This window comes from Musa acuminata, chromosome BXJ2-4 (genome assembly GCF_036884655.1).
Source record: "Musa acuminata AAA Group cultivar baxijiao chromosome BXJ2-4, Cavendish_Baxijiao_AAA, whole genome shotgun sequence".
In the NCBI taxonomy this organism is placed as follows: Eukaryota; Viridiplantae; Streptophyta; class Magnoliopsida; order Zingiberales; family Musaceae; genus Musa; species Musa acuminata.
In genome coordinates, this window is record NC_088341.1 from 12,010,770 (window position 1) to 12,076,140 (window position 65,371).

At 39.0% G+C, this 65,371-nt stretch overlaps 2 protein-coding genes across 4 annotated transcripts; one reads left to right on the top strand and one right to left on the bottom strand.

Moving 5' to 3' along the window:
- Positions 1-25,757: 25,757 nt before the first annotated feature.
- On the bottom strand, positions 25,758-37,785 carry LOC135610053 (ubiquitin-conjugating enzyme E2 28). 2 transcript variants are annotated; one of them, XM_065104014.1, is made up of 5 exons: positions 37,711-37,785; positions 37,505-37,590; positions 27,649-27,806; positions 26,480-26,584; positions 25,758-26,128 (listed from the first exon to the last, which is right to left on the bottom strand). In XM_065104014.1, exons 2-5 carry the CDS (start codon positions 37,572-37,574, stop codon positions 25,985-25,987), a joined length of 477 nt encoding a protein of 158 aa, XP_064960086.1. In that variant the 5' UTR covers positions 37,575-37,590; positions 37,711-37,785; the 3' UTR covers positions 25,758-25,984. The 2 variants fall into 2 exon arrangements, with proteins under 2 accessions (XP_064960086.1, XP_064960087.1); XM_065104015.1 differs by having other exon boundaries at positions 27,649-27,776; positions 37,711-37,784.
- A 103-nt stretch (positions 37,786-37,888) lies between these two features.
- On the top strand, positions 37,889-45,597 carry LOC135583924 (V-type proton ATPase subunit E-like). Of its 2 annotated transcripts, none has more exons than XM_065104012.1 (6): positions 37,889-38,090; positions 40,966-41,066; positions 42,099-42,255; positions 42,562-42,758; positions 44,194-44,293; positions 45,461-45,597. In XM_065104012.1, the coding sequence occupies exons 1-6, from the start codon at positions 37,989-37,991 to the stop codon at positions 45,542-45,544; spliced, it is 741 nt and encodes a 246-aa protein (XP_064960084.1). In that variant the 5' UTR covers positions 37,889-37,988; the 3' UTR covers positions 45,545-45,597. The 2 variants fall into 2 exon arrangements, with proteins under 2 accessions (XP_064960084.1, XP_064960085.1); XM_065104013.1 differs by lacking the exon at positions 45,461-45,597 and adding an exon at positions 44,883-45,210.
- Positions 45,598-65,371: the final 19,774 nt, after the last annotated feature.

A 65,371-nucleotide genomic window follows, 5' to 3' on the forward strand; every position in this document is an offset into this window, starting at 1 on the left:
TTCGAACGATGAAAATGATTTCGGTATGAAAGCCGATTCTAAGATTACTTTAACTTAAGATCAAGCGAGATGACGTTAAAATCAATCTATGAAGGCAGTTTGCAGTTATGATGAAAACCAAAATATAAGCGCAAACTGAAATACGACGTTCGTACGAAGAAGCTGATTTACGTCTAAATGCTGATTCGTAAATCACTTGATTAGGCGAGATGTAGTTTAAGCAAGGATATAAAGGCAGTTTGCAGTTATGATTGAAATCAAAACGTAAACGCAAACTGAAATATGATGATCGTACGAAAAAATAGATTTACGTCTAAACGCTGATTCAGAAAGTGCAAAGCTTAAAACCCAATCGTATATGTGCAGAAAGCAGTAAGCTTTAGAGGAGGTTTGCAGTAAAGATAATATGCTCAAAGTAAATGCAAACCGAGATTTAGAGTGGTTCGGTCAATCTTGACCTACTCCACTTTTGGCTTCCTCCACCGACGAGGTCACCGACGTCAACTAGAGGCCTTCCTTCAATAGGCGAAGGCCAACCACCCCTTTACAGTTTCACTCCTTTTGACTGGCTTAGGAGACAACCCTTACAGAATTTTCTCTCCTCTCTTTACAACTCAGAACTTGGAAGAACAGAGGGAGAAGAACTTTTGGCCTTTACAATAATTTTGAGCTCTAAGAATCATAGAAAAAGATCAAGATTTCGGTGTAAGTTTATGCCCTTTCAGTGCTGAATGGGTGGGGTATTTATAGGCCCCAACCCAGTTCAAATTTGGAGCTCAAAACTATCAATTCCTGGAATTCTGGGATCAGGCGGTTGCAACTCCTGACTGGAGCGGTTGCACCGCCTGGCAGAGCTCGAAGATTGAGCCTCTGGGCAGTGCTACCTCCTGTCAGGGGCGGTTGCACCTCCTAACAGAGCTCGAAGACCGAGCTCAGGCGGTTGCACCTCCTGACTGAGGCGGTTGCACCGCTTGGCAGAGCTCGAAGACCGAGCTCAAGCGGTGCCACCTCCTGTCAGGGGAGGTTGCATCGCCCAGTCTCGCTCGGACACTGAGCCCAGGCGGTGCCACCGCTTGGCTGGAGCGGTTGCACCTCCCAGTCTCGCTCGGAGATTGAGCCCAAGCGGTGCAACCTCCTGCCTTGGGCGGTTCAACCACATGGCAAAAATCAGGGTCCGAATGGGTTGATCCATTTAGCCCAATTTGAGTTTTTTAGGGGCACAATTGCCCCAAGATTAAGTTAATGGGATCACCTCCCATTTCCAACTTAATCATTGTGCTAACTACGATTTTTCCTAAGACATTTACTGCAACTTGCTCCGGTGCGTCAATCGCTTCTTCCGGCGAACTTCCGTCGATCATCCGATGAACCCTCGGTGATGCTCCTGCGGACTTCCGGAAAACTCCTGGACTTGCGACGATTCACTTGGTGAGTTCCGATGAGCTTCTTTGGCAAGCTTATGGACTTTTTGGATTTATTCCCGTAGAACCTCCGACGACTGTCCGAACTTCCGTCGAACTATCGAACTCCCAACGTGATCATTGTCTTGACTCCGGCGCAACTCCTGCTGCATGTCTTACTTTCATCGTAGTTAATCCTGCACACTTATCTCAACATATAGAATAGATAACAAATGACAATTGACTTCATCATCAAAATCCGAGATTCAACAGGTCTAACACCCACAGGCGTCGCCCTTGCATGCCACCATTGTAGGCGGCCTGCTTGCATGAAGATGGCAGCCATCTTCAAGCGCAGCAAGGGCAACAACAGTTGCTACCCTTCCTTGTCTATTGCGTCAACAATTTAATGTCAAAATTCTTCCTAAACACAACACACGCAGTTCAAAACCAATTATTCGCACAAACAACCTGGCTTTGATACCATTGTTGGAAAATCTTGGGGCGACATCATATGCATAGTGGAAGAATAAGAAAACAAAATCCCTATTGGAAAATCTTGGGGCGACATCACTATTTGGGCCTTTCTCTTGGCCCAACACAGCCCAAACTTGGCCCAACTGTCCCCTAATTGGGTTGGCCCAATTCTAATCCCAATTAGATGCTAACTATGAATTTTAAGAAATTTACTAGCTAAAAAAAGTCCATAAGTCTAGGTTTCTTCCGGTGAGCTTCCAGCGAACTTTCGACGATCTCTCAGCAATGTTCCAGCGGACTCCCGACAAGCTTTTGGACTTCATGATGATCTTCTTGGTGAGTTCCGACAAGCTTCTTTGGCAAGCTCTGGGACTTCCTGGTCAATTCTGATAGAACTTTCGACGGACGTCCTAACTTCCGATAAACTCTCGAACTCCCAATAAAATCACGTTCTTGACTCTAGAACTTCATTTTGCTTTATGCCTTGCTATCATAGTTAATCCTGCACATGTAAAAACATACTTTGATCTAGACAATTATTACTAAGCATGAATCATGTTGTCTGGTATGTCATTAGTCCATCAACGCTTCTTCCGATTCTTCGATGCATCATCCTCTCTTGCGGCCTATTGCCCAATTGGTCAGTTGACCTCCGCAACTCCGATATCCTTGGCGTAATTTTCTCTTTTCTTAGCTCGATACCTGAATCTATGGCCCGAAGCATTCTATCGATACGTCATCCGATCCTTTGGCTAGACATCCAATATTCTGACATGTTCCACCGGCCCAACATAATTCTTCTTGCTTTAATTGTCTCATCCAGATCGAAGTATCTTGTGTCACTCAAAACACAGATCAATTCATAAACACTTATCAATTGGTTTCATCATCAAAATCTGAGATTCAACATGGAGGACTATGGGCAATGGGTGTGGGCATTGGCGATGGCGATCCATCACTGACTGACCCATTGTATTATTGAGGGACACACCTTAGTTAAATAGAATCAAGTTTCCTGACCTTCACTTCTCTTTCCGATGTGGTTAGGTTTGTCGATTGCCATGACTTGGGTGAAGGAGGGGATTGGGTTTTTTGACCTCTACACCTTACTGGTGACTATAGGCAAGGAGAGAATCAAGTTTCCCACCTTAGGCGAAGGAGGGCTATAGGGAAATCTAGGGGCGACATCACATGCATGGCTATAGGGAAATCAAGTTCTGCTTATTATATTTTGGTATTTATCACTTTATATTGACTATTGCATATATGCATGTATATATTGTGATGTCCTTGGATCTGTTTAAGGGAATCGAATCGTGATGAGATCACGATAATGAGACTGATTCGCCTTTAAACACATATCCTAAATAATCTCGGTCATAGGTTACTCGAGAGGGACATCGAGATAATAGGACAGACCGGTGTGTTATATACCTATCCATATAATGGATGCAGCTGGTCTCATAGCTGCTCGTGTGGGGACACTAGGGATACAGTACAGGTGCTTAATGAAGAATGAGTTCACTTATTGATCCGCTTATGGAATGTTGGATGGTTGATGATACCTTATTGTCAGACAACGATTCCGTAGTCCCAGTAGTATATCTAGTCCTTAGACTTGAGACACCATGGATGTCTTGTATGAGTGCTCCATTCTTTGATACCAGACTTATAGGTTTGGATGTCCTAGATCTAGTATAGCCGGTCATCGGGAGTGGTAGTCAACCTTACGAGGGCTATTGAGTGTCGATAGAGGATCATTCACTCTCGGTGTCATGAGAGGAATATCTCATGTGTTCTTGCTTAGACAAATCCCTACCCAGGGTCATTCGGATTGAGAGAGAAAGAGTTCTCTAGGAGAACCCGATTAGAGTAAAACTTGAGAAGAAACCGTATGAGTTTGACAGCACCATGCCCGGTATACGGTCTCTAGGATATTAGATGGATGAGGGACTATAGGTACATGGTAATTGAGGACAGACGGGTCCAATGGATTGGATTCCCCTGTATCGTATGGGGACTACGACGTAGTGGCCTAGTACGTCCGCAGTCGATGAGTCGAGTGAATTATTATGGAGATAATAATTCATTGAGCTAGAAGGAGTTCTAATAGGTATGACTCACGGTCAGCTCGATATTAGGCCTAGAGGGTCACACACATATGATAGGCTTTACGATGAGTAGAGGTTCGGATATGAGATATCCGTCGGACCCCCTATCTTATTGGATATCCAATAAGCCATTGAATTATTGGATCCCATGGATGAGATCCAATAAAAGCTCATAAGAGAATATTGGATAGAGATCCATTAATCTAAGAGGCTTGGGTAGTTGGATGAAGATCCAATACCCAATAGGAGATGATCTATTAGGGTTAAGTTGACAAGGGACCTCTATAAATAGGAGGGATTCAGTGGTTCATAGGTTAGATGCTTTGCTTGCCTCTCCTATTCTCCCCCCCTCTCCACCTTAGAGTAGGCCTGGAGTTTTGAGGAGCGTCTTCGCAGCCTTATTATGCGGATCACTATTAGAGAAGAGGGCGCTTGACCTCCTTCACTCTATCTTAGATATCTGTAAGGATTCAGGGATATACGATCTCCCTAGGTAACACAATTTATCTTATATGTAGTTTTAAATTTCACAGATTTTTATACACCAATCTTTGCATGACGACGAACATCTCTTTGGGAATAGGGGATTTTGTTTTCTGTTCTAACGCTGCGCATGTGATGTCACCCCCAAGATTTCCCAACAATAGTATCAGAGCCAAGTTGTTCATGCGATAGATTAGTTTTGAACTGCGTGTGTTGTGTTTTGAAGAAGCTTTTGGCATCAAAATCATTGACGCAAAAGCGAGAAAGGGCGAGAAAGGGTAGCAATTGTGGCTGCCCTAGTTGTCGTCATAGATGGCAACACTACCATCTGCGTGTAGGAAAACCACCTGCAGCAGTAACCGCAAGGCCGGCCACGTGCAAGCAGGCCCCCTACAGTGGCGCCCACAGACAGGGCCGCAGGTATGGTAGCCACTTGCGTGCAAGAGCGGCGCTAGCGGGTGCTAGACCCACGGGCAGAGGCGTCGCGCGGCAGCGGCGCTTGCGGGCACTACGCACATGGGTTGAGGCATCATAGGGCAACAACAACTAAGGGCACTATGCCCATGAGCACAGCCGCCTAGGGGTGCTGCGTTGGGCAACGCCACCCGTAGGGGCGCCGCCCACGGGGGCGCTCACATTTAGGGGCAGCGCCGCCCGCGGGCAAGCCACTCGTGGGGAATGGCAGCGCCTCACGCCCCTTTGTCGCACATGTTGCTACTGGCCGGGTGGCGGCAGCAGCAAGAGAAAGGGAGAAAGAAGGTTAGGTTCGGCAAAAAGATAGTTTTGCCCCTATGAATTTGACAAATTCTAATTTTATCCTTTTATCCAAATTATGAAAATACATCCAAATTCCTTGCATATCCCTGAATTCAGAAAATATTAATTAATTAAAAGATTTAGTTAATTATTATTTTTTATTATTATCTAGTAGTCCTAAATGATATATGGACGGATGATCATGGACCGTGTGATATGTGTACTTATGATTATTATTATTGATGATTTGTGAGACATATTGGAGGAGAGGATGTTGAGGATATTGATCCTCAAACCTACGAGGAGGCTATTATGAGTATAGACTCTTAGAAGTGGCAAGAAGCCATGAATTCTTAGATGGATTTCATGTACTCCAATAAGGTTTGGAACCTAGTTGATGTGCCCGAGGGTATTATACCCATTGGTTGCAAGTGGATCTTTAAGAAAAAGATCAGAGTAGATGGAAAGGTAGAACCTAGTGGCTAAGAGATATCGTCAAAGGCAATATGTTGACTATGGTGAAACTTTCTCACTCGTAGTAATGCTAAAATCCATCCGAATTCTTTTGGCTATTACAACACACTATGATTATGAAATCTGGCAGATGGATGTGAAAGCCACATTCCTCAATGGGAACCTCAAGATGGAGGTGTATATGATACAACCCGAGGGATTCGTGTCCAAGGACTGCCCAGATAAGGTGTGCAGGTTGCTTAGATCTATTTATGGACTAAAGCAAGCTTCCCAAAGTTGGAACATAAGATTTGATGAGGCAATAAGATCTTATGACTTCGTTAAGAATGAAGATGAGCCTTGTGTATACAGGAAGGTAAGTGGGAGCGCTATCATCTTCTTGGTGTTATATGTGGATGACATCCTGATCATTCGGAATAATATAGGAATGTTATATATAGTAAAGGCTTGGTTATCTAGACACTTCTCCATGAAGGACTTAGAAGAAGCATCCTATATCTTGGGGATTCAGATCTATAGAGATAGATCTAAGATGATGCTTGGCTTGTCCCAGCCCAGGTACATAGAAACCATTATCAAAAGGTTTAGCATGGAAAACTCCAAGAGAGTTCTCATACCGATGAGACATGGGATATCGCTTTCTAGGAGTATGTCCCCAAAGACTCCTAAAGAAAAGGTGAACATGGATATGATACCTTATGCCTTAATGATAGGGTCTATCATATATGTCATGCTATGTACTAGGCTTGATATAGTGCATGCTTTGAGTGTCACGAGCAGGTATCAGGCGGATCCAGGCTTGGACCACTAGAAAGCAGTAAAGTGTATCCTTAAGTACTTGAGAATGACTAAGGATCTTTTACTAGTATATGAAGGTAGTAGCCAAAGGGTTGAAGGCTACACGGACTTAAGTTTTCAGTCTAGTGTCGATAATAGCAAGTCGAATTTAGGGTATGTGTATACTTGAATGGAGGAGCAGTGTGTTAGAAAAGTTCTACACAAGATACTACTGCTGACTCGACCATAGAGGTAGAGTACATTACTACAGTAGAGGCAGCAAAGGAGAGAGTCTGGATAAAAAAGTTCATCATAGATTTGAGAGTCGTGCCGGGTAGCGAGGAGTTGATTTCCTTATATTGTGATAACAACGGAGCGATTGCTCAAGTGAAAGAACCTAGATCTCATCAGAAATCTAAGTATGTTCTGAGGAGGTTCCACCTGATCAGAGAGATCGTGACCCAAGGAGATGTAGCAGTGGAAAGAGTTCCATCCGAAGATAACATTGCAAATCCACTAACAAAGCCATTGTCTCAAATTGTCTTTGAGCGTCATAAGGGTTTGATAGGGATCAGACACATAGGTGATTGGCTTTAGGTTGAGTGGGAGATTGCTAGTCATAGGTGCCCAGCAAGTCAATCACGTGAGTGATGGCATGTGTGACTTGCCATATAGTCATTTTGCTTATTATATTTTGGTATTTATCACTTTATATTTACTATTGCATATATACATATATATATTGTGATGTACTTGGATCTGTGTAATGGGACGATATACCGGGAGCTCGCCGAGAGTTCATCGTGAGATCACTAGAAGCACGCTGGAAGACTTGCTGAAAGCTCGTCAGGAGATCGCTGGAAGCATGCTGGAAGACTAGCCGAGAGTTGGTCGGGAGTTCGCTGGAAGACTCGCCGAGAAGTTCGCCGGAGGATCGCCGAGTGAAAAATTGACGTACCGGACCATGTTTACCTTAATCGTAGTTAAAATGATAATTAGACTTGATTTGGGAGATAATCTCATCAACTCTATTAGGGGCCGATTGGGCTCGAAACTAAGATGGTTTGGGCCGAATACAAGGCCCAACCAGGTTGTTGGACTCTAACTAGCGGTGGCACTGCTTGGAAGACCCAGTCTCCCAAGTAGTCTGGGTGGTGGTACCGTCCAGACTGGGTGATGGTATTGCTAGTAGTTAATACTGCCAGTGGTGGTACCGCCCCTATCAAGCGGCGGTACCACTAGAGCTCGGTCTTTAAGCTCGATTAAGCGGTGGTGCCGCCCAAACTGAGTGGTAGTACTATCTAGTATCAGACTATAGGCAATAGTACTATCCAGTAATGACGGTGGAACCACCAGTACCCTGGAAAACCGAGATTAGACACTTTTTAGCTTCATTTTTGAAGTCATTGGGGGCTATAAATACCCCACCCTTTTCTGCATGAAAAGGCACCGAAGTGTGATTATAATCTTGAATCTTTAGGATGTAAAAGTGCTAGAGTTTTTATTAGAACCCTTGCATATTCTAAACTTGGGATTGATCTCTTTAGGGGATCGGCCTCCTTGGAACTCTATAGGGGTTCCTCCCTCCAAGTTGCTGCTCAAAGGCTACAGAAAAGATTCATCTATTGCTTATCAAAAGAGGAGGAATACATGGCTATATATAGGGTTTCTAAATCCTAACTCCTAATAGGACTCCTACTCAAGACTCCTACTTCTAACCAACTCCTAATAGGACTCCTACTCAAGACTCCTACTTCTAAGCAACTCCTAATAGGACTTCTACTCAAAACTCCTATTCCTTTATAACTCCTAATTCTTCTCTAAGAAACAACCTCCTAACCCTAGCCGGCCTCTTCACCTCTTTAATAGGGGTCGGCTTAGGTAGGTTTTACATGAATGTCCCTCTCAATTATGACTCTCCTAGCTAGAGTCCTAACAGACTCTTGAAATCAGCCTTGTCCTCGAGGCTAACGATTCATGAATTTTGGGAATTTGATCTTCAAGTCATCATAGTTCTCCCAAGTGGCATCTTCTGTTGGTAGGTTCACCCACTGTATTAGCACTTTAGTAGTGGGTCATCGTCGTTGAGCCACGATCCGTCGATCAATAATGGCACTTGGCTGGGTCTAGAGTTCTCCTTGGATAGCCATATTTGGTGGGTGGCTTTGGGCTGTCTCCAAGCACCTATTTACAACTTTTGTCTACCGTCGATTTGTGGGTGATATGCCATACTCCTTTTCAATTTAGTATCCTGCATATGGAATAACTTTGTCCAAAATCTGCTTATGAAGATGCAAGTAGAATTTATCATAAGCACAATGCGTCCCTTATAGTGTAATTCTTTTGAGTCCCAATTGTAATGAGCCATGAAGTTTGGTGCTTCCTCCAATTTTTTTATGATCTTACTAGTCTCCAAATCTTCCTACCATTCCATCTTAATATCCTCAAGGAAGTCGCTGGTCGGAAGTGAAACGACAAAAAATTTAGCTTGCTCGGGTAGCTACGAAAGCGCATCTGCAACAACATTCTCTTTCCACTTTTTGTAAGTTATTTTATAATCAAATCCAAGAAGTTTTGTTACCCATTTTTGCTGCTCGAGGGAAGATATCTTATGCTCCAAGAGATATTTTAGGCTTTTATGGTCGGTCTTGATTTGAAAGCATCGCCTGATCAAGTACGATCTCCACCTCGTTGTTCGTGCACAATGGCGAGCATCTCCTTATCATATGTTAACATGTTTTGATAGGGGGGAGACAATGTCTTGCTAATGTATGTGAGTGGTTGACCATCTTGCATGAGAACATCTCCCATTTTGTCTCCAGATACATCAGCCTCAATGATGAAGGGTCAGTTAAAATCTGGTAGCGCTAGCACCGGCATCGTCGTCATGGCTGCCTTAAGTTTGTCGAAGGCAGCAGAGGCTTTGTCCGACCATTGGAAGGTATCATTTTTCAGTAGAGAAGTAAGTGGTGCACTGATCTTTCCATAGTTTTTCACGAACTTACGGTAGTAGCCTGTTAAACCCAAAAAGCCTTGTAGCAATTTTATGTTCCTCGGGGTAGGCCAGTTTTGCATTGCTCTAATTTTGAAGGGGTCCACCGTTTCACCTTCCTCTGATATGATATGCCCAAGATATTTCACCTTTTATTGAAGAAAGCAAAAGTTTGTAGTGGCCTTTGTGTGTTCGAAAGGCGATTTTCGGTATGACTTTTTCGTATACTCGTATTTGATGATACTTGGATCGAAGATCTAGCTTTGTAAAGATTTGTGCTCCCTTTCATCTAGCAATTCATCTACTACTGGAATAGGGTATTTATCCTTAATGGTTATACCATTGAGAGCTCGGTAATCAATGCATATTCGCCATGTTCCGTCCTTCTTGCGTACAAGTAGCACCGGTGAAGAGTAGAGGTTGCAACTTGACCGAATAACTCCTATTTCAAGCATCTCTTTTATAATCCTTTCTATTTCATCCTTCTATAGATGTAGATACTGATATGGCTGAGTATTTGCTGGAGGTTTGCCTAAAAGAATCATTATATAATGATCATGCCGACGGGTAAGAGGTAAGTTGTGCGGTTCGTCAAATATATCTGAAAATTCAGCAAGCAAAGGAAGTAGGTTTGGATCTTCAAATTCTATTAGCTCTCCCTTAGTTTGCTGCTCAATTTGTACCAAAAAGTCGCTGCATGCTTTATGCAAAACCTTCTCCATTTGTTGTATGCAAATCGTCATTACGTCGACCCCACGTTTCCCGTTCAGTATCACATGTTTCTCCTTACAATAAAATTTCATAACTAGTTGCATAAAATTCCAAGAAATATCACCTAATGTCATCAACCATTTAATTCTGAGCATGGCCTCATGATCATCAAGAGGGAGAAGGAAGAAATATGTAATTATCTCTTGGTAAGGCCTCATGATCAGCAACAGTTTCACTTGCGGGCACCTACGATCATACTTCAAAATCCATCTATCGGCGACCTTAACGTCAAACCTACTGCAATTCTCGATAGGTAAGGTCATCTGGACAGCAACCTTACTGTTTAGGAAGTTATTAGTACTGCCCGTGTCGATGAGAATAGTGATCGGTTTGTTAGGATCGGAGCGGCACTAAGAGGGGGGTGAATTAGTGCAGCGGATTAAAACTTCAGTTTTGGAAAAATCTTTCATACGATAAAAAACCGAACTCGGAAATGCTTATCTTGAAAGCGTGTTCGTAAAGGTGTGCAGCAAAAGTAATGAGGAAGTAAAGCACGTATGAAGGTTTGCAGTAAGGTAAATAACAATAAGTAAATACAAACCAGAGAACACACCAATTTAAAGTGGTTCGGTCAAAATGACCTACATCCACTTGCGAAGCCTTCTTCGAAGAGGCTCCCAACTTCCACTAGCAAATCACTTTGAAGGGGAAGGACAAATACCCCTCTTACAACCTTTTACAAGTGGTTCACACTCTTACAAATTTTCAAAGAGAAAGAGGGACGTGAACACTCAAGCTATTAAAAACAAAAACTTGCTAAAGGCTTTGCTAAGATTTTTATCTCAATCTCTTGCTTCTCAAAGGTTGTGATCTCAGCTGAGAATTGAGGGGTATTTATAGGCCTCAAGAGGATTCAAATTTGGGCTCCAAATTTTGAATTCTCTTGGGTTTCCGAGGCTGGCGGTGCCACCGCCGAACCTCTCGGGTGCTGGGCGGTGCAACCACTTAGTCCAGCGGTGCCACCGCCTAATCTAGCGGTACCACCGCCTACACTATTTCAGCTCACTGGTTGGGCTCCAAACTTGGCCCAAACCAGTCCGAACTCGGGCCCAATTGGCCTCTACTTGGGTTATAGGATTAACACCTAATCCTAACCCTAATTAATATGCTAACTATGAATTTAAAGACATTTCCTAAGCTATTACAAAGTCCGCAAGTCAAGACTTCTTCCGGCGAGCTTCCGGCGAACTTTCGACGGTCTTCCGATAAACTCTTGGAAACCATTCTACGGACTCACGGCAAGCTCTTAGACTTCACGATTTGATCTTGGCAAGTTCCAACAAGCTTCTTCGGCAAGCTCCGATCTTTCTCGGTGAGCTCCATGAACTTCCAACGAACTTTCCGACGAGCTTCCAACGAACTACTCATTCTCGGCTAGTTCCGGCAACATTCCCGACGAACCTTCGGACTTCCGTCGAACTCTCAAACTCGCAACGAATCCTTCATGCTTGACTCTGACACTTTGTTTCGCTTTATGTCTTCATCGTTATCTTAGTTAATCCTGCACATACAAGCCAAAACTCTACTCCGATCTAGACAATTATTACAGCGCGAATTGACATTCTGTTGCCCGGCACATCATTAGTTGGCGCTTCGTCCGATTCTTCAGCGCATTGTCCTCTCTTGTGGCTTGTTGCTTAATCGGTGGTTGACCTCTACAACCCCGATATCTTTGGTGCAATTCCGCTCTCCTTGGCCCGATGCCTGACATCCGAAGCGTTCTGCCGTCCAATATCCTGACGTGATATCCTCCGGCGCAACGTCAATTCCTCTTGCTTTAATTGTCTCATCCTGATCGAAGCATCCTGCGTCACTCAAAACTTAGATTAAATCATAAACACATATCAAGTGGTTTCATCATCAAAATACGAGATTCAACACGGTTGTTGTTTGAGAAGGCCTCCAACTTTCATTGTTTGCAGGTTTGAGTAGCCGGCTAGTGCATGTATTATAACTTCGGTCGATTGTGGCTCTTCTTCTGTATCTTCTTCTTCATATTCAAGGCTCTCTTCTGGATGTTCAATGACCTCTTCTTCTATTGGTTCAATCATAAGAAGTCTCCCTTTACTACAACGATGCTCACGGCTCCACGGCTCGTCGCAATGCCAACATAACTCCTTCGCATATCGCTCCCGAAGCTCTTCTCTTGTTAACCTCTTTGGTGTAGGGACTCGGTCGATAGTAGGGGGGGCTGAGGGCTTCAATATTGCTAGTTGAGGAGCGTCCCTAGTCCTCCAAGCGTCATGGTTCAATTGCTCCTCTAGATGTCGTGCGAAAGAGATAGCTGCCATAAGCGTGTACGGTTGTCACGCTTTAACTTCTCCTCGGATCTCCGGCTTCAAGCCCTCAGTGAAGGTCCTTAATAGCTATTTTTGAGACCAATCATGAGTTTGATTAGATAACCTTTCAAACCTGATTTGGTACTCTTGAATGGTGGAGGTTTGTCGGATCTTTGCTAGTTGTCCGTCAATATTCTCGTAATCGGTTGGTCTGAAGTGGATCATCAGTCCTTCTTTGAATTATTGCCATGAAAGGACTCCATAAGTGTGTTCAAACCAGTCAAATTATTGTATGGCATCCCCTTCAAGATGTATAGCTGCAATTTTTACCATAGATGCGTCTGCAATTTTATGGTACCAAAAATATCGCTCCACGCACGAGATCCAACCAATCGGGTCTCCTTCTTCCCATCTAGGGAAGTCTACTCTCATACGTGGATAGTTGGGGTCGGTCATAGAGCTTCTCCTCTCTTGGAAGTTATATCTTCGGGCTTAGTGTGATTGGGCAAAGCTCTCTCCTTAATGTGATTTCTTTGGGCTTAGTGGTCAGCCCAATCTGAGTTCGGTAAAGAGCATCCGAATCTTATCCTCCATTCGTGCCTCGAAGGCTTCAAATTTAGCATTGATTACCTCCTCAGATGCCATAGTATATGCCTCCAAATATGTGATGTTAAGATTGCTCTTTTGTTGTCAAGTTAACGGCCTGTATAGGTTGAGAGAAATGATGGTCGAAAGGGTTGGTGGATTGGTGGATGTAGGCTACGGTTTAGGCTTGTTTTGTGGCTGTTTTGGGTGCAGTTTGAGGGTGTGGTTTAGTAGAGTTTTAGGGCTATGGATGAAAGTTTTGGATCTATGGTAGATGGCAGCAAAGGTTTGATAGAAATCAGTGGAAGTTGCAGCAAGTATGTGCTGTCTTGTAAGAGCAGAATTATCGTTGAAGAAATAGCAGTTTCTCGATGAAATTTCTACCAAAAACATAGGAGATTTGAGAAGAGAATTGACAACAAAATCATAGTTTATATGACAGTAAGGATATCTAATTTAATCAAGAAAATTTTGGTAGTATAACAGTAAGAAAATTGGTGCAAGTTACGAGAGTAGAATTATCGTCGAAAAATTTCAACAGTTTACGATGAGAATTTACAGCAACACAAAATCATTTTTAGAGATGAATTCCTTAATAGATCAATCTTAGATGGAAGTCAAGATGATTTATGAAGTGTATAAGAAATTTCATTCAAAAAAGATTGTAAATATATGGGTTAAGGCAACAATATTCGGTTGAAATTTTCTACAGCACAGATTTTCAAATGTAGCAGATTGGACGTAAAAGATCAGTGGTTTATATTGATAATTTTTCAACAAAACTAAAAGAAAATATACCATTAGGAAGTGTCAAAGCTATCATAAAAATTTCATAGAGATTTGGACAGAAAAACATAGTATCAAGATCAAATAAATAGTGCTATGCGGCTGAAATTTTACAATGCAGATTTTCAAGTATACCAGATTAGACGTAAAAGATTAATGGTTTATGTTAAGAATTTTTTGACAAAACCAAAGGGAAATCTGCTGTTAGGAAGTCTCAAAGATGTCATAAAAATTTCGTAGGGATTTGGATAGAAAAAACATAGTAGCAAGATCAAACAAGCGGTGCTATACGGTTGGAATTCTGCAATGTATCTTTCGTCGTAGAGATGAAAGCTTTATGACGAAAAGTTTATGCAGCAATATAGGAATAATTTTTTTGGGATTTTCAAATAAGGATAACTAAATTGCAGCAGCAGTAAGGTAGGAAACCAGAACCTATTGTAATTCACGGGGAGATCAAAGAATGATCCATGGTGGTGGAGATGACGGCGGAATTTGGCGACGATCTTTTAAGCAATTATGGGAATTGCTTTAGGCGACTATGGAGGGTTGATGGATGGCTGTGGAAGGGCAGCGAGATGCCAAGAACGCTGCTCTGATACCAAGTGTTAGAACTCTTGCAGATTCTAAACTTGAGGTTGATCTCTTTAGGGGATCAGCCTCCTTGGAACTCTATAGGGGTTCCTCCCTCCAAGTTGCTGCTCAAAGGCTGCAGAAAAGATTCATCTATTGCTTATCAAAAGAGGAGGAATACATGGCTATTTATAGGGTTTCTAAACCCTAACTCCTAATAGGACTCCTACTTAAGACTCCTACTTCTAACCAACTCCTAATAGGACTTCTACTCAAGACTTCTATTCATTTACAACTCCTAATTCTTCTCTAAGAAACAACCTCCTAACCCTAGCCGGCCTCTTCACCTTTTTAATAGAGGTCGACTTAGGTAGATTTTACATGAATGTCCCTCTCAATTAGGACTCTTCTAGCTAGAGTCCAAACAGTTTTCCTCCTCCCTCTCTTAGCTTTTTAATCATTCAAGAAAGAGGAGTAAGGCTTGTAAGGATTCTCTTCTAAACCCGACAAAAGAGGAAAGAGTTGTAAAAGGTGGTTAGTCTTCACCTATTGAAGGAAGGCCTTTAGTGGACACTGGTAACCTCGACGGAGGAGGAATACGAATACGAAAGTGGATGTAGGTCACATTGACTGAACTACTCTAAATTCTGGTTTGCATTTCATTTTGAGCAATTTACTTTAACTGCAAATTATTTCATAGCAAACTGCTTCTCCTCCTCATCTTGCTTTCACTATGCTTATGCTCTCATATGTTTCAAGTTGCTATCTTTCTAAATCGATTTTCATTGAATGTACGAAATATTTTATGAAATCAAAGAATTTTCACCCCCCCTCCTCTTAGTGCCTCTCTTGATCCTAACAATGGATACCTAAAAATCATCATTTTTTGTAGAAACAATTACAATCATAAGCTAGGAGCAAGAGATGGTACCTTGATAATGGATGCTCAAGGCATATGACCGGAGATCCATCTCAATTCTCTAAGCTCACTAGCCTAGACGAAGGATATGTCATATTCGGAGATAACAACTATAGTAAAATCATTGGTAAAGGAACCATAAGTAACATATCCAACTTTTTTATTGAATATGTATTGTTAGTTGATGGCTTAAAGCATAACCTTTTGAGCATTAGTTAATTGTGTGATAAAGGATATATTGTTATATTTAAATCGAATGTTTGTATTATTGAAAAATCATACAAAAATATATCTATGATTGCCCTAAAACAAAATAATGTATACACTATCAACATTGATGATCTTTGTAATAAAATGTGTCTTTCGGTTTTAAATGATGATGCTTGGCTTTGGCATAAGAGATTAGATCATGCTAGCATGAAACTAATCTCTCAAATCTCATTTAAAGGACTTGTAAGAGGAATTCCTCACATTAAGTTCGTTAAAGATAATGTATGTGATGCATGTCAACTAGGAAAACAAATAAAAGGTAGCTCCAAACCAAAGAATCAAATAAGCACCTCTAGACCATTGCAATTGATCCATATGGACTTATTTGGACCAATTACTACATCAAGCCTAGGAGGTAGCAAATATACCTTTATTATTGTTGACGATTATAGTAGATATACTTGGACTTACTTCTTAGCATACAAAAATGATTGCTTTAGGTATTTCTCTAAATTTTGTAAACTTGTTCAAAATGAAAAAGGTTTTATGATTTCGCCAATTTGAAGTGATCACGATGGCGAATTTCAAAACTGTGATTTCCAAGAATTTTGTTAATCTAATGGATACAACCACAACTTCTCTACTTCAAGAAATCCTCAATAAAATGGAGTAGTATAAAGAAAGAATAGAAACTTAAAAGAAATGGCTAGAACCATGTTAAACAAACATAGCCTACCCAAATATTTTTGGACCGAAGCCATAAATACGGATTGCTATTTTATAAATAGGGTTCTAGTAAGACCATTACTTTCCAAAACTCCTTATGAGTTGTGGAACAACAAAAAGCCCAACGTTTCATACTTTAAAATTTTTGGGTGTAAATATTTTATTTTGAATGAAAAAGATACCTTAGGAAAGTTTAATGCAAAATCCGATGAGGGAATTTTTCTTGATTATTCTTCTATTTATAAGGCTTTTCGAATCTTCAATAAAAGAACTTTAGTTATAGAAGAATCTATTCACGTTGTTTTTAATGAAATTTTTGAAGTTAAGAAAAATGATTTTGACGATGATCTTAAATTTGATACTTTAAATTTAAATGAATCCCTTTCTCCATCTAGCAACTTGGATGCATATTCTTCCGAACCTTCTTTATCGAAGGAATGGAAGTATATAGATGCTCATCCTAAGGAGCTAATTATAGGAGACACATCGAAAGTTGTTCAAACTCATTCTTCTCTTAAGAATTTTTGTGCCAACGATGCTTTTCTCTCCCAAATTGAACCTAAATGCATTGATGAAGCCATGAAAGATGATTCATGGGCCATCACAATGCAAGAAAAATTAAATCAATTTGAGAGAAATGAAGTGTGGAAATTTGTTCCAAGGCTAAATGACCATTTAGTTATTGGTACTAAATGAGTCTTTAGAAACAAGCAAGATGAATTTGGTATCGTGGTTAGAAATAAGGTTAAATTAGTGGCCAAGGGTTTCAACCAAGAAGAAGGTATCGATTATGAAGAAACCTTCGCTCCTGTGGCACGATTAGAAACAATAAGGATGCTCCTTACCTATGCTAGTAGTAATAATTTTAAGTTATTTCAAATTGATGTTAAAAGTGCTTTTCTTAATGGCTTTATCTCTGAAGAAGTTTATGTTGAACAACCTCCCAGATTTGAGAATGATAATTTTTCTAATCATGTGTTTAAATTGACTAAAGCTCTCTATGGATTGAAACAAGCCCCAGGGGCTTGGTATGAGAGACTTAGCTTATTTCTAATTCATAATAATTTCTCTAAAGGTAAGGTCGACACTATATTGTTTATTAAAACTTTTGAAAATAATTTTCTTATTGTTCAAATTTATATTGATGACATTATTTTTGGTTCTACAAATGAATCCTTATGTGAATCATTTGCTAAAAACATGAATCTAGAATTTGAAATGAGCCTAATGTGGGAACTAACCTTCTTTTTAGGCTTATAAATTAAACAACTTAGCAATGGTATTTTTCTTAATCAAAAAAAATAAGCTTTAGACTTGATAAAAAGATTTAACATGGATAGTTCAAAGGCTATCAATACTCCTATGGGTACCTCAACTAAGTTAGACATTAACGAAAGTGGAGAAAGCTTTGATCAAAAAGCTTATAAGGGTATGATAGGTAGTTTGCTTTACCTCACCGCAACTAGATCGGACATCATGTTTAGTGTAGGACTTTATGCTAGATTTTAATTTAACTCTAAGCAATCTCATTTAAAAGCTATTAAAAGGATAATTAGATACCTAAAAGGAGCTCCTAAACTAGGATTATGATATCCTAAATCTAAGAATTTTAAATTATTTGGTTATGTTGATGTGTATTTTGTTGGATATAGTTTATATAGAAAAAGCACATTCGGAACGTGTCAATTTTTAGGACACGTACTTGTTTCTTGGTCTTCCAAGAAACAAAACTCGGTTGCATTATCGACAACCGAAGATGAGTACATAGTTGCAGGTGCAACATGCTTTGCAAAAAACATACTTATAAAGTGTGATAATACTAGTGCAATATGCTTAGCAAAAAATCCTATTCAACACTCTAGAACTAAATACATTAACATTAGGCATCACTCCATATGAGATCTTATTAATAATCATGATGTAATATTAGAGTTTATTGATACGAAACATCAATTAGCCAATATCTTTACAAAATCATTAAATAAAGAACAATTTGATTTCATTAGAAGGGAATTAGGGATGTTAAATTATCCAAATACATGAATATTATTTTTGACTTTCTCGATTTTTATCTTACAAAGTTCGCTCACTTAATTAATGAACTTATAGTATGCATTTTATGGGTTTTGTATGATGAATCATGAACTTGTGATATACATTTTATGAGTTCTGCATGATGTTTTGATATGGATCTTCTCCTCTTATGATGCAAATTTTACATGATGATGTGTGTGAGTGTGTGTGTGCTTTGTGAGTAGTGCTCACTGCCTATAGGCAGTGGCATCGCTAGTTATCACATGTTGTAGGCAGTAGCACCGCCCAACTGTCACATGTTGTAGGCGGTAGCACCGCCCAGCCAGCGATGCCATCGCCTACAACTTGCCCCCTTATAAACACAAGTTAGGGTCGACGGTAGAACCGACCCCAATACATTCTGCACTCCTCCAAATAGTTCTAAACCTATTGCTCTCCCTCTAGCAACTCAAAAATCCCCACTTCCTACTAGATCAAGGATTAATCTCCGACATTCTTTTAAAGATCACTAGAAAGGAGAACTACTAAGGTAATTTCTAGGCCAAATTGTTTCTCCTTTGTATTACTTATTCTTGCTCCTTATTTGCCTTCATTATTTCCCTAGGGACAAAGGAAAGAGGAGATTAGATGAAAATTATGACTCCCTACTTTTCGATTCTAATCAATAAGCCCTAAAATTTTCATCAATAGAGTCTAGACATGTTCATAAGGGTAAATATGTTGATTTAAATGAATTAAGTGATTTGGAACCTATTCAATGGTTTGCTAATCTAGACATTATCCCAATCCTTCAAATGAGTGAACCTATCTACCCTAGACTTGTTAGGCTATTTTACAATAATTTACATGTAAATGAAGACGAAAGGGTATCTACATATCTATTAGGACATCATATACCCATTACCGATAGAACCATTTGCAACATCATAGGAATTCTGGTAAAAGAAAGAAGGTGTTATTTTAGAGGATAGTGGGATTAAGAAACAGTTGGAACTACTTACGTTGATGCCTTAGGAATAATTTTTGAAAATCCTAACTTAACGATTCTTCTAAAAAGCTACGAACATTTACTACCTTTAAGCACCAAAATACTTTATCACATCCTAATAAGTATCATTCTCCCAAAACAATATTATCATGATGAAGTAAGTCAAATGGAATCAGGTACCATGTATTGGATTATGAAGGGACATAACAATTGTTTTGGTTACCTAATATAAAAATACATGATTAAACTATCAAAAAAGGACATGATGCTTCCATATGGTGGCTTAATCATAAGACTAATCCATGCCTATGATATTGTCATTCCACCCGACGAAGAAGTTATAAAGCTAGATAGATTTAGTATCATAAATAGAATTCTACTTCCACGGATGAGATGTACATTCAGAAATGGTATATGGACTAGACTGTCTAGAAGGACCGATCCCCTCCAACCTAAACCAGAACCTGAAACACCAATTTTTAGGGATAATCAATCTCCTCCAACTGGTCCCTTTGAGGAATCACCTCTAGTAGAACAAGCACCTCCCTCATCTATCGATGACATAGGGACTCGGATGGATCGATTTGAACAACGTCAAGACCGACTTGAACAATGCCAAGATCAAATTTTGACTGAGTTGTAGCAGATTCATTAACAACTCAATATCCCGTTTAAACGTTTTGATTGGCCACCACCTAAATAATTAATTATGACTTTTTGCTGATGACAAAGGAGGAGAAATGGATAAAATCTCTTTCTTTTATTATGCTTACCTTGATGTTGTAATCCTATATTGTTTACCTTGATGTTGTAAACTTAAAATACTACTTACTTTGATTATTGCAATTCTGATGCTGAAAATTTTTATGTTATCTCTTCAAATGATGAATATGATGATGTAATATCGTACTTACTTTGATGTTGAAAATTTCTGTGATTTTGACTCGAAAATGGATGTTATGCCTTGACATCATTTCTATCGACGAATACATTATATCATCTTTAGATTTAGTAAATCATGATTGCTACGATCAAGATCGGCACTAAGAGGGGGGAGGGGGGGTTAATTAGTGCAACGGAAAACTTTCATGATTTTAAAAGTTTACATTTTGATTAAACCCGATTTCAATGAAAATCGTTTCATAAGAAGTTTAACTTGAAAGCGTATTTGAGTGTAGAGAAGGCAATAAGAAGGTAATGTAGCTTATAGTATTAAAACTTGCACAAATTAAAAAGCAAACTAGAATTAAGAGTGGTTCGGTCTTTGTGACCTACATCCACTTTCGGATTCCTCCGCCGTCGAGGTCACTGGCATCCACTAAAGGCCTTCCTTCAATAGGCGAAGACCAACCACCTCTTACAATACTTTCTTCTTTTCACAGATTTAGGAGAGAACCCTTACAAGTCTCACACCTCTCTTGAATGATCTCAAAACTGAGAAAGGGAGGAGGAGAACTCTAGCACTTGCTTACAACACTTTTACACCCCAACAACTCAAGAATATCTCAATGCTTTTGTCCCTTTCATGCAGGAAAGGGTGGGGTTTTTTTATGCCTCAATGGCTTCAAAAATGGAGCCAAAAAGTGTATAATCCTGGATTTTCGAGGTCCTGACGGCACCACCGCCATTACTCGGCAGTACCACTACCTGACACCTGACACTAGACGGTACTACCGCTCAATTTGGGTGGTACCACCGCCTGACAGAGCTTGGAGATCGAGCTTTGGCGGTACTACCGCCTTACAGGGGCAATACCACCATTGGCATCAATAACTACCGGCGGTGCCACCACCCAATCTAGGCGGTGCCACCGCCCAGTCACCTGGGGTGCTGCTTTCCAGGCAGTGCCACCGCCGGCCAGGAATTCAGCATCATGGTTGGGCCTTGACTCCGGCCCAAACCATCCCAACTCTGAGCCCAATTGGCCCATAACAGAGTTGTTGGGATTACCTCCCAAATCAATTCTAATTATCGTTCTAACTACAATTAAGGCAAGCATGGTCCGGTATGTCGATTTTTCACTTCGGCGATCTTTTGACGATCTTTTCGATGAGTCTTCCGGTGAGCTTCCGGCGAACTCCCGACCAACTCTCAGCTAGTCTTTCGGCTTGCTTCCGATGATCTTCCAAAAGCTTTCGGTGAGTCTTCCAACGTACTTCCGGTGACGATGAACTCTCGGCGAGCTCCTGGTATATCGTCCGAGTCTTCGACTTCAGCCCATCATCTGCTTTACGCCTTACTACTATCGTAGTTAATCTTACACACTTATCTCAACACATGGATTAGATCAAATAATTTATCAATTGATTTCATCATCAAAATCCAAGAATCTCTAAAAAATCATAAAAATAATCTGTAATATTCGTAAAATATATACAAATGTTAATAATTTAATAAGAAATGATAATATATATATTTATCATAAAATTTATGTATCAGAAAAATAATGATAATTTCTTACATAATAAATAAAATCATGCATCGGCCACATGCAACACATACATAATAATCAAATAATAAAGATGTACATCACAACAACAGATAGAGAGGCAAACTATTAGGAACGAGTCAGCACTAAGTGAATTAGTGCAGCAATAAAAATGTTGGTTTGAAATTTTCGTTTCGATTATAAATTGATTTCGGAAATGTGCTTGACTTGAAAGCGTGTTCGTAAACATTTTGAAGGCAGTAAGCAAGTAAAGTAGTTTGCAATAAAGTAAATTGCTCAAAAATAAAAATGCAAACCAGAGAAGAACACACCAATTTTATAGTGGTTTGGTCATCCGACCTACATCTACACCCGATACCTCCTCCAATAAGGTCACCAGCTTCTACTATTGATCTTTCTCGAAAGGGAAAGATCAATCACCCCTTCACAGAACTTTCACAAGTGGCTCACTCTCCTTTACAAACTTTAACACTTAGAAATGATGGAGGTGACTCTCAACTTTTGTAAGCTATTTCACTATAGTTTTGGATCAGTTATTATCACTTCTCTTGCCTTACCAGCTGAGAAGCAAGGGGTATTTATAGCCCTCAATTGGCTTCATAATTAGAGCTAAAAAATGTCTCATCTCGGGTTTCCCAGGTCCTAGCGCTACCATTGCTTGTGCTGGGTAATACCATCACTTGTAGCACTAACACTAGGCGGTACCATCGTCTAGAAGACTGTGTTTGGGTGGTACTACCGCCCAGACTGGCAGTACCACCACCTAACACTAGGCGGTACCACCGCCTAACACATTTCGAAGATTGTGCCACGACGGTACCACTTGTTGGGTCACTATTTGGGCCTTTTCAATTGGCCCAACACAACCTAATCTTAGGCCCAATTGGCCCCTAATTGAGTTAGCTCAATTCCAATTGAATTATGTGCTAACTACGAATTCTAAGACATTTACTAAGCTTAAATAAGTCCGTAAGTCTAGTTTTCTTCCGGTGAGCTTCAGACGATCTTCCGGCGAACTTCCGAGGATCTCTCGGCAATGTTCCAACGGACTCCCAGCAAGCTCCTAGACTTCACCACGATCTTCTTAGCAAGTTCCGATAAGCTTCTTTGGCAAGCTCCTAGACTTCTTGGTCAATTTCGACAGAACTTCCGATGAACGTCCGGACTTCCGACGAACTCTCGAACTCCTAACAAAATCGTGTTCTTGACTTCGGGACTTCATTTTGCTTTATGCCTTTCTATTATAGTTAATCGTGCACACATAAAATCTACTTCGATCTAGACAATTATTACAAAGCCTGAATCAAAGTTGTCCGGCATATCATTGGTTTATCGACGTTTCATCTGATTCTTTAGTGCATCATCCACTCTTGCGGCCTATTGTCCAATCGGTCAGTTGACCTCTGCAACTCTGATTTCCTTAGTGGAATTTCCGCTATTCTTGGCCTGATACCCGAATTTACGACCCGAAGCCTTCTACCGATACGTCGACCGATTCTTCGGCCCGACGTCCAATCTTCTGATATGTTTGCTCCAACCCAATGTCTAATTCCTCCTGCTTTAATCAATTTACCTTTTCTGATCGAAGATAGCCCTACGTTATTCAAAATGCTCATTAGATCACAAATACATTAATTGGTTTCATCATCATAATCCGAGATTCAACATAAACTCTATGGGATGGATTCCTCCCAACAATGGATGGAGTGGTATCCCTCATCTGCCCAAATGGAGACACATTCCTCCTAACAGTGGATGGAGGAACCATCTAACTATCACATCTAACGACCTGCTAATCTTCGAAGGGAATCGTCATACCCGCCCTCAGTAAGAATACATAAACATCCATGATCATTCATTTATATTAATCAATTCATTCACGCGTGCATCCAAAAAATCAATATGATCAAATATTATGAGAGAGACCATGCTTGATGTATGATCCGCTAGACTATGTTCATTGGTGGCTATGCACTATGATGGGTATGCAGCTCCTTTCATAGGTTGCATTTTCAATGTGAACCACTAGCCTAGTCACATCTACTACATAGTAATAATTATATCAATATCATAAACTTAAGAAAAGTAAAAAAATCAATAATCATTTTCAAATTATATCAATATAAAACCTTTAAGTTTAAATTATAAAGACATGAAATATCAATTCTTAATATTGCTCAATCAACCAAAACCCTAATTGGAATAGCTAAATTAACTTAAACCAAACTCAATTCGATTATGATCTAACATAACGAACCTCAAATCCTTATAGAATTGATCTGAAATCACTTTAGATTGGTCTAATTTAGATTTGATTGATTTCGATTATGTCAAGTAGGTTTGAATTAGTCAAGTTAGTTTGGAATCACCTTAAATTAACTTTAACCGATTAAACCTGTCTAATTCAATTAATTCATGAGCTTAAACCAATCAGGGGAGAGAAAATCAGACTATATCGTATAGTGCTAACTTAAACTGAATCGACCCATCTGAGTCTTGAACGGGTCATGTATGCTGCACATGTTTATCCCAAGTAATAAGTTGAGCTAAGGTACAACAAGTTGGATAAAGGAGCAATGAAGTGTCTAGTGTCAATCGCATAGTTGAGCAGGCTTAACTTCATGGACTAGGCTAAGCCTCACTCATAAGTTGGGCTATGCCTTACCACTAAACTAAGTCATGCTTGGCTCATGGGTTGGATCGTGTTTAGACACATGAGTTGGAGTTGACCATATAGATTGGGCCATACCTAGCCGCTTGAGTTGGACTATGCTTGGCACATGGTTGGGTTATTGTACCTTGCCACATGGGCAGGGTCCATGGCCATATGGACTGGATCATACTCGACCACATAGGCAGGGTCATACTTGGTCACATAAGTTAGATCGTACCTTATCATATGGGTTAACTCCAACTTGGCCACATGGGCTGGGTCATAACTAGTTATATGGGTTGGGTCGTATACGATCACATGGGCTGAGTCGATCCGGTTTGATAGATGAATCTAGCTTAAGTTAGATCACAATTAAACTCTTTTTATCAAATTAGATTTTAATATTTTAAATTAGTAAAGAATAACTCAAATCCAAGAATTAAAAAAAATTAAATTCATGATCTTAAATTTAAAACTAATTATATCATAGAAATTCACATATAATTCTTGAAACATAGATATATCTAATTAAATAAATTAAAATTATTATATTAATCCAAATATAAAAATTTTAATAAGTAAATCAATATTAAAATTCATTTAAGCTGAAAAGATCAGTATAAATCAAATAATCATTCTAACATCACAATTCAATTATCATTATTTATTAATCATAAAATTTTAAGATTTAAAATATTATTAAAGAAAGAATCCTAATTAAAGCTAAGTGAGGAATGAAAGATAAGATCTTTCCGATATATAAATAATAATTTAATTTTTATTTTTAATTTATTTTTATTTTACTTTCACACAAAAAAATAATATTCATTCACAAACGAAAATAGAATGTGAATTATTTATTTCCTAAAAATCAAATAACTAATTAAGAAATAAAATTAATTAATAATTTAATTAATTAATAAAATTACTAACTTATCTATATGATTAAAAAAATTAAATTTAATCATTTTCTTAATTATAATACACAAACATGACTGTTATTAATAAAATAATATATTATTTATAATAATTAATTTATGTTAAAGAAGAAAATATTGATTATTACAATTTGTTCTTTTAGAAATTTTTATTATAAACTTAATATGTGATTCTCACACGTAAACTTAAAATTAAGACATATTATTCGGATGAATGTTATAGCCGAAAAACTTGATAAAAAGGATGCACAGATTGCTTCCCCGACTCTGGCACAACTTCGTTCTCAACAAGACAAGATGAATCGTGATTAAAGATCGAGCTGCCAAAAACAAAGCACTTGATCTGAAAACAACAAAAAAAAAAATCAAAATCCAATAGATAATTTTATGGTTCAAATATTACCCACGCAAACAATCAAATACAACATATCTGAAAACATTGTTTTGGATAGCTTAGTAAAGCTTTCGTTGCCGTCTTTCTTAGGTTCAAATGATACACAAGTAGGTTACTTCACTCCTGCAAGCAACAGACAACACAGTCTCCACAGGTAATTAACAATTGATGATAGGGTTCCTGATAACCTCCCCGTCCTTCCCTGATGCTTAGCCCATTGCATATTTCTGGGTCCAGCTCCTTGCAGTGGCCTCATACTTGGCTCTGTCTGTCTTGTACATATGGGCAATCTCTGGAACCAACGGGTCATCAGGGTTTGGGTCTGTTAAAAGGGAGCAGATAGACAACAGTACCTGTCGAAGCACACATTACGGCTTGCTTAAGCTCAAACAAAATATTTTTCAAATGATTGACAAGATAGGAAAGAAAAAGAAAAAGGATATTCACAAGCTCTTGATGGAACCATAGACACAGTCACTTTGTTTGGACCGACCGACCCGGGTTGTACCTAACATCTCCTACTTGCAGGTTAGCACTTAGTAGTGCCACTTGATTTGACCAAACCAGGCTCTTGGATTTGCTTAAATTGCTCATTTCTCTGAGCTTTTCTTAACAGGACTACTAGCGGTTATAACTCTAATGAATTGAGGATGCTGAGGTTCCAACTTAGTAAATGACATTGCAAAGCGAGGAAGAACAGTAACCTTGGAAATAGTTAATGCTGGACTCCATTGCTCCTTCAAAATGTCAAGGCAGATGCTTCCATTGCTATTGATGTTTGGATGGAAAACCTTGGTCCTGAAAGAAACCTGCAGAACACATAAGTTAGACAAATGGCATAGTTGACTGCTGAAACTTGTCCAGTGACAAATACAACCAATTGTAACAAAATATGGTTATTCAAGTTAGTGAGATGTTCTTCAAGATAAAATAACGGCATTATAGGCAAAACACATCTTAAGCCCACATTTGGTATGATAATAGCTTTGTATTCTTTTGATCCTTAGTTGTATTTCTCCGCCGGTCACAGTCAAGTGATGGTTCCTCGTCATGTTCTGTCATCATCTATGGCTGTGTAACCTATCCGATAATCAAGATTTATCCTGATTTATTGGTATCACATCCCAGCTCAAACCAATAACCCAAATGTATTAGTTTTAAGAAATTTAAATTCAATCTTAAGTCACAATTAAAAAGATTAAAGATATACAATAATAACAAGAAGGTAGAGGAGGAAGAAAAGAGGACCAAGAGGTAGTGATGCGTATAGAAGGTGGTAGCAGTGACAATGTATGGAAAAGGTGGTGGTTGTGGTGGTGGTGATGCGAGGAGATGGAGACAGCAAGTTGCAAGATGGTGAAGGATGCGGAAGCAATAATGCGAGAGGTGGTGAAGGATGTAGAAGCAACAATGCGAGATGCCGACAAAAGAAGAGGAGAGGAGCTGGCTGACCGTTGTTGAAATCTGTTAGGAACAGTTGACAACTGTTAGAAGTTGTCAATAGCAGCAGACAACCATTGTTGCTAATAGGTATCAACAGCCCTGCTCAGAATGTCTAAACCATTTTTTAAAAAATCTCAGAATTATATGAGATGGTGGGTTTACTGTCAAATACAGTTTGGTATCAGTTAGCTGACTGCGGTGGGCTCAGTAAGTTAAACTTCACAAATAGTACACCTGATGTACTAGTCAACCATTCTACAAGTAAATCCCAATTCATCAACCAGAACAACCGGCAAGTCATGTAATCGCAAACATTAGCAAAAATCAATATATAATATGAATAGGTGATCATGTTTATGAAGAATTCTTCAAAGAGTGAAAATTATAGAACATTTGCCAAAAGAAAACTTGATGACAGTGTCAATGTTACCTTAGGTGGTTTGAAAGGATAGTCTGGAGGAAAATGTATAGTAACTAGAAAAACACCCCCCGCGTAGGGACTATCAGATGGACCCATTATTGTTGCTTGCCAATGAAACATGTCTTCAGCCACTGGACCTGTAAAATGTGAATGCATGCAAGATCTTGCTATACAATAAAGGATCCTCATTTAAAACCTATACGAACTCAGGCTTTACAACAATGGTAAGATTTCAAAACTAAATAGACTAACTAGCCAACCACATTTACAAAGTACACTAGCATGTCAAAAGGTTTGGTGCACATATCATGCTTTTATCAACTTAAAATCCAGAAACTACCAATCATTATACAAGAAAGAACAAAATGACAGTAGAAAACTAAAATGTATACAAGCATATTAAAGTCATATGAAAATATGATTATTAAGACTCAGTTCATTAAACAATGTACAAGGATGTACCGAATATGACAAAAATGACTTGACATAAGGCATCCTTGGATGAGTTCCACCCTCTTGCAAAGTACATTATGTTATATCCTTTATACAGCAATTAATTCAACCAAGCTTCTGATAGTTAGCAAGGTCCAATCATATTTGACTCTTTTGGTCCAGTAGTTGTCATGAAGTTATGTATAAACTCAATATAACACAGGAAAGCTGATAGGAATATTTACAATCTGATGCTTGGACTTGGCTATTTACATCATCACATCTGAAACTATCTTAAAGTACGTTTTTACTATCTTAAACTATCTTATAGGAATATTTACAATCTGATGCTTGGACTTGGCTATTTACATCATCACATCTGAAACTGTCTTAATGACTGTGTCGTGCTTTTATGAGCTCTCTATTTCTAGTTTCTCACTTTCTCTCTTGTTTAAGTTCTTTTCTATGTTTATCACTTTATCTAGCACATTAGAAGACAAACAAAAAAGCCTAAACATCAGATTATATGGACGGTGACTAGGACAAGGGACTTGCAGCTCGAACGTGGCCGGGATAGAGCACCTAGTTCACAAGCGGTCCAAGAGTTGTGTGGCCATTACTGAGTCCCAATCATACGTGTTTCTTATGGACTAAATCCCGGAGGATCTTCAAGTTCACTAGGATCGACTCTCCCGATGAAGGAGAGGTCAAAACTTCCTCCTTCCCTCGCCCTTGGGCTATCTGAGGACGAAGCACCAACCTTCTTGACCATTTGGCGACAATGGAATCAAGAGGAGCATGTGCAAGAAAAGAAAGACATCTTAACCTACATAGGTAAAAGTTCTTCAGGATCGAAGTGCTGGAAAGCTGAGGTGATGGAGAGCCAATGCGCCTGAAGACTGAGACACCCAAGAACCGACCCGCCTTCAAGAAGAGAACTAAGGATCGACTCGCTTTGGAAAGGAGGACCGACGCTAAGAAAAGAAAGCTCCTAAGGAGATTACGAAGGCTCAAATGAGAGAATGAGCCTCACCCCCATGGCCAAGAGGGATTTATAGGGTGGGGATCAACTTCTCACCTCTCACATTGAAGACAAGTGTCCCTTTGGATCGGATTCGAAGACACACTGATTAATGAAGGGACACCTCGGAAGGTTCGAGCACACCTAACGTGTGGAGACTACCTTGAAAAGCACAAAGAAACCCACCACTTGAGAAAACTCGACCTGCGTAAAACAAACCTATCGTGGTGGGAGGCACAAGATGAAATGTGCCCGAAGTGCATGAGTCGGGAAACCCAACCTATGTGAGAAGAACCTCGCTACGACGAAAGGCACAAGACGAAATGTGCTTGAGACGCGTGGGTCGGGAAAACCCAACCCGCGTATGAAACCCACCACGAAGAGAGGCACAAGATGAAATATGCCTTAAGCGTATATGAATCAGGAAAACCTAACCTGCATGAGAAGAAACCCGGTACAGCGAGAAGCACAAATGAAAATGTGTCCGACGTGCATGGGTCCGGAAAACCCGACCCCACAAGAAGAAGCCTGCCATGGTAGGAGGCACAAATGAAAAAGTGCCCGACATTCGTGAGTCTGAAGAGGGCCCCCTCGGAACCCGAGGTGCTCGAGGAAGAGATGTCAGAAGGGGTCGGGCACAGCGCCATCTGACACGGGAGTGTCTAATTTGCTACAATCTGCTCATATGGATCATACTGATAATATGATATTTTTTTCAGCCAACAATATTGCTATATAATCTTCAACTCAGCCTACTCAGATAAGACAGCTCATCAGCATATTCCCAGCACAAAGGAATACATTAATGGAGTTGGTTGGCAGCTGTAAAGCTGTATCATGATGCTTTTCTTCATGGCTAAGGAATTCATTAATGGAGTTGGTTGGCAGCTGTAACGCACTTAATTTCGAAATTTCCTATGCATGAAGGGTTATTTCATGCACTAGTATTTATTTTGGGGTTTAGGGCTTAGAAAAGATTTGAGAAAACTGAGAATATTGACAGAAGCTCTCTTAGAGTGCTCTTTTGAACTCTGTATCTCTTGGATGTGTCCTTGAGTGGTGAGTCTTTTGCTTTCAGTTTTGTATCCTTGTTTATTATCATTAGGGTGGTGATCTTCTGTATCCCTTTTGATTTTTAAACTTGGTGGTGAGCTATATTTCGTTTTACCGAAGTTTCTTCAAGAGTTCGTTCATTGCCTTCTGTGATATTTTCTATCTGTACAACTGTTCTATTAGTGTTCTTTTGAAATCCATTCTGCATTTTTACCCTCCCCGGTATCAGTTTGGTATCAGAGCTAAAGGCTAGAGATCATGGCAAGACGAAATGGAAAAGGTGTAGTTGGTGAAGGTAGCGACCATGGAGATGACGCTGAGTCGTTGAGGCTGCAGCTACAAAAATTGCTGCGTAGCCTACAAGAAAAAAATGAAATAATCGACGAACTTCAAAGTAGACACAACCAGCATGAAAATGACACTCGAGAGTTTACTTCTGATGATGAAACACCTCATCTTCCAAGGGAGTCAAGAAGATGTCCGAGAAGAAATGAAGTCCAAGACGAGTGGCAGAATAAATATAATCCCAGATTTGATATTCCAGAATTTGAAGGGAAAATAAATGTTGATGACTTTATCGATTGGCTTAATACAGTAGAAAGAATCTTCGATTTTCATGAACCACCAGAACAAAAGAAGGTCAAACTTGTGGCACTCAAACTCAGGCGGAATGCATCTTTTTGGTGGGAAAATTTGAAGAAACAAAGAGAACGTGAGGGGAAGAGTAAGATCGTTACATGGGAGAAAATGAAAAGGGAGCTAAAGAGAAAATATTTACCTGATAATTATAGACAAGAGATCTTTCTCAAAATACATGATTTCAAGCAAAAAGATCTTAGTGTGGAGGAGTACACTGCAGAATTTGATAATTTGATGTTAAAAGGAGAGCTTGTGGAACCGGAAGAGCAAACAATTGCAAGATACTTAGGAGGTCTGAAGTATGAGATTGCTAAAGTTGTTCAGCTACAGCCATATTGGTCTTTAAATGATGTGAGCAAGCTGGCATTAAAAGTTGAAAAGCAACAGAAGTTTGAAAAGAGTTTTCGGTATGGCTCAAAAGAAGGCTACACAAAAGGAGGAAGTTCCAAGCCTACTGTCCAAAGCAAGGTGATATCGAAGGTGCAAGAAAAGGGTGAAGAGTCTGCTGGAAACAAAAAAACACCTAATTCTTCTACCCCAAGTGGCCGAAAATGCTTCAAATGTCATGGTTTTGGGCATATTGCTTCGGATTGTCCAAATAGGAGGATTGTAACTTTGGTTGAAGATCATAGTGATGGAGGCGAAGATGAAGCTGACGACGAACCAAAATACGATGATGATGAGGAAGAGATTACTTATGCTGATCATGGTTTGTCTATTGTATTGCAACGTAGTTTACAAGTGTCATATGTGGCCGACGATGAAAGTTGGGTGAGAAAAAATGTGTTTCACACTAAATGCACTTCTCTTGGCAAGGTGTGCTTGGTGATCATCGACAGTGGCAGTTTTGAGAACGTGGTTTCTTTGGAGATGGTGCAGAAGCTGAAGTTGGATACGATCCCTCATCCACATCCATACCAATTATGTTGGTTGCAAAAAGGAAATGACATCAAGGTAACTAAAAGATGTTTAGTTTCATTTTCTATTGGCAAGTATTATAAAGATAAAGTGTGGTGTGATGTTGCCCCTATGGATGCTTGTCATTTACTATTAGGAAGACCTTGGCATTATGATAGAAGAGTGTTGTATGATGGTTATAAACATACTTATTCTTTTAAAGTGAATGAAAAGAAGATTATCTTAGCTCCATTACAACCTTCCGAAATCAGTGCGCCAAAGAAGGAAGTTAGTGCTTTTATTTCTTATAGAGAATGCAGATATGAATTGGACAAGGGCGGTCATGTTTTGGCCCTAATGGTAGTAGAGGAGAACGAACAACATAAGGAGACACCGAAAATCATGCAACCAATCCTAGAAGAATTTCAAGATGTTATACCGGAAGAGATTCCACATGGCCTTCCACCTTTGAGAGACATTCAACATCACATTAATCTTATTCCGGGGGCTGTTCTACCTAATAAGGCTGCGTACAGAATGAGTCCTAAAGAACATGAAGAACTTCAAAGGCAAGTTGATGAATTAGTGAAAAAGGGGTTAATTCGGGAGAGCATGAGTCCTTGTGCAGTTCCAGCCTTGTTAGTGCCTAAGAAGGATGGTTCTTGGAGAATGTGCGTGGACAGTCGCACCATCAACAAAATCACAGTGGACTATCGCTTTCCTATTCCAAGGTTAGATGATTTACTTGATCAATTGTGTGGTGCTTATATTTTCTCTAAAATTGATTTAAGGAGTGGCTATCACCAAATAAGAATGAGGCCCAGAGATGAGTGGAAAACAGCGTTTAAAACTAGAGAAGGCTTATATGAATGGTTGGTTATGCCATTTGGACTATCTAATGCTCCTAGCACATTCATGAGATTTATGAATCACATACTTAAGCCATGCATTGGAATATTTGTTGTAGTTTATTTTGACGATATATTGGTGTACAGCAAGAGTGAAGAGGAGCATATGAATCATCTGAAAGAGATCTTTCTTATTTTGAGGCATCAAAAGCTTTATGCTAATCTAAAGAAGTGTGATTTCTTTACTTCTAGTGTGGTGTTTCTGGGGTATGTTGTTTCAAAAGATGGAATCATGATGGATCAAAGTAAGGTAGAGGCTATTCTCAGTTGGCCAACACCTGCTTCATTGCATGATGTGAGGAGTTTCCATGGCTTAACTTCATTTCACAGAAGATTTATCAAGGGTTTCAGCTCTATTGTCTCTCCAATCACCAAATGTCTGAAATGTGACAAATTCAAATGGACTAGTGAGGCTAACGATGCTTTTGAGCTTTTGAAAAGAAAGGTTACTGAAGCTCCTATCTTAGTTCTACCAAATTTTGATAATGTGTTTAAAGTTGAATGTGATGCATCTAATGTGGGAACTGGTGCTGTTTTGAGTCAAGACGGAAGACCCATTGCATTTTTTAGTGAAAAGCTGAATGATACAAGAAAGAAATACTCTACTTATGATAAGGAGTTTTATGCGATTTATCGAGCTTTGTCTCATTGGAGTCAATATCTTCTCGCCAAGCCATTTGTTCTATATTCTGATCATGAGGCATTAAAGTTCATTAATCACCAGCACAAGCTAAACAAGAGGCATGCAGCTTGGGTGGAGTTCTTACAATCTTACAACTTTACAATCAAGCACAAATCAGGTGTTCAAAATGTAGTTGCTGACGCATTGAGCAGAAAGCATTCTTTATTATCAGCAATGGAAGTTAAAGTGGTTGGATTTGAAACATTCAAAGATCTATATGAGAATGATGTGGATTTTGGCTCGATATGGCAGAATTGTAAATCAGGTTCCTTTCAACAATTTTTTATCTTTGATGGTTTTCTTTTTCGAGCTAATGCTTTGTGTGTTCCATCTTGTTCTTTGAGACAAGTAATTCTAGCTGAAGCTCATGGTGGTGTTTTGGGAGGACATTTCGGTAGGGACAAGACTCTAGCTCTTGTTCAATCAAATTTCTACTGGCCTAAAATGTTCAGAGATATGGATAGACATGTGAAGCAATGCCGATTGTGTCATTTGGCAAAAACAAGAAGTCAAAATTCTGATTTGTACACTCCATTGCCAGTGCCAAATGCTCCATGGGAGGATGTGAGTCTTGATTTCGTTTTGGGACTGCCAAGTACTCAAAGGAACAAGGATTCTATCATGGTTGTTGTTGACATATTTTCAAAAATGTCTCACTTTGTTCCATGCAATAAATCAAATGATGCATCTCATATTGCTGATTTATATTTTAAGGAGATTGTTAAATTGCATGGTATTCCAAGAACTATGGTGTCTGATCGAGATTCAAAATTTGTTAGTCATTTTTGGAGAACTCTTTGGAGGAAGCTGGGTACTTCTTTGAATTTCAGCAGCTCGCATCATCCACAAACCGATGGGCAAACTGAGGTAACAAACCGAAGCTTGGGAAATTTACTTAGAAGCTATGTTGGCAAGAATATTAAGCAATGGGATGTCATACTTCCACAAATTGAGTTTGCTTATAATCGTTCTATGCATCATAGTATTGGTAAGAGTCCTTTTGAGGTAGTTTATGGTGCTAATCCTGCTAGTCCTTTGGACTTAATCCCTCATTCTACAACAAAGCAATTTAGTGGAGATGCTGATGAAAGAGCTAAGCAGATAAAGAAGCTACATGAGAGTGTGAAAGCAACCATTGAAAAACAAAATGAGAGGTACATGCAAGCTGCTAACAAACACAAAAAACTTGTGGAGTTTAATGCAGGTGATTTGGTTTGGATTCATTTAAGGAAGGAGAGGTTTCCGCCAGGAAAATTTGGAAAACTGAAACCTAAGGCTGATGGTCCATTCAAGGTGCTTAAGAGAATTGGCAAAAATGCTTATGAGATTGAGCTACCTAAAGATTACGGAGTATCCCCAACATTTAATGTGGCTGACTTAAGTCCTTTTTATAATCATGATGACGAAACAAACAAGAACTTGAAGACAAGTCTTTTTCAACCAGGGGAGATTGACACGGGAGTGTCTAATTTGCTACAATCTGCTCATATGGATCGTACTGATAATATGATATTTTTTTCAGCCAACAATATTGCTACATAATCTTCAACTCAGCCTACTCAGATAAGACAGTTCATCAGCATATTCCCAGCACAAAGGAATACATTAATGGAGTTGGTTGGCAGCTGTAAAGCTGTATCATGATGCTTTTCTTCATGGCTAAGGAATTCATTAATGTAGTTGGTTGGCAACTGTAAAGCACTTAATTTCGAAATTTCCTATGCATGAAGGGTTGTTTCATGCACTAGTATTTATTTTGGGGTTTAGGGCTTAGAAAAGATTTGAGAAAACTGAGAATATTGGCAGAAGCTCTCTTGGAGTGCTCTTTTGAACTCTGTATCTCTTGGATGTGTCCTTGAGTGGTGAGTCTTTTGCTTTCAGTTCTGTATCCTTGTTTATTATCATTAGGGTGGTGATCTTCTGTATCCCTTTTGATTTTTAAACTTGGTGGTGAGCTATATTTCGTTTTACCGAAGTTTCTTCAAGAGTTCGTTCATTGCCTTCTGTGATATTTTCTATCTGTACAACTGTTCTATTGGTGTTCTTTTGAAATCCATTCTGCATTTTTACCCTCTCCGGTATCACCATCCCCCACCTCTTCCAAAGGTGAGGAGGTCGGGCACCGATTGTTGTTCCTTCCAAAGGTAAGGAGGTCAATCGCTAACCCCCACCTCTTCCCAAGGTACGGAGGTTGAGCGTGGCAATGACCTCTATTCCTTCACAACAAGAGCAAGGTCTACAAGCCATGGATGGATTCAAGGTGGACTCCTCCCGTGGCTAGCCTCGGTGACAAGTAGAATGAGGGCTCCTCCCACAACCCCCCTCGGCAACGAGCAAAGGAGGAGCCCACCTCGACTCCTCCCATAGCTCGCCACAACAATAAGCAAAAAGGAAGATGGGGTAGGTCGGTTACATGGGATCTTCGCAGCATCCTTGTTGCAGACTTACATAGGTCCCTCGATGGTCCCATAACGAACCCATTGCCCAATCTTGGTCCCTTGACGATCAGCAGATGAGATACCCTCCTTGGCTCTTCCCACAACCTGCCTTGGTGATGGACAACAGAGGAGCATGCCTCAGCTCCTACAACGAGTCAGCCGAGAGCAAGCTTCCTCTACTCGAAGTTGGTCTCTCGACAGATCAAGTAGGTGACCAAAATGCAGTCTTCTATATAAGCACGCAACAACACATATTGGGCAACGATGAGCGCTGCAGCATCTCCACTGTAGATTGACGACCAACCCATAGCCTAACGAGGACCTCACAATATCCTTGTTACAGATCAGGCGATGATATGGGCAAGATCTAGTTGAGCCACTTCGGACCCGCCACGACCTTCTTCGAAAGCCTCTAGGATGACAGGATCAGAGTCCTACAACTCTTGCCCGAGTTAGAAGAAGAGGAGAGGGAAAAGGAGCAAGTCAACGATGACCAACTCCCACCTACCGATACAATACATCGTGCGATGATGAATGATGTCCCTGTAGCAAATCGAGCATGCCAACCATATCCTCTATTACTCGAAACAGGCATCTCGATGGCTCCCCCACCTCTGCATGGTACACATGTCGGATAAGCTACTAGCTGCACTTCGAGGCCTCTTAGGGAGAGTTCCCGAAATGCACATTGAGAGAGACAAATGATAGAAGAATATCATCGACCAATTATCATCTAACACATGGCGACCAAGATGGCATAAGGGAGACAAGACTTACCCCCTTGGTTTGCCCGTATGGATATAAGTCCAAGACAGACGATTGTGGGTTGCCTCCTCCTTTGTCGCCTACATGGACAAAAGGATAAAGGTAGACTATTAAAGATGGTCGAGGGTTGCCTCCTATAGAATATTTCGCCCCTCAACTTCCCTTCTACAATCAGGTGTAAAAACTCACTTTAGCACAGTTACCAAGGGAGGATCACTTTCACCATTCATGACTACACTCACTTATCTCAGATTACTAACTTCCACATCAAAGGGATAGAGCTAGGAAAACTCTCCTGACCTCAATCTTCGTGCAGATGACATCTCGAGCACTCAACGTTTCCACTTAGAAGGCACCTCGGCCACACTTCGGACATCCCTACGCACATGAGTCAGAACCATATCGGGCTGATAAGAACATCAACAACATCTTCCCATAACACCTCTACCATCCAAACAAAAAAAAAAGTTTGATTGGTAAATGACTCTTCTCTCACATAAAAGAACATATACATCGTCTTCTGACGTAATGGAGCTCAAGCATGAGGGAATTCCCAAAGCACATGATTAGTTTTGCCTACTCAAGTGCCGTCGAAGAAACTTTCATCCAAACAACATTAAACAATTCACGTCGTACCTTTCCATATGCAAATCCAATCAAATACCAAATCAACAGTTTGAGATAAAATTTTCGTTTAAGTAATAAAAAAAGCAATCTTCTTCAAATCATTTCATCCTAAATCGTCAATTTGTGATTGCAATGTACTCATAAACATAAACAATTGCATAAGCACAGTTTCAGCCTACTTTATCCATACGTCCAATCGATTGCCTTCAAGCCCAACAGAGGAGATAGAGGAGAAAAGGAATTTGAGCAATTGGAGTCGCAAAACACCAGAAAGACGACACCTTTTCGGATAGAAAACTATCAATAATCAGATCGAGATCCATAACCCAAATCGACTTCATACTATAAGGTAAAAACACGGAGGCGAAGGATGGGGCATGGGAGGCGTCGAAATCCCAGATACCTGCGCTGCAAGACGTGGGGGGATCCTTCTGCAGATCCTTGAGCTCCTTGAGGATCCGCTTGGAAGCCATGGCGGAAGACCTGATCCTGAACCCCCGCAAGCCCCAACAAGCAGAGAGCAATTAGAAGAACAAAACAACAGATAGGAACTAAGAAATCAATCCAAAAGAAATAGAGAGATGAATCAGAGAGAGGGAGAAGCGCTACCTGCGGCGAGATTCTCGGATTCCTCTCCTGCCTTCAACTACGGGGAGCTAGGGCTGGTGCTGGTAATGGTTTTACGTCCCGGCGGTCGTCTATGGGCCATAGTATTTGGGCCAATGTAGTTTTCTTGGCTCGGCCCAAGTAATAATTAATGCCCCGATCGTGGAACCAAGCTCGGCTCATCTGTCCATGTTACTTGCCTCCCTCTCCTTGGTCCACCCCGATATCGTCCTCCCTCTCCTCTTCCTCCCTCGATCGAGAGCTGTTGCATCCAACCGAAGATGAACGACGCCGATGTCTCCAAGCAGATCCAGCAGATGGTGCGGTTCATCCACCAGGAGGCCGAGGAGAAGGCCAACGAGATCTCCGTCGCTGCTGAGGAGGTGCCTCCCACGATCCCTTGTCCTAGATCTTCTCGGACCTCTCCCAATTGCTTGTTTTCCGGTGCCAATTTCGGCTCTTGGTTTGGGTTTGGTGAGAATTCTTCAGCATGGCATCTTTGCTGACCCTTCACGGACACTTTAGGTGTTGTTGATGTTGTCCTCGGCTCGTCTTTGGGGTTGAATTGTGTGTTGTCATTAATCAAATTACTCATAGCGACAGAGAGGATCGGCCTCCTTGATCGGATGGAGAGGGTTTTTCGGAAGACTGCAATGAAGTATCAATCAAAACTGCCCATAAAATTGTTAGTGCTAGTATCAATCAAAAGTATAATATGCTGATATTCTAAAGTTTCTCCAACTTTTATAGTTTACGGAATAGAGTAATCGGCTAATGCATGCACTGGATTCCGGTTCCGATTCAATCATAAGAAGTTGCCCTTGTTTATATCAGTGCTCCCTACTCCACTTTTCATCATAGTGTCAGCACAAATCCTTCGTTGATCTTTCCTTGAATTCTTCTCGGGTTAGTCTTCGGGTGTTACAGTTTCTATTAGGAATAAACGAGGCGGGTGGCTTGTTGATAATCGTTCAAATCTGTTCTGATATTCTAGCATTGTAGAAATCTGATGAATTTTAGCGAACTGCCCATCAACATTCTCATATTCATATGGTCCAAAGCGAACGAAAAGCCCTCTCTTGAATTGCTCTCACGAGGGGACCCCATGACAGGTTTTGTACCACGAGAGGATTGCATCTCTATATAGTTGAATTGAAGTTATTTCCACCTTGGATTCTTCTGGAGTTGTGTGAAAATAAAAAAATAATTCTACACTAGAGATTCAACTGGTCGGATCTCCATCTTCCCATCTTGGAAATTCCACCTTCATACGTGGGTAGTTTGTGTCCTATTCTTGGTTCCTTTTTCCTTTGTCTCCAGATCGGTTCAACGTAAGACTTGAACTTTCATCTTGCTGAAACTTGCTAAAGCTCTCCAACAGGCTCCTTTTGAAATCATTAAGGGTTTCCTACAGTCGATTCTCAATCCTAGTTTCCAAGGCTTCTAGTTAGGCTTTTATTAAGTTGTCGATAGCCATTGCATAAGACTACAGATCTGTAATCCTCAACTCCTATTTCTGGTGTCGGGTCAAGGGCATCAGCATTGCCCTATTCGATGCTGTTGCTGTGACACCACTTGGTGGCAGCGCTGTGAGAGTGAAGAGTTGCTGCGAGGATGCCGATGAAGCCCTAGGCACCAAGAGGTTGGGAGGCGATGATGGTGGCATAGTTGGGAGCAACATCGCTGAGGGCTCGCCGCGGTCACTACGTGGAGGGTCGCTGCTGTTGAGGGCTGGGAGGCAGCGATACTCGCTGCGATCGCTGCGTGGAGGGATTGCTACTACTAAGGGCTGGGAGGCAGCGATGGTGGTGCGGTTGGGAGCGGTCGTGCGGTTGCGATGGGACTAGACGCTAGCGATCACGCGGTTGGGATGGGCACTGGTGATCCTGGTCCAGGGCGATGAGGGGTGGTACGCTGGCTGGCAAGGAAGAAGAAGGATGTGGGAGCGTGGAGGGTCCTTGCGAAAATCGTAGCCTTTGTGCGACGGTGTTTGTAGCGAGAGCAAAGGAAACAAAGATGAGTCGCAAGGGAAGGGAGGAAAGAAGAAGGGGTCAACTAGGAATCCATCGCAATTGCATGGTTGGTTAGCAGCGGACGCCGAGCGATTGCGAGCGATCGAGGGCTGAGGCTGCGACAGCTGCTGAGGGCTGGGAGGCGCATTTCTGGAAGAAGACACTAGCAATGTCGTCTCCAACAAAGACGCGACTAAGGACGACTACGGCGGAAGGTGGGATGAGGCGCGGTTTAGGGCGACTGCGATGGGATGAGGCGTGACTGAGGGGCGGGAATGCCGAGGGTTAGGAGTAGCGGCGGTGGCCCTTTCTCGCTTGAGTGGGATGGGGCGGCTACTAGCTTCTTCTTTTTTTTTTTTTTATGATGATGATGATGGTTGCATTGAAGTGTTGTAAGAAATTGCAGTGAGAATGCCGAGAATTGTTGTTCTGATATCAGATGATAAGACTCTTAAGGTTTTATCATAGAAGAAGAGAGAGAAAAGGGATGATCACTTTGAGAGGATCGGCCTCCTAGGGTTTGTCAAAAGACTGAAATAATATTTCATTAATAGATGAAAAGAAACAGATACATCCTTATTTATAGAGTTCCACCCTTGAGTCCATCAGGACTTGGACTCTTAATAAATAAATAAATATCAAATAAATCTCTATCCAACTCTTACTAAACTAGACAAACTCAATAAAACATTATTCAAAGCTCAGAAAATAAATGGATCCTAACAGCTTCCTGATATGTTTGTTTGGTAGCTCTTTGTGCTTATCAAAGGGGCATCTTTTCAAGCATTTTGGAATGCTTCACAGATTTCTAGATGATATCTGTTTTTATATTCTATGGGTTCTAACTTTGATTTGGTTGTTTGTATTGATCTTCCACAATAGGTGTATAACTTTATATTCAATTCTCAGGCTTTAGGTCGCATAGAGAACAAGTTTGATTTGCATGTTATGCTAAGAAGATCTCGCTTTCAGAAGACCATCAATTTTGTTATGGTTCCCTTTAATTTTTAGAGTAATGCCCCGTCGTTCTTCCTTCTTTGAATGAGATTTTGCATGAAGAGAAGAGTCCTATACATTAGATTTTGTATGCAGAAAAGTTTCTTATTAATGTTTGTGGCCTGTTCTTATGGCCTTTCTGCATAGCTGCATTTGTGGTCTCACTTTGTATTATTTTTTGTGGGTACATCACTCTTCGAAATGTTTCTCGTTGTTCAAGACTTTGTTCCATGCATTTTGGGTTTTGCAGGAATTCAATATCGAAAAATTGCAACTTTTTGAGGCTGAAAAGAAGAAGATCAGGCAAGAATATGAAAGGAAGGAGAAGCAAGTAGAAATTCGAAAGAAAATGTAACGTGTTTGAACTTTCTCCTTTAGTGTGCAATTATTGTTTGTCATTAACTGCCAGCATAAAGATCTCTGAATAAGTTGTCATTTTGATTTGTGTTATTTTACACTCATTGTGCGATATTACTTTTCCCAATCCACCAGTTCAGCATACAGGAAGGTGCACCGCTTGTCATCATTAAAAAAATAAAAAAATAATATCGGACTGGTACCATTTTGTCTTGTGATGGAGTGCTTTCGCTCACGATCCATCTTTAGTTAACTCAAATATGAGGTGCATATAACAGAGACAACTTCAATAGTAGAACTAAAAGATGAAACCAAGTAAAGCAGTAAGTTAACATGATTACTTTACATCCTTGAAGAGCCAAAGTCATAATAATCAATCATAAATCTGAACAATGATACTAACATCCCACCTCGTCTTTGGTTTTGAATTGATCTGAAGTCATACTTACTCTTATTCTGAATGTCGTATTTTTGTTGAGTTCATATATACAGAGACTATGTGGGAACTTATAAAATTATCAATAACTTGAGACCAACTTAAAAATGAAGCTTGTGGATTTGTTTTGAAGAAACTCAAACTTGTTATCCATTTAAGAGTTCCAAATTGACTTCATGAAATTTTATTACTTTCGTCATGCTTGATGTCTCATATCTATACGTAATAATGAGTAAAGTCTGCTCTAGTGGAAAGTGTAAATGAATTATCTTTCACATGATGCCTATGTATTGAGGCCATACATAAGTTAGATATCAGGTTATCCAAATATGTATATGAAAGGACAGCCTAGTGCACAAGATTCCTACCAATGCAGATTTATGGAGCTTTAATTGTAAAATGACTGTTTCATTGACTCAGATCAATAAACATGTGAATGATAATATGGGCTCTACAAGCTTCACATGATTATGAATGCATGTACACAAGCACAGTCCAGATATTTGTGATAAAGCTCATGTTGTACATTGCTACATTCTATATTTGATTATCACTCATGTTTTGACAGTGCAATATATTGTTCTGGCCAGTGAGTACTCCATGCAGCTGAATGCTTCTCGTATAAAAGTTCTTCAAGCACAGGATGACTTTGTTAACTCCATGAAAGAGGCTGCTGCAAAGGAGCTCCTGCTTGTCAGCAATAACCATCAATCTTACGAAAAGCTTCTGAAAGACCTAATTGTCCAGGTTCAAATAATGTCGCAATATTTTTTTTATGTGTTTCCTAAAGTGGATGTTGCAGAAAGTGGTTCTCATAATTGATAAATGCTGCTTCATATACTTCATGTACTCTGATGCAATCTAGGCACTATCTCAACTTTTTTGCACTTGCTTAATTTTATTGCAAAGAAATGTCTCAAACACATACTTTCGAGGCATTAGATACTGATTTTACCGATCAGTTTGACAATAATGTTATGTTCCTTCATTTGTTGATTTATCTTTTGCCACCTGTTATTTTTTTCACAGAAATGATTAATTGTTGTCCTTCAGAGTTTGCTAAGATTGAAAGAGCCAGCTGTTCTGTTGCGTTGTCGCAAAGACGATCATCATCTTGTGGAATCGGTTTTGAATCCAGCGAAGGAAGAATATGCAAAGAAAGCAAATGCTCGTGCTCCCGATATTGTCATTGACAATAAAATTTTCTTGCCACCACCTCCTGCTCATGCTAATGCTCATGGCCCCTATTGGTAATATATCTTTCATCAAAATTACATGTTAACTTACTAACATTAAAGTTAGAGCTTTTCTTTTGGATTTGTACTAGTTGGCATAGGGAAGACAAGTTGTAAACAGTCTTTTCTTATTGTTTCATTTTTCTTCCCAACCTGCTTTTGATGAATCTAGAAGCTTGTTAGGATCCCTTTTGTTACTAATTACTCAGAAGACATAATTATTGCATAGCATGAAAATGACTTGATTTGATGCATAAAAAATGTCATCAATGGGAGATTTTACATGATTTTTCATAGGGTCATATCATCTGAGAGAACAAATGATTTATACTCATCGAAATGATACATCTTATCTTCGGTGCTGATTTTGACAACCTTTTGGATTAGTATGGTACTGACATACCGGGTAATATACTGACCATAGTCATTTGGTTTTAGTTTAAAATATATAAATAATTGAGCAGTATATTGAACGGTAAAATATTAGTCTGGTGGTGTACCAAATTCACTTTTATGAGGAATCGAGATCTTATCCAACAAAGTTGGAAGGTGTTAGCTAGTTTTACTTGTAAAAATTTGTTAGATCAATTGAAGGTCCTGGAATGAAACTCACCTTCACCACTTGTTTAGAAAGAAAAGTATAATGATTAATGAGTGGTATCATGTTGTATGATCCATGCTGGTGCTTATTAGATTGACAAATGTTGGTTCGTACATTCTAATCCGACTAGTTTTTAATCATACACCTTATTAGGTTCTGTTTGTCTACATTGCAGCGGCTCATGTTGGATTCATAACTTTTGTCCTTACATCTTGTGACATTTTGTGACAATGATCTGTCCTGATGGATCTTATTTTTCTCAAATTGAGCTCCTATTACACCTTTTACCGTGCAGCAAAATTTTTAATGACAAGCAGGAATAAGATACAACTAATTTAACTGTAAAGATACATTGTATTCGAAAGTTCAAAAAAAATTCTGGGACATATTTGGAGATTATTTTGAACAAAAGGTAAAAGGAATGTCCCACAAGATATTCGTGGTATATATATATATATATATATATTGTTATATGTAAAATATCAACCTAAGATAAATTGGAAATTAACTTCTGAGGGAAAAAAATAGTGAATTATAAACTCTTTGAACTCATATAAATGCCTAAATCCATTTCTTAAATCTTTGCTGGCCTGTATGCATGTAACAGAATCAAAAGCCTACAATTATCCTGCAAATTTTTTATGGCCTTATTTGATTTCTAGCATGAAGTTGTCCACAGTAATGCTTAGTGCTCTGTTATTTGTATGAATACCCAGAACTTTTCGGGGGCTCTATCCTTTAATTCATCTACTTCTGTATGAGTGGCTGTTTTGTGAAAAAGTGATTGTTCTCTTAAAACTCTAGCAACCAAATAAATGATTTTATTGATGGTTGGTTTTGGTAATTCAGCTCTGGAGGTGTTGTTTTGGCATCTATAGATGGGAAAATTGTCTGTGAGAACACACTTGATGCCAGACTTGATGTCGTCTTCCGGAAGAAACTTCCAGAGGTTCTAACTTTCTTGATTCTTCCTTGTTTTTCTTATAGTATTACAAATTTTTATTGTTTATTTTGGTATTTAAATGTTTAATTATAGTGAATATTATTGTCCCATTTTCCATATGATATTTTCTATAAATCCTTGCTCTATGTATATGATGTATTTTTGAGAAACCAGAGGTACACAATTCCAGGAATAGGGCCATTTTAAGTATATCTTTTTCAACCAAAACCATATGAAGCAGTCTTGCCAAGCCATCTCATCCTTCTCTATTTTAGGTTATACTGCCATGGAACATAGATCCTAGGACATGGTTCGACGTCACTCAAGAATATTTACTGAGGACTTGAAATGTTCATTTTTCATCTTTATCTAGTCAGAGATGGGCCTCGACCGACAATTCCTGCTCCTGGATTATGCTTTGAATTAGTCATGCTTGTTTAGGCTTCACTACTTGTTTACTGTTTTCCTGTTACCTTAGTAATTGCATCCTCTGTTGAAAACACAGACCCTCGCCTCTTACTTATTGTTGGATCCAATTTTATCAATCATCCATGCCCTCGGCTTACCGAGAAACAAATTTTTTCACTTTTTACAGATCAGGAGGCTCCTTTTTGCCCAGGTTGTCGCTTGATCAATCGACAGAATTTGATAATAAGAAACGTTTGTTTCGGGCCTTTAGGCCATAAATGATGGCTCATCATCCATCAATTATTGTTTCATTCATCTGGTTCTATGCAGAAGTATATTATCTTGGAATACATAGCGGTTAATAACTCGCTAGCTTTGTTTCGAAATTTGTTATCTGGATTTGTATTTGCTACTAGTGATCACCAAACCTACAGTTTTGGAGATTCTGCATTATACACTATTTTAGAAATTGATCCCAATAAATGGATTGTTGAGGTGGTGACATATTTACATTACTCCACGATCCAGTGGATGTTGGAATTCTTAATGCGTACATGTGCTGTTACCTTGAAGGAAGATAGAACACATTGTTTTGAATTGCAAGAACCGATTTCTAAATGCTTTGCAAAGAGAGATTGAAATGCTCTCTTTTGTTGACTCGGCTGCAGAATTCCTCCAGGATCTGCCGAGCTCACTCAAATATGAATCTTACCGAACTGTTACCGTTTCAAGTATTTGATACAAGTGGCAATCTTTATGTTTCAGGTCACACATGATCTCATCATTTTGCTGACAATGATACCCTCGTCAAGCCTCATCGGGACATTTTTAGGGTCGCATGCCCCATAAGATTTGGCAACTCGTGTAGAGAGAGAGAGAGAGAGAGAGGATGGGGAAATATTTATATACGGTAAGAGCACTGAAACATGCATCTAACATATATTTAATTCTTCATCACCACTTGATTGTACAACTCTTTCTTTGTACGGTGAAAATATCATAAACTACAAAGCAGATGATGCTCTCTGGTCCAAAGACGAGATTCCAAATGTTTGTGTATTGTGATGACCGGAAGCATATAAGAAACCCTTCCGTAAGAGACAAAAACTAGCTAGCTAGAGTTGTTCTTTCGTTCCTCACAAACGTGCTATCAAATTCATCATGTATCTACGTATATGCAACTTGGTCGAATATTCACATGACATGTCCTATCAACAAGTTTATGAACATGACACGAGGAATATATGATAAAAAATAAAAAGAGTCGAATATACAATAATTTAAAGAAGCTTCGCATTTGTTGGTATGCTATGCTGTCCGTGAAAGCTCCAAGACGTATCAAACATAAAAGATTTAGCGGTGAACGGTCGTAAGACCGTGTATTAATTATATGTCGTCATATCCATGTCCCCAAAAGTATACTGTTTGAAGAGAGTGAGAAAACGATGGGCTGTAAACATATCAACATATAAGTTAACAAGCATACAAAATATATGTGCTATTATTAACATCTACGTTAATTGGTACAAGTAGTAAAAAAAAGAAGGTGAGGTATTTACCAAGTATACTCGACTCAGCAAGTCAAAAAACCTGATTTCAGTATATAAAAAGCACGGAAGTATCGGTGTCTAATATTATTCTCATTATAATTCAAATCTATTAAGATTTAAAATTTTCTCTCTCTTCTTCTTCTTCTTCTTTATTTGATACTATACAAAGGTTATTTCCAAAATCATGTAAACATCGTTTTGTGGGCATATGTGCAAATTAAGCAACAAGCGAGAAGTATATACGTCGATGCGACGAATATATAGAGCTTCACAAGATTATGCGCCAAAAAAAAGTCAAAATTACGGACGCTTATATTGATGATAGATCTATTCAAGAAATGTCAAAATCGTGATAGATGTGTTCGAGAAATAGATCTATCATATCGTAACATTCTCTTATCCCACAAAGGAACATTTTTATTTCACTTTTAACAACATTCTACGTGATTTTATCTTCATGAAACATCTGAAACTGCAAAATGGAACAATTTTACAGGATGAACGGTATGAGGCATGATCTTTTGATTCATATAAGCAATACTATGAGAGAGAGAGAGAGAGAGAGAGAGAGAGTTTTATTGGAGCTCCCCTCACTCCACACGAGAGAGGAAGATGGTGACGACCATCCTCGCCTCCTCGCGTGGTGTGAGAGGAGCTCCGATACATAACTCGCTCTCGCTAAGACGGACCTGCCTTTTCTCGTTTTCTCCATTCACCTGCATGTGTCCATACCATCAACATTGAAAATACTACAAAGCAGATACAGTAAAATGGAATCCATGACAGCAACCATGGAAAGCTAAATCGTCAGACGCCACAAAAGCTCCTGACCGAATCGAAGGCTGCAAAGTAGATGGTCTCTTACTTGTCGTCTGCATCAGTCCACCAGGGAGGGAGCATATGGAACTCATTTGTGATCAATTGCTGGGCATCGGTGAGCACACAACAGACAACCCCATTTTATATGGGGTGCAACTAAAGAGGATTCCGATCCCTGATTTAATGATTAGGGTTTCACGTAAGGAAGTTAAATAAAGGGAAAACGAATAAGGATAACTTGCTAAAAGTCATATTATAACTTGATACATATAAGGGTAAGATGCCTTGATACATATTATAACTTGCTAAAAGTCATGGTTACGTCCATTCTTAGCCCGAGCATATCTTCTCCTCAATTAATGCAGGCAGCATTTCCTAAACGGGGCTGAATCCGAAGAAAGAATAATTGCTTTCGGTGGGAACAAGCAAACTCGGATTCCCGTTGAATCGTATGAAGGTTCAAGTGTCGTTGGTGCTGTGCTCTTTGTACTGCAGTATTACTCATATCTTAGTGTGCGAGTACGTTGTGGAGAGAGAAGCTTCTTGGCTTGCTTGATTGATAAGTAGAGAGCAGGTTGGTTCTTTGCTTTCCCTTTGTGTGCTTTCCCGAGTAGTAGAGTTCGGGCCGCTTTATGCAAGTAAGTCGGTTTAGGAGGGTGCTCAAACAAAGTGCTTATTGCATGCAGGCAGCAGTTCCTCTAGCTTTATGCAAGTAAGTCTGTTGTGTGCTCACCGCAATGCCCAGCAATTGATCACAAATGAGTTCCATATGCTCCCTCCCTGGTGGACTGATGCAGACGACAAGTAGAAGGCCATCTACTTTGCAGCCTTCGATTCGGTCAGGAGCTTTTGTGGCGTGTGACCATTTAGATTCCCATGGTTGCTGTCATGGATTCCATTTTACTGTATCTACTTTGTAGTATTTTGCATGTTGATGGTATGGACACATGCAGGTGAATGGAGAAAACGAGAAAAGGCAGGACCGTCTTAGCGAGAGCGAGTTATGTATCGGAGCTCCTCTCACACCACGCGAGGAGGCGAGGATGGTCATCACCATCTTCCTCTCTCGTGTGGAGTGAGGGGAGCTCCAATAACTCTCTCTCTCTCTCTCTCTCTCTCTCTCTCTCTCTCTCTCTCTCTCTCTCTCTCTCTCTCTCTCTCTCATAGTATTGCTTGTATGAATCAAAAGATCATGCCTCATACCGTTCATCCTGTAAAATTGTTCCTTTTTGCAGTTTCAGATGTTTCATGAAGATAAAATCACGTAGAATGTTGTTAAAAGTGAAATAAAAATGTTCCTTTGTGGGATAAGAGAATGTTACGATATGATAGATCTATTTCTCGACCACATCTATCACGATTTTGACATTTCTTGAATAGATCTATCATCATAAGGAACATAAATGTTCTGAAAATTATCTTTGAAGAAACAAGGGCCAAAAGGAAAATACCTTCCAAAAGATATTTGACGAGTACTTAAAAGTAAAAAATAACTCCTTCAAATATGCCTTCGAAGAATTAGGGGAAAATACCTCTTCCTAGACTGGTTAGCCTGTAACCTCATTTTTTAGAGACCACTCATGACCAAGCAACTACTACTTTATGGAAAGATTGTCACGCAAAAAATCCTACTATGCCAAATGCTTGGCGTTGTTCTCTACATCTATTCACTTAGTGGAAGATTCCAAGATTTCAGAGGGGCAAATACCTACTATGATCTATGGATTTTGGATGAGTTTTATTTTGAAGAAGATACCAAGAAGGAATATCAAACTAACCAATTTACTATGACTATCAAACAAATCTCACTACTTAAAAGTACTTGATGGGCAAAAATATAGGTTGGATAGAAAGTATGGCACCCCCTTCCACAAAGAAAAATGTTCCCATTATTGCCATCATAAATTTGCCCAATTATAGTATATGTCGACATGGGAATTTCTATGAAAGATTTCTATAATTAAAGTTTGACTTCAAAACCACATTATGCTGATGCATACTAAGAAAGCTTCAGTAGAAAAAGGTGTATTGGACAAATTCAAAAAACATCAAGTGAATGTACAAAGAAGAATTTGCACAAATCACTTATCATATAGAAGAAGCCAAAATCAAAGAAGTAGATAGCCACAATCAAAACACCTTCAAAAAAATTACTGTAGGAAGGAGATGGATGCGTGGTAACCACAAACAAGAAATAAATGGCATAAATAAATGTCACTACAAGACAATTTGGTGATTAGGCTATAGAAGATTTATGCTTTACTGCTTTAGAGTTTGCATACGTATCACTTAAAGCAGCAAAAGAAATTATCTCTTAAAACATGTAAAGTAGCATGGACTAATAAGTTGCTCTTCGGCAATACATGAAGGCCCATGGCTAGAGGCTTTCTAGACCACCAACAAAATACGCAGAAAAGGGAGCGGTGTGAACCTTGTAAGAGCACCACTACAGAGGAACTAATGAAATTAAAGGCCTTGTTTACTGCTTGGCTAGTTCATGCTTACATCGAGGAGTTTTCAGAATCCATCGCTACGATGATAACTGAGAAGAATTGGGAACCCAGTAAGTGGTTGGAAATGAAACAGAACAACGAATTGAAAACCACTGAACAAAGCTTTGATCAAGAAAGATAGCATAACCCACAAAATGAACTCATAATAATAAAGAAAATGATTAGGTTCAAAGTTGCTAGGAGTACTATTCATAATTTTAAAGATACATCTAATGAATTGCTTGAAGACTTTGAATTTTAGGAAGATGGAAGAAGATCCACCTGAATTGATCCTGATCCTAAAGACTATGTTTGATCCCAATGACCAACTACACTTGACCCTCATGAACATTACTAGTCATTGGTGCTCTACAAAATAATCATGTGAGCAATGGCACGTGTGACATATTGCACGGTCTTTTAGCTTATTATTATTATTAGTATTATCTCACTTTATATTGCTTGCTTGGTATATTATGATTTTCTTGGATCTGTGCAATGAGAATTAGATCATGATGAGATCATGATAATCAGACCAAACATAAACATTAAATATTCCTAGTCATAGATTATTTGAGGGAGACATCGAGATAGCCGGACAGATCGGTGTGCTATATACCTATCCATATGATGAAGGCGACTAGTCTCATAGTCGCTCGTGCGGGGACACTAAGGGTATAGTGCAGGTACTCATTGGAAAATGAATTCACTGAATGATTCACTTACAGAATATTGAATGGTTAATGATACCTTATTGTTAAATAGCGGTTCCGTGATCCCAATTATGTGTCTAGGCTTTAGACATGAGACACCAAGGATGTTCTATATGAGTATTTCACTCTAACATAACCGGTTTATAGGTTTGAAAGTTTTAAATCTAGCATAATTGGTCATCGGGAGTGGTAGCCAACCTTATAAGAGTGACTGAGTGTTGATAGAGGATCATCCACTCTCAGTGTCATGAGAGGAATATCATGTGTATTCTCGCTCAAACAAATCCCTAATCAGAATCATTAGGATTAAGAGAGAAATAAGTTCTTTGGGAGAATCCGATTAGAGTGAGACTCGAGTAGATTTCGTATGGGTCTGCCAGCACTATGCCCGATATATAGTCTTTGAGATATTAGATAGATGAAGGACTATAGATACATGGTAACTGAGGATAGACAGGTCTAATGAATTGTATCCCTATGTATCATCTGAGACTTTGGCGTAGTGGCCTAGTACGTCCATAGTCGATAAGTCGAGTGAATTATTATGAAGATAATAATTCACTGAGTCAGAAAGAGTTCTAATAGGTGCTACTCACGGCTAGCTCGATATTGGGCCTAGAGGGTCATACACATATGGTAGATATTGCGACGAGTAGTGTTGAATCTCGTATTTTGATGATGAAACCAATTGATAGTATTTATGATTTGATCTACATTTTGGGTGACGCAAGATGCTTCGATCAAGATGAGATAATTAAAGCAGGAAGAATCATGTTGGGCCGGAGGAAAATATGTCAGAAGATTGGACGTCAGGCCGGAGGATCGATCGACGTATCGACAGAAGGCTTCGGGCCATAGATTCGGGCATCGGGCCAAGAAGAGTATATATTGCGCCAAGGATATTGGAGTTGCAGAGTCAACTAGCTGATTGGGCAATAGGCCACAAGAGAGGACGATGCGTCAAAGAATCGGACGAAGCGTTGATGGACCAATGACATACCGGACAACATGATTCAAGCTTAGTAATAATTGTCTAGATCGAAGTGTCTTTTACATATGTAAGATTAATTACGATAACAAAGCATGAAGCAAACTGAAGTCCCAGAGTTAAGGACGTGATTTTGTTGGGAGTTCGAGAGTTCGTCAAAAGACCAAATATTCGTCAGAAGTTCTATAGGAACCAACCGAGAAGTCCAGGAGCTTGCCGGAAGAAGCTCGTTGGAACTCGCCAAGAAGATCGTCGTGAAGTCCAGGAGCTTGCCGGAAGTTCGTTGGAACATTGTCGGGAGATCGTCGGAAGTTCACTGGAAGCTCGCCGGAAGAAGCCAAGACCTAGGGACCTATTTAGCTTATGTAACACCCCTGATCAGTCCCACATCGAAAGTGGGCAAGATTAAGATTGGCTTATAAGGGTATGATGAGTGTACTACTATCAACTTTAGCTTAAGCATTTTGGTTAGTGGTTTAGACCAAACGAAATTGATAGGCTGATTAGCCCATCAGGCTCGGGTTGTGACATTTGGTTTCAGAGCCGACCTAGCATTTGGGCATGGTGAGGGGGCTCGAGTAGGAAAGGGCTACTTATAGACGGAGTCAGAGGACTCGTTACGGCGTAGAGCCTACGCCTTGGTCAGTGATTTAGACCAAACGAAGTTGATAGGCTAGTTAGCTCATCAGGCTCAGGTCGTGACAAGCTCTCACCAAATTTGTTAAAGGCCAACCTTGCATGTTTTACCTCACACAAAATGTAACTTTTGTTGTAAACTCGAACATATTACCTATAAATTTCCACTTAAAAGATGTAGTCCATATAGATTGATTTGGGTTCTTAAAAGAACCTCAAATGACTCAATGCAACATGATAAGATATGTAGATCAATTTTTGAGGCACTCAAGGTCAAATGGGTACCTAAAAATCATTCTTTTTTATAGAAAAATGTACCATCACAAGCTAGGAGCAAGAGATGATATCTTGATAGTGGATGCTCAATGCATATGACCAGAGATCTATCTCAATTTTCTAAGATCACAAGCCTAGACGAAGGCCACATCTATGATTGCTCTAAAACAAAATAATGTATATTCTATCAACGTTAATGATCTTTATAATGAAATATATTTTTTGATTTTAAATAACGATATTCGGCTTTGGCATAGGAGATTAGGTCATGCTAGCATGAAACTAATCTCTCAAATTTCATCTAAGGAACTTGTAAGAGGAATTCCTCATATTAAGTTCGTCAAAGATAATGTGTGTGATGCATGTCAACCAGGAAAATAAATAAAAGGTAGCTTCAAACCTAAGAACCAAATAAGCACCTTTAGACCTTTGCAATTGATCCATATGGACTCGTTCAGACCAATTTCTACATCAAGCCTAGGAGGTAGCAAATACGCATTTGTCATCGTGGATGATTATAGTAGATATACATGGACTTATTTTTTGACACACAAAAGTGAAAGCTTTAGGTATTTCTCTAAGTTTTATAAACTTGTTCAAAATTAAAAGGGTTTTATGATTTCATCAATTCGAAGTGATCACGGTGGTGAATTTCAAAATCGTGATTTTCAAAAATTTTGTGAATCTAATGGATACAACCATAACTTCTCTACTCTAAGAAATCCTCAACAAAATGGAGGAGTATAAAGAAAGAATAGAAACTTACAAGAAATGGCTAGAACCATGTTAAACGAACATAGCCTACCCAAATATTTTTGGGCTAAAGCCGAAAATACTGCATGCTATGTTATGAATAGAGTTCTAGTAAGATTATTACTTTCCAAAACTCCTTATGAGTTGTGGAACAACAAAAAGCCTAACGTTTCATACTTTAAAGTTTTCGGGTGTAAATATTTTATTATGAATGAAAAAGATACCTTAGGAAAGTTTGATGCAAAATCCGATAATAAAACTTTTCTTGGTTATTCTTCTATTTCAAAGGCTTTTCGAATCTTCAATAAAAGAACTTTAGTTATAGAAGAATCTATTCATGTTGTTTTTAATAAATTTTTTAAAGTTAAGAAAAATGATTTTGATGATGATCTTAAATTTGATACCTTGAATTTAACTGAATCCCCTTCTCCATCTAGCAACTTGGATGCATCTTCTTCCGAACCTTCTTTGCCGAAGGAATGGAAGTATATAGATGATAATCTTAAGGAGCTAATTATAGGAGACACATCGAAAGGGGTTCAAACTCATTCTTCTCTTAAGAATTTTTGTGCCAACACTGCTTTTCTCTTGAACCTAAATACATTGATAAAGCCATGAAAGATGATTCATGGGTCGTCACAGTGCAAGAAGAATTGAATCAATTTGAGAGAAATAAAGTGTGGAAGCTTCTTCCTAGACCAAATGACCATTTAGTTATTGGTACTAAATGGGTCTTTAGAAACAAGCAAGATGAATTTAGTATCGTGGTTTGAAACAAGACTAGATTAGTGGCCAAAGGTTTCAACCAAGAAGAAGGTATCGATTATGAAGAAACCTTCGCTCCTGTGGCACGATTAGAATCCATAAGGATGCTCTTTGCCTATGTTAATAGTAATAATTTTAAGTTGTTTCAAATAGATGTTAAAAGTGCTTTCCTTAATGGCTTTATCTCCGAAGAAGTTTATGTTGAACAACCTCCTAGATTTGAGAATGATAACTTTCCTAATCATGTGTTTGAATTGACTAAAGCTATCTATAGATTGAAACAAGCCCCAAGGGCTTGGTATGAGAGACTTAGCTCATTTCTAATTCATAATAATTTCTCTAAAGGCAAGGTCGATACTACATTGTTTATTAAAAATTTTAAAAATAATTTTTTTATTATTCAAATTTATGTTGATGACATTATTTTTTGTTCTATAAATGGATCCTTATATGAATCATTTGCCAAAAGCATGAGTCTAGAATTTGAAATGAGTCTAATGGGGGGACTAACCTTCTTTTTAGGCTTACAAATTAAACAACTTAGCAATGGTATTTTTCTTAATCAAACAAAATATACTTTGGACTTGCTAAAAAGATTTAACATTGATAGTTCAAAAGCTATCAACACTCCTATGAGTACCTCCACTAAGTTAGACATTGACGAAAGTGGAGAAAGCTTTGATTAAAAAGCTTATAGGGGTATGACAGTAGTTTGCTTTATCTCACCGCAACTAGACTAGACATCATGCTTATAGGGGTATGATAGGTAGATTTCAATCTAACTCTAAGCAATCTCATTTAAAAACTATTAAAAGGATATTTAGATACCTAAAAGGAACTCCTAAACTCCTAAGCCCTCCTACATTCCTCCAAACACCTCTAAGCACCTCTCCACCCCTCATTCTCCTTGATCCTCCTCTAGAAACTCAAAGAAACCCACCTCTTCTTCAAATTCAAGGATCAATCTCAACCTTTCAAGAAGATTACTGCAAAGGTAATTCTCAAACCTCTTCTCTCAATTTATTAATAGATCTTGTCTCTTATGTGTAGTTCTTGGTATCAATTATGTGTTTAGTCTCATGGCTTCTAGAACATCCTCTAGGGACAAAGGGAAGAGGAGATTAAATGAAAATTATGACTCTCTACTTTTCGATTGTAATCAACATGCCCTAAAATTTCCATCAATAGAGTCTAGACATGTTCATAAGGGTAAATATGTTGATTTAGACGAAATTATTTGATTTGGAACATATTCAATGGTTTGCTAATCCAAACATTCTCCCAATCTTTCAAATGAGTGAACCTATCTACCCTAGACTTGTTAGGCTATTTTACAATAATTTACATATAGATAAAGATAAAACGGTATCTACCTATCTATTAGGACATCATATACCAATTATGGATAGAACTATTTGCAACATCATAGGAATTCTAGTAAAAGAAAGAGAGTGTTATTTTAGAGGACAATGGGATGATGAAACAGTTAGGACTACTTACGTTGATGCCTTAGAAATAATTTTTGGCAATCCTAACTTAACGATTCTTCCAAAAAACTGTGAACATTTACTACCATTAAGCATCAAAATACTTCATTACATCTTGATAAGTATAATTCTCCCTAAGCAATATCATCATAATGAAGTAAGTCAAATGGAACTAGGTACCATGTATTAAATTATGAAGGGACATAACAATTATTTTAGTTACCTAATCCAACAAAATATGATTGAACTATCAAAAAAGGACAAGATGCTTCCATATGGTGGCTTAATCACAAGACTACTTTATGCCTATGATATTGTCATTCCACCTTACGAAGAAGTTATAAAACTAGACAGATTTAGTATCATAAATAGAAATCTACTTCGACGAATGAGATGTATATTTAGAAATGGTATGTGGACTAGACTGCCTAGAAGGATTGATCCCCTCCAACCTGAACCAGAACCTGAAATAGTAATTTTTAAGGGTAATCTATCTTCTCTAACCGGTCCCTTTGAGGAATCACCTCTAGTAGAGTAAGCACCTTTCTCATTTATCGATGACATAGGGACTCGGATGGATCGATTTGAACAACGTCAAGATCGATTTGAACAATGCTAAGATTAAATTTTGACTGAGCTGTAGCAGATTCATCAACAACTCAATACCCTATTTAGACATTTTGACTGGCCACCACCTGAATAATTAATTGTGACTTTTTGCTTATGACAAAGGAGGAGAAATGGATGAAATCCCTTTTCTTTTATTTTGCTTACCTTGATGTTGTAATCCTATGTTGTTTGCCATGATGTTGTAAACTTAAAATGCTACTTAACATAATGATTATAATTCTATACCTTGATTTCCATGTTATCTCTTCAAATGATAAGTATGATATCATGCTTATCTTAATGCTGAAAATTTCTGTCGATATCATTTTTACCTTGATGTTGAAAATTTTTGTCAATATCATGCTGTTGGAAATTTCTGTCAATATCATGCTTACTTTGATGCTGAAAATTTATGTGATTTTGACTCAAAAATTGATGTTATTTCTTGGCATCATTTCTATCGATGAATACGTGGCATTATCAATTTAATGCTTGAATTCAAAGGCGTTGAATTCAAAAGTGTCTTTTCTCAATTATGGCATATAGATAGGGGGAGTTAAGATTAACTCCATCACCAATTGGTTGTCATCATCCAAAAGGAGGAGATTATTGAATCTCGGATTTTGATGATGAAATCAATTGGTAAATTATTTGATTTGATCTATGTGTTGAGATAAGTATACAGGATCAACTACGATAGCAGTAAGGTATAAAGCAGATGATGGGCCGAAGTCGATGACTCAAACAATATAGCGGGAGCTCACCGAGAGTTCATCGTGACATCACCGGAAGCACATTGGAAGACTCGCCGAAAGCTCATCGGGAGATCGCCAAAAGTATGCCGGAAGACTAGTCGAGAGTTGGTCGAGAGTTCGCCGAAAGATCGTGGAGTGAAGAATCGATGTACCAGACCATGCTTGCCTTAATCGTAGTTAGAACAATAATTAAAGTTGATTTGAGAGGTAATCCCAACAACTCTATTAGGGGCCAATTAGGCTCGAGTTGGGCTAGTCTGAGCCAGAGTCAAGGCCCAACCAAGATGCTGAATTCCTGGTCGATGGTGGCACCACTTGGAAAGCAGCACCCCAGGTGGTTTGAGCGGTGGTATCGCCAGTAGTTATTGTTGCCAGTAGTGGTATCTCCCCTATCAAGCGGTGGTACCGTCGGAGCTCGGTCTTCAAGCTCTGTCAAGTGGTGGTACCGCCCAGACTGAGCGGTAGTACCATCCAGTGTCAAGTGTCAGGCGGTGGTTTCGCCTAATAATGACGGTGGTACCATCAAGACCTAGAAATCCGAGATTAGACACTTTTTGGCTCCATTTTTAAAGTCATTGGGGCCTATAAAAAACCTCACCCTTTTTGCATGAAAGAGCATGAAAGTATTGAGATAATCTTGAGTTGTTGGGTTGTAAAAGTGTTGTAAACAAGTGCTAGAGTTCTTCTCCTCCCTTTCTAAGTTTTGAGATTATTCTAGAGAGGTGTGGGACTTGTAAGAGTTCTCTCCTAAATCGGTGAAGAGGAGAAAGCGTTGTAAGAGGTGGTTGGTCTTCGCCTATTGAAGGAAGGCCTTTAGTGGATGCCGGTGACCTCGACGGAGGAGGAATCCGAAAGTGGATATAGGTCACAAAGACCGAACCACTCTAAATTCTGGTTTGCTTTTCAATTTGTGCAAGTTTTATTACTATAAGCTATATTACCTTCTTACTGCCTTCTCTACACTCATATACACTTTCAAGTTAAAATCCTTACGAAATAATTTTCGTCGGAATCAGTTCTAATCGAAACATAGACTTTTGAAATCGCGAAAGTTTTCCACTACACTAATTCACTCCCCCTCCCCTAGTGCCGCTCTTGATCCTAACAAAAGCTTTATAAAAAAGGGTTGTAAAGGTTCTCTCATGAACTTATCAAAAGAAGAATCAAGTTGTAAGGGTAGTTGATCTTTGCCCATTAAAGGAAGATAATTAGTCGATGCCGGTGGCCTCGACAGAAGAGGAATCGATGGAGTGGATGTAGGTAACGATGACTGAACCACTATAAAACAATTTGTATTTCTGTTTTGCTATTTATCTTTATTGCAAACCGCTTTACTTCTACATTACTTTTGCTACACACCCTTTTGTATGCTTTCTAAGTTAATATCTTTCCGAAACAGGTTTATTCGGAATGAAAGATTTTAGAATTAACGTTTTTACCACTGTAGTAATTCACCACCCCCCCGTTAGTGCCGACTCGTTCCTAACACCCAATTAGCCCCTAACTGAATTAATGGAATTATCTTCCAATCCTAACTCAATTTATGATTTAACTATGATAATTAAGATATTTAACAAAGCATTATAGTCTGTTATGTCAATTGTTCTTCCGACGAACTTCCGGTGACCTTCCGGTAAACTTCCGACGATCTCTCGGTAATATTTTGGCGGACTTCCAACAAGCTCTTGGACTTCACGATAATCTTCTTGGCAAGTTCCGATGAGCTTCTTTAGCAAGCTCCTAGACTTTTTGGTTGGTTCTGGCAGAACTTCTGATGAACGTTCGGACTTCCAACGAACTCTCGAACTCTCAATGAAATCTCGATCTAGACTCCGGCACAACATTTGCTTTATGTCTTACCGCTATCGTAATTAATCCTGCATATTTTTCTCAATGTATAGATTACATTAAACAATTTACCAATGATTTCATCATCAAAATCCGAGATTCAATAAGTACCATCGCCTGACACAGTCTCGGAGATTATGCCACCGATGATTCCACCTATTGGGTCACTGTTTGGGCCTTTCACTTAGCCCAACATAGCCCATACTTGGGTCCAATTGGCCCCTAATTGAGTTGACCCAATTTTAACCCAATTATGTCTAAAACCTACTTCAATCTAGATAATTATTACAAAACTAATCAAATATTGTCTGACATATAATTGGTTCATCGATGCTTCATCCGAATCTTCGGTGCATCGTCCTCTCTTGTGGCCTATTACCCAATCGACTAGTTGACCTCCGCAACTCCAATTTCTTTGATGTAATTTTCACTCTTCTTGGCCCGATGCCCGAACTCAGGGCCTGAAGCCTTCTATCGATACGTCGACCGATCCTCTGGCTCGACGTTCAATCTTCTGACATGTTCCACTCCAGCCCAACATGATTCTTTCTGCTTTTAATTATCTGTCCCTGATCGAAGCTTCCTGTGTCACTCAAATCGCAGATCAGATAAGCAATATCAATTGGTTTCATTGTAAAATCTGAGATTTAACATAAAAAAAAGATAAAAATCTATTAAATTTAGCTCATCCAAGAAACCATTAAATTTCAAACAGCATAAAAAGAGTTCATAATAAAGAAATAAAAAATAAAGAATAGATATTGTTCACAAAATAAAAGGGTTAAAGGAGTGAGAACAAATATACAATGATACTGAGTTGCATGCTACTCTCATAAAAAAACGTAAATGTTCTAAAAATTATCATTGAAGAAACAAAAGTCATCCTCATAAATGAAAATATCATACAAAAGAAATTTGATGAGTACTTAAAAATAAATAATAATCCTTTCGAATATACGTTTGAAAAATTAAGAAAAAAATACCTCTTTCTAAATTGCCTAGCCTGTAACCCCATATTACAGAGATCTCTTAATCAAGCAATTACTACTTTACTGCCAAGGAAAACACCCTACTGTGCCAAATAGATCATAGTAGTTATTTGTCCCCTATAATGCACAATCTGACTTTTAAGTTACGTCCATTTGGACTCCTACGTGTACGAGCGAACCACCGGAATTGTTGGCGTCATATAAAACGAGAAGACTCCTTTGCTGTCAAGATTCCCAAGTCACATGAATGGCTGATCATTGATTGCAGTATCTCCATGATGAGCACATCACTCGTACCTAATGCCTCACGGCTATATATATATATATTATCGTAAAATTCTAAACTCAGAATCTCGTCTTCGGCATTTACCTTTTACTACTAAACACTGGAGACGTGAGACTTGATCCGTTTAAGGATGTTTTTATAACTCCAGTTAATTATTTTATTTGGGTCGATACAAATTTGTTAAGTTTGATAATTATTTTTTATCATAATGTCATTGTTATATTCCTTTTTTTTCTCTATTTCAAAAAATATATATTGTTACTCATATAGAGTTAGTTTTCTGAGTTCTGATTTAGTCAAATTAATCTATCATCAAAATTAATCCATATTTCATTTGCAAGAACTCAAGGTGAGTTTCTAGGCAATCGAAGCGTACTATGAACGAACAATTTAGTTTATTTATTATGTAAATTATTTTTTTGATTAGTTTTGAAATATTTTATCATATAATAAATATATAATTGGAGGGAAAAATAAATATAAAAAAGAAAATTTTAGATATAAACTGAAGATTATGAATATTGATTGAAGAAATTAAATATTCATCTCGATAAAGATATAATTTATTTATTAAGAATACCATCAAAAATTATATTTTAAAAAATCAAGTAAAAAATATTATCTTCTTTGAATAAAAAATTTATATTTTGATTTAATATAATTATAATATTTATTATTTCTATATTTTTTAGGGGCCGATATAAAGAGACAAGAAGAAGAATATAATTCAGATCATCAGACAAAGAATCGAGTTTTCTTCTGGTGTGAGATTATATTTGATTTTCAGAATAAATGGTATGATTTGATTGTCAACGTTCGAGTCTTACCAAAGTGCAATGAATCAAAATCAAAACAAATCCTATAGTTATCCTAAACTATAAAAAAAGATAATTCTACTGTTACTCGTTGGATGAGAAATCAGATGGAGGAACTCAAAGCAAGTCGACTTTCGACCCAACAACCGGCCCAAACACATTGCACGTCTGCTTAAATTGAAGGCCGGATTGATTCGGGGACAAGTCATCAGCTTTACCCCGAGATCGTAGTCGAAGCTTTGAATAACATATTCCATGGCATCACAAATATATATATATATATATATATATATATATATATATATATATTCTCCTGATAAAACGTCGGTGGAAGATTTATCCTTCGATCCATCCTCATAAGCTAAAATCCTTCTTTCCACGTGTGGATATAAACCACTTAATTGTGAAATTTAAAGTTAATTAACTTGCACACTGTCATCATAAAACTCAGTGAGAGCTGTGCAGGAAATGCTTGTGAGCTTGGAGAAGAAGGAAGACGAACAAAGAGATGGGCATATATTAAGAACACATCGATTCTTGATCTTGATGATTCGAAATAGCAATTTCCAACGGCATCACTCGTCGATATTGGTATTGTTCTTGTCATCATGCTTTGGAGCGTCTAAACGGGGGACTCGTTTGAGTTGGCATCGGTGATCATGATGATGGTTGAAGCAAGCAAACCACAGATGTGAGGGCACGTGAACGTGAATCGACCGCCGATGGAAATGGTGGTGGCCAGATGAGCCTTGACGTGACAAGAATAGATATAAAAGGCTGGGCCGGGGGGGAGGCGGGGGGGCCAGAGCAAATCCAGCTGCAGCTCCTCCTCCCTCACCCATGCATTATTCTGCTCTTCCTTCGTGGGACAGCTAAACCCGGTTCCCATGCAACTCAACTGGGTAGGCAGCGAGGACACACTGAGTACCTCGGTACTTGTACCTTCCGCAATCTTTGATTCCCGTCTCTCTCTCTCTCTCTCTCTCTCTCTCTCTCCCTTCCAAGTTAGGCGTAGTTGAGAGAACCTGATGCTTTGCTTTTCCGATGTGTTCATCATCAGGCTGTATTATTAGCTTTGGTTTTTAGGTTCTTTTCTTTGCATCGAGACCCTGAGTTTGCCGTGCTGCCAGGTATCTTTCACCGGACAACATCATATCTGCCTGCATCGACAATGCAAAACATTTAAGCAGCTACAAATTCGAAAGATTTCATTCGATTGATTGACGATGAAATCTGTAGAATTAAGTACGGTAAGACAGCAAGCCGATGCAGGAGAAGAAGGCAATATAGAAGAAGATATAACCAGAAACAATTATCATTCGTTTTAAGTCAATTATCTGATTCAGAAAATTAATCTGACATGTCTTGACAGTCCATTGATTCCTGCAGTAATTAAGTACGTTTGGGGGGAGCATCGACACCTTCAAAGACGAATCGAAGTGTATCTCTGTGACTACTACTAGTATAGAAAGGCTAAAAAGTTGGAGGAGCAAACAGTCAAAACGGAATAATTATCCCACGTTTTGTTCCCACAACTCGAAGGATTCCAAACACCACCCACCCTACTCGTGCATCTTTCTTTTCCTTTCTGGAGAATAGGAAGCAGCATATATATATATATATATATAAGAAATTGGGTCCATGCAGTAATACAACCATAGTTTGCACCCTCAAAAGCTACATTACAAGTTTAAGCCAAGCAACCGAGGCATGTGCGCTTCAGGAAGCCATTCATAATTACCTAAAACCTTTATCCAGCTTGACCCATGGTCAAAAGGGGAGTCTAACTTCAAATTCCTTGTAGTGTTAGGGTTCATCATCAAAGATCACAACGTGTAGACAAGAAAGCATGTTACGTGCATGTAGTGAATGTGATTAATAGATATATGGTCTTCACATGGAAGAATGGGAGCAGCAAAGCACACGGATTGAGTCGCTCATGAAGAACATGTTTAAAGCATTTCATCTGACCATGCATTAGGATACAATTGCTGCCTGTCAAATTCCACGAATCTTTGATGTCACCGACTGGTTGAAGGTCTTTGCTCGTATTGGATGGTGGGTCACATCAACAGGACCCAAGAAGAAGAACAAGGAAGCGAGGAGGAAAGAAACCACCAAACTGTTGTAGTTGCTTGTGACCAACTGCTCCAAAGAGAGGTGGCCTCGGAAACAACAGCCTGAGGAAAGGATTTGACCGGGAAGGAAGCGATTGGCGAGGGGAATCTCTTGGGAGAGGTCAGAGGGTACGTACCAGCGCAGGACATTACATAGCTTTTGAGGTCGAAAAGACGGGAGGCCAAGGGAATCTCTCTCATGAACTCAGCAACCCCATTGTGCCACTGCTCTACCATGTGACACTGCCCATTAATATCGATGACCATAAAGATCTTTCACAGAGGCTCCATTACATAAACCCACGAAGAAATTGCATGCAAATGACAACAGTCGTAAGATCGTCCTCATAACTCCTTGCATTGCATGGATAATATTTAAAGAGACACAACAAAGAGGCGTAGCTCCCGTGATTTGTGCCGAGCAAGTCGGTGGGATGAGATCGGGAGACGCGAAGCAGCGGTGGAGCTCACAGTGCTGCTATCGGACCAGCTTCCTCTTAAGCAGTAATCAGGGTTTGCCGTACGTACTGCGTCCACTGTTAGGGTTTAGATGTGTGATGGGAGGAGAGCATCGCAATCTTTTACGAGATGCGGGCTCGAGCCTGCAAGCTGTTGTCAATGTCTAATGCCGAGTCCTTTGACAGCTTTCAGGGTCCTACCGCGTGTCGCCATTACTATTTCGTCAAACATATGCTACCTGGATTCGTCAAGTCTGTTCCGTCCTTGCATCCAAAAGCTTCATCAACCCCGAGGAAAAGCTATACGAGTTCTGCTCACACGTGCATGCACATATCTTACACTATCACTTTGCGTGATTTTGATGCGACGGTATACACATGCGCAGAGTTTAGAATAACTTAGTAAGTACATCATCATGTAGATTTCATGTGAATATTAATTATATCAGCATACTGGCGTAAGATCTTATCAATGTTGATGTTGGTATGGTGCCCGTAATGCCAAATCGCATGGTCGACTGTTGATGATCTACACCTTCTATGTGAATGTCGTCGTATATCATGGTCATTACGTCAATACGGTACTACGATCGGAGGTAGAATGTTGTATACGCCTGGTGGCAAGGGCTGCGGTCACAGATCTTAAGGAAGGTTATAGCCTTTGTCTCGATCAAAATGACGATTGATTAACCCCCGGGCACTACGACAAAAGTGGTGTATTTTGTATTATTATTATTATTATTATTATTATTATTATTATTATTATTATTATTATTATTTCTATGGATCGATCACCGATCTGATTATGATGTTTTTACACTACATTACAGTGTTTTCGGCAATACTCAAAAACATATAACACAGAACAAAACAATTGTGTTATAGTGTTTTTATATAGTATTACAATGTTTTCCTAGTAATAAATAGTATTACTGAAAATAAAAAATATTATGTTGTAGCGTTTTTATAATATTACTGAAAACATTATAATGCAGCATAAAAATACTATAAACATAATATTTTACAAAGTTCATGCAACTATATTGTAGTGTTTTTTTTTTATATTACTGTAAACATTATAATAATGTAAAAAATACTAGCGAATCAATTCAACCTATGATTCCGTCCATAGGAAAAAGAAAAAATATATATTCCGAGTATTAGAGAAAAAAATAGCACCGTTTGAAAACTCTAAAAACGAAAGAGCTTTTTTTTGGGGGAGGGGGGGGGGGGGGGGGATTCGTCAACTTTTCGGTGAAGATATAGCACATTTGAATAGGAAATGTGGAAAATAATCAAGACCATCTTGATAATTTACATGAGCACATCGATTTGGCGTAGCTGATATAATATTGATGATCGTGAAACTTCCAGTATCTAAATTGAGCCTTGTTATCATTGATGATACCAACTTTCTTTTTCTTGGCGGAATACGTTAGTCGACATTTCATCAAAATATGGCTAATTAAAAGGTACATTTTTATATAATAAAAGAAAGAAAAAAAGGAGGAGATTTATTTTTGTTTGTTGTCTAATTTTAAGTATCTTTGGAAGACGAAAGATGTTACTACTGAAGTTTTTTCGAACCATTGTCATTTCATCTGTAAGCCTAAGTATGAAAATAAATCATAATTTTAATTATAGTATTTTTCAAGAAAAAGAAATCCTCCTCTCGGTCATCTTTATCTAATCTGTATAGATGGCATTTGTTATGTATTTTTATGATAGCAAATAGACAAAAAGAGTGTGATGTTCTGTGGAAGTTGGTGTAAGCTTCATAACTGTTGGTCATTTTCTATAAACTAAAAAGAAGATTGGTTCATTGTCATGTTGTTAAGGCTCAGATCATAACTTTTTTTGTTTTTTTGTATAATGGTTAGCTAGAAAGGAACAAAAGAAGGTATAATTATAAACGAGAGCATGAAATGCATGCAGACTTGGTATAATCTATGAGCATCTAACTCATATCCTCCATTCTCTCTGCCCTTGGTTTTTTGATGTGCAGTCGCACCTTGTAGGTAGGACATGGGTGACAAGTTGAGTCATACTTGTTATTTTCTTGACCGAACAGAATCATGATTAAGCGAGAAGAACATTGTAGATCATGAGGTTAAACTAATATATGCTTGTGAGCCATGTTAAATAGAACAATGCAGTATATGTACCCAATTTAAAAGGAACCATGTAGTTTCACTTGGTTAAAATAGGCGCATGTAGCAGACAAAAGGATGGTTGAAAGGGATTAAACAAGTGTGACCAAAGAGGGGAGAGAGAGAGAGAGAGAGAGAGAGCAACAAGGGCTGTCTCATAATGAAACCCT

What these genes read in the sequence shown, in the direction of transcription:
- LOC135610053 (XM_065104014.1), bottom strand. Translation starts at nt 37,574, where the DNA reads ATGGCTTCCAAGCGGATCCTCAAGGAGCTCAAGGATCTGCAGAAGGAT. An exon ending in CCCCACGTCTTGCAGCGCAG is followed by an intron (nt 27,807 to 37,504) that starts GTATCTGGGATT and finishes TTTATTGTATAG; the next exon opens with CAAGATCTTGCATGCATTCA. An exon ending in CAGCATTAACTATTTCCAAG is followed by an intron (nt 26,129 to 26,479) that starts GTTACTGTTCTT and finishes GTGCTTCGACAG; the next exon opens with GTACTGTTGTCTATCTGCTC.
- LOC135583924 (XM_065104012.1), top strand. Translation starts at nt 37,989, where the DNA reads ATGAACGACGCCGATGTCTCCAAGCAGATCCAGCAGATGGTGCGGTTC. An exon ending in TGAAAGACCTAATTGTCCAG is followed by an intron (nt 42,256 to 42,561) that starts GTTCAAATAATG and finishes GTTGTCCTTCAG; the next exon opens with AGTTTGCTAAGATTGAAAGA. An exon ending in TCCGGAAGAAACTTCCAGAG is followed by an intron (nt 44,294 to 45,460) that starts GTTCTAACTTTC and finishes TTTATGTTTCAG; the next exon opens with GTCACACATGATCTCATCAT.